Raw genomic sequence first — 72,089 nt, 5'->3', positions numbered from 1 at the left:
ACATAGCTACATTTTGCTTCTTTTGATAGTTGTTGTATAGTTTTGGTTGTAGATTCAGTTTATGTAATAAAACTCTCCCACCTCGAGAGCTTGTTCGGTTATTCCGGCATTCCATCAACGTTCCGCTTCATCATTCGTCACCAAGCTCGAGAGTTCCACCTCCAAGTCCTAGGAGACGGCTTTGAGTCCGGTTAGCTAGTTCCAAGGGTGGATGGATGTGATCTTTCTAATTGCTCTAAATTCATTAGACGTCACTACTTAGGGGTAAGTGTACCCCGTCGTATCAAGTAATAATCTGGTTAAGACCGGGTATCGAATCCACGGGATTTATAATTACAAGTATTAGACGACTCGGTTTCGTATGTTATTTAAGCGGTAATTACTTTGGGGTTAAGTAAGACACAACTACACACTATTCCTCACTATTGGCGACACAGATTCATGTAGCTAAAACTCTATGAAGTGGGATGAATATGATAAGTTATAGCTATGATAAACAATGACTCTAAATGTATACGGATAATAGTTTACTCTTGCAAAGACGACCAAGTGTAGTAGAACCGACCCGTAAAGCACTTAGACTACGTGATTCCTAGTCAATGCGTGTCTAATGCGGGGGAATTAGAAACTAGGGCCCGTAAGTTTCGTGGCTTGTCAATTCCTACGGTTTCCGATTTGTCACTTCCGGTAAGGCAACACCTATATAACTCCCTAAAGATAGCCCGAATGGCGGCGGTAATCGCGTTCTTCTACACAATAATCAATTATCAATATCAAAACAAGCAATAAACATTAACACATAAAGGGAAATAGAGATTATAAATCATAAATTATAAATATGGAAAGTGATTAGATGAAATACAACCAAACCTAGTACATAGGAAGAGTTCAAGCTAATTAGCAAGTAAAAAGGGAGAATCCGCCCTTGGAACTAGCTAACCGGACTCAAAGCCGTCTCCTAGGACTTGGAGGTGGAACTCTCGAGCTTGGTGACGAATGATGGAGCGGAACGTTGATGGAATGCCGGAATAACCGAACAAGCTCTCGAGGTGGGAGAGTTTTATTACATAAACTGAATCTACAACCAAAACTATACAACAACTATCAAAAGAAGCAAAATGTAGCTATGTACAAGGTGTCAAGAGATCAAGAGGTAGAAGATAGAAGGTGTCTAAATGCGTGCTAGTCACTCTTATTTATACATCAAGCTAGGGGTAGAATTGTAACTTCACAAGGTACAAGTATGGAGCAACATTATTTGGTGCAGAAATCCCATGATACGCCCCGCGTAAGGTGATATACGCCCCACGTAAGTGCCCACTCCGTCAGAAATCTCCTGCATGTGGACCAATTCTATGTCTAATTGTCTCAAATACGCCCTGCGTAGCTGAAGTACGCCCCGCGTAAATGAGTCTCTGATCTTTTTACATTGAAGAACTACCTTTTACGCCCCGCGTAAATGGTGATATGCCCCGCGTATGGAGAGTTGACTCCGGGAGACAATACAGTCTGACTTTCAGGATTAGGCCAATCATTTCCGACATGTGTCATACGCCCCGCGTAAGGTGTCATACGCCCCGTGTATGCTGAGTCATTTTCACATGGTGCCTGCGGATAAGGCAATTATTTCTGACACCATATTTTACGCCCCGCGTAAATGACGATACGCCCCGCGTAAATAATGATACGCCCCGCATATTTGAGTAGATTTTCACTCCTTCCTCGTACCTGAAATAAAATTCTTGGGATCCGAGTTAGCTTGACGTTTTATTTTCTAATATTAATCAAAAATAAGGAAAATTAACCGAAAGTAAGGAATTTATTTTTATTTTGTTATTTTATTAAAACACTCTATTTTTGTAATTAAACTTATTTATTTCTTCTAAAATTAAATCGTAAATCACGCTAAAAGATAGGGACGAAACACTCCTATCAAACCTCCTCGGACTTTAAAGTTTTACTTGTCCTCAAGTAAAAGAAATCGAAAGACAATGGATTGAGATAATTGAGAAACAAACCGAAGGTTGGTTTTACCAAGTGCGTGATTTCAAAGTTACGGTTTTACGCAAAGGTTTCGGTAAGTACCTACGCAAGCAATTGAGTACAAAAACTTATTTGAGACCTCCATGATTAAGTTTAATAGGCGATATTAACGGGAGCCGATCATTTTTTTGAGAACTCGGTAGTACCTCACCAAGGAATTTTACTCTTACGCTCAATTTTTGGTGGGTCGGTGTTTTCGCACTCTTCCTTGCACTTACTCAAGATCATGTTGAATTTGCATTTTCATCCGGGTTTTTCCTCCTATAGCATGGTTAGGCAACATTAAAAATGAATCCGGAGGGGGGGTTGTAATGTGGGTGGCTTTTTAGTGGTTAGTTTAAAGAGACTCAAGTTCCAAAATACCGACTTATGATCTAACCGTATTTTGCTTCGGCCTTAGCGAATTTTACAAGATATACTTCAAAATTGCTCGGGTGGAGCTTGAGAATGTCTTTTTACTTTTATTGTATCCTTTGTTTTGATAGAGGCACAAAAACAATATTTTGAAAGCTTATGGTGCTCATTTGCTAAGGCCGTGACTTATTTCGGGTAATTCGGGTACAAATTGATTTTGTCGGTATTTGAAAAAGAGGAAAAAGGGTTAAATGTTAAAAGGGTATTAACAAAAAAAGTTGGTTAATAGGCTCGAAGGGGTTTCCTAATGTTTAATGAAAACGAGAAAAATAAATTAAGAAAAATTAGCCTAAGTAGGTTCAGTTTATCATCTATTGCCTTTTTACTAAAAATAAGTGTACTTAACCCGGTATTAGATGCAAATTCTATGAGTCGAGTAAAGTCAAAGCCCTCGAAAAGTTGTGAAAGAAAATAGAGTTCTCGTATGAACTCTTTTAGGCTCAAAGTTGCCTCACAAAAAATTCGGGTTTTAAAATGTGTACTTTCAAGTTCTCGTCAAATTCTCAACTATCCCGTTTTTATTGCCTTTTTAAAGTTCATTATGGAGATAACATTTGGGTTAAGACTCAATGCCTTAGTTTAGTACTAACCTAAGCTTTGCACAAATTCCCTAATTTCAAAACCAAGACTAAAATTCCTTAATTAGATCATCCCCTTGTGTCGACGTCTTTTATTTTTGACGACAAATAACCGAACTTTAATTAATTTCCGAAGGAGGAATAGCGTGTCGAAAAAACTTAAAAGAGTCAATAAATTAGTTTAATTATTTTGTTGTTTATTTTATTTTTATTTTTGTTTTTGTTAGTGCAAACCAAACTAAGAGTGCGGGGTTGCACGACCCTCCGCGTTATTAAAATGACGCCTATTCCAAGGGCGTCGCAAAAAGAAAACAAAACAAAAACAAAAATAAAAAAGGACAAAATAGGACTCTTAGAGTTAGGTCCTACGCAAGGCGTGCCCAGGGGGGCGCCCCGCGTAGGAGGTGCATGTTGAGCCGTTTTTGGACAGAGACTCAAATACGCGAGGCGCATGAAGAGGGGCGCCTCGCGTGTTTCTATCTCTGAGCCATTTATACAAGAAAAACGGTGGGCACACGGGGCGTAAAAATGGAGTACGCCCCGCGCGGCTTATTTTTGAAAAAAGTGGGATTTGTTTTTCTTTTGATTTTTTTTAAAGAAATGACATAAGTCGGTAGGAAAACGAAATGCGGAAAATAAAAGCTGGGAAAGAAAAACTCCCTTATTCGAGCTTGGGTTGCCTCCCAAGAAGCGCTACGTTATAGTCGGTGAGCTCGACTTAGCGTTTCCTCCTAGGTGTATGCTTCCTCTCGCGTTAGAAATGCAAATTCTTGAATGAACAATCCGTACCTACAAAATGGATTGTTAGATTCAAAGGAATTTAATGAAAACCAAAAACTATATTTAAAGAAATTATTGAAGAGTTTAGTTTGCTCCCTCTTTGACTCCTTGGGTAGCTCAAAGAGAGTGAAATAACCCGAGGTAGAAGGAACCTCAAACTCTTCTAGTTGTGGATTTATTTCCATGGGCCCGCACACAACCGGCTTATCGATTAGGATTTCCGGCTCCTCGCAGTCGAGACATCCTACATGACTTGGGGACTCCTCTTGAGATGGCTCAATTAACTCGACCCCTACAATTTGACCACCCGGATTGGCGTCTCGAATTGATTCGTCCGCGGTTGAATCAATACGAGATGTCAATCTAGTGATTTGATTTCCCAAATCCCTGCAAAATGCCTCATTGTTAGATAATCTCACTTGAATATCTTTAAGCATAGAGATTACCACATCGAATTGCGAGGTTGAGTGTGGGCATTCGTCATCCATGCGGTCGTCCCACCGATGACGACTATGAAGCATCATACCATGAAACAAATCATTAGTAACAACATAAAACGAAATAAATTATTCACAAAAAGAGAAAATAATATTTACAAATGCTTAAACTAACAATAAAACGTTTTTGTCTAATATTGCAAGAAATTATAAATTCCCGGCAACGGCGCCAAAAACTTGATAGCGCGACGCCTAGTGGTAGAGTTTTCACGACGAAATGTATATATTGTGAGTGCGGACTCTATATCTATGGATGTGATCTTTCTAAATTACTCTTAACTCTAATAGACGCTACGACTACTTAGGGGCAAGTGTACCCCGTCGTATCAAGTAATAATCCGGTTAAGACCGGGTATCGAATCCACGGGATTTATAACTGCAAGTATTAGACGACTCGGTTTTATACGTTATCTAAGCGGTGAATACTTTGAGTTGGTGTAAGACACAACTACACACTATTCCTAACTATTGGCGACAGAGATTTATGTAGCTAAAACTCTATGAAGTGGGATGAGTACGATAAGTTATAACCATGATAAATAATGACTCTAAATGTATACAGGGATGATCTGTAAAAATATCATTAATGTAGACATCAAGAAGCAATATTACCTCTCACCTTAAAAATGGCACAATTAAGGGTATAAAACAAACTTTGGACATCATTGACATATTTCTTTAAAGAGTTATAATTTCCGTTTCTTACTCCATGAACTTATCACGCTCAGTAGTTTCGATGATTGACTAATCGAAATGTGTGTTCCAACATGTCTTATAGGGATAAATTATAATTTTGATTCTTTCTCTAATTCGTTTCATGAGAAAATTTAGGAATGAAATAAGCTAAATGTGTGTTCCACCCTTGTTGCAACTCAATTTTCCTTCCTTTCTACCATCTGATGCTTCTTCTATTATTTCTTCTAATTGAATTGGATTTTTTTTACATGAATACATCATAGTGCGCCATGTGCAGGAGAAAAAACACTTTTTTTTCGTTGAATTGAGTTGTGGTATGAATGATGGTTTTGCATAAATGGTTTTGTTGAAGAAGACAAAAATTGAAAGATGGTTTTTGGCTAGATTACATAGTTATGGGAAGTAAGCAATCTAATGTTAGGCGTATGAAATGTTCACCTATCCATTCAAAGTGATGCTTAATTTTCACAAGGTAAGAATGCAGATTACTAATTCAAGAGGATTAAAGGTAGCTGACTGTGAGTTAATAGAAATGTACTACTTTTTACATGTGAGAAGAAGGTAATGCAATTTACACTTCAAGAAATCTAAATTGGATATTTGATCAAGCGAACGTAAAACATGGCAAAAACATCCTATTTTTTCAAGATTATTCTTGAAGATGATATTCAACGAGGAAAGCTTGGGTAATTTTATTTTGCTGATTTTTCATTTTTTTATTCATTATGGTAGTAGTGAGGTATGGTTTGAGTATTGAAATTGTTACATATTTAAATGTTTTTGGATGTGTTAAATAGTAGCAAAAAAGAAGGATACATGCTGATTCTTTTTACAATATATTCTTATGATTTTTTTTTCATTTGTTAAGGTAGCAGCAAATGGGGCAACAGCATCAGAATACCCAAAAACTTATGATATCTATCATGTACTATTATTGTTGCAGGAGAATAATGATTCAAAGTCATCTTCAAATTGTACCACCTAATTATTAATTTGATTGTAGAAATTTTTTATTGTAAATTTACCTATAGGTATAATAGAACACAACTTTTTAAATATGTCATATTTTGAGATTAATTATATAACATGATTAAATCAATTTTTTTATCAAATGGAAAACATGTGCATTAAAGGTAGCTAATAATAATTAAAGTTGGTTTGGATGGTTAAGCGCTTCAAGTCGCTTAGGTTAACAATTTTAAACCAAACATATCTTAATTTTTAGGACAACCAGTGCGATACAAAATGATTATGTTACTTTATTATTTTTTATCTGCCTGTTTATACTGAATATAACAGCTAAATATCTAAAAAACAAATAAACAGAATAATCAAAATGTCAATAGTGATAAATGATAGGAAATTTATAATGTGTTTTTCAAAATATGAGACAATGTTTTATATAACACATTAACATGTTTTAGTATAAATCATTTACCCTAAAATCAATTGTCTTATATAACATATTAACGTGTTTTAGTATATTAAATTTTTAATTTTTTTTTAAATAGAATTTATAATTATGTAGCTTTATTATTAAATAAATTATAATCCATCCTGTGCATTGCACGAGTCTTCATACTAGTATTGAGATAATATTTACCTACTAGTTAGAATTATGTTAATACGTTAGAAATATGTTAAATGTTAAAAATATGATAAAATGTTAGAATTATGTTAAATATGTTATATGTTAGAAATGTAAGAAATATTAGCAATATGTTTGATGTTAGAAAGATTGAGATAACATTTATCTACTTGTATATTATGTAGGATAACTTGAAACAAATGGCCTACCAAAACAGAACTCAACAAATAATAAATCCAGGACCGATAATTGATGATTTATTGATACAAGATAAAATACATCGTTCCCAAGGTGTTTGGTTGGAGCAGGTAATATTATCGTTTTGTTAATAGTAATCAATTTTCTTACATGTATACACTAATATAAATTTTAGAAACATTTGAAGTGACTTTTTGCACATGTGTTTGAAAAATATGTAGAACAATTACACATAACTGAAGCTTTCGAGAGCAGTGAAACTTGAAGTTTTTGAAAATATAAATGCAAAAGTTTTGGAAAAGTTGCAAATTGGAGGACAAAAACACCAACTACTTAATTATTTACATTTTTATACATACCTTAATCTTTTTGGGAGCTTGTTGCGAAATTGGAAGACAAAAACACCAACTCTTAAACTTTAGTTGTTAATATTGAGAAATTATAAGATTTTGAAGATAAATAATAGAAGTGCAATGAAGGATAGAGAGGTTTTGGTGTTTGAATGGATTTAATATAGGAATAGAAAATATAAGAAGACGTGAACAGAAATAAAGGAAGAGAAATGAGAATAACGGAAAGAAATAGAAATAAGGGGGAGTGAATGGATAGTATGTAGGGGGTTTTAAGTTTTGGTATCGACTTCTGGTTCTAAACCAAAAGTTATACACATTCACGGTTCAAACCGTGAATGTGTAGTCACTGCTCTCTTGATGGGAGCGACTTTTATTTTTGAGACTGGAAGCCTGTCTTCCGATCTCAAAAATTTCGAATATATGGGCAGAGTGTGGTTGTTTTTTTCATTAAAAAATAGAAACCGGAATACATGCTTTTGGTTTCTATTTTTTATATTAAAAAAATTAAAATAAGAAACCAGAAGACTAGCTTCCGGTTTCTTTGCAAATTGAAATCGGAAGCTAGTCTTCCGGTTTCGAGCCCGGTTAAACAAGCCCATCAGTAGACAAAATATTTAACCGGACTCTTAATGAGGTAAAATTCTTATTAAGAGTCCCAAAATGGGGCAAAATCCTAAAGCATCATCCTATTTTACTTTATTTGAAAAATTGGAAAATCTTTAAGCCTCGCTTCTGTTTTAAAAGAAATTAGATAATTTTTTTATGGTTTTTTTTTATGTCTCATCATGATTAAAATATAAAAATGATCTAAAAAATAATTAAAGATATCTGATCATTAAAAAGTTCTCATGAGAATGTAAATGGAAAAATGAACGAATAAATTATTCACCCATTCAAAAAAATTCATCAAGATTGAAAATAGAAAAAGGATTGAAGAAATTATTATTATCTATTATTTGTGATACACGATTGAAAAAAGTTCATAAATATTGATTAATTTTCGAATGAATAAATTATAAAACTGGCCCTACTGAGAAACTCATTCACATATTTAGATCTATTACACCACTATTTACAAAACTATACTATTTCAAATTAGATTTTTCCAAAATACCTTTGATATATATAGAACAACTTAACCATTTCACCTTCTTTCTTTCTTCTTCTAATGTTCTGCGAAGATGTTTTGTATACATGTGCGAATTATTTGGCGATTTCTCACCTGTGCAAATTCAGTTTGCGATTTCTTAGTGCTTCTTTGGCGATTTCAATGGCAAAAATCGATAAGAAGGTAAGTCTCTAACGTGTTATGTGCGACTTCTTTGTACGAGTTCTTCTTTCTGTGTTTGCTCTTTTTGTTATTTATGTGCATGAAGTATATAATGTATGATCTATTTGCGATTTATGTGTATACCGTATGTAATATTGCGATTTTGTTCTAGGGTTTTGTTTGCTCGTTTTGCGTTTTGGTTTAGGTTTATGATGTTTTTTGCGTTTTTTGGTGTCATTTCTTTCATGAATGTCATTTTTTAGGTATATTTGTGTATTCAAACTGAGAAATGGCTCTATTTCACACCTTCGCAATCTGAAATTTGTTCCGTAGTTGACACAAATTGCGAAGCAAAATCATAGCAGTTGCATCAACCTCGGAACAAATTCAAGTTTGCAAAGGTGATTTGTCCTTTCGCAATTACACACAATACGAAGATATTTAATAAACCATAGAGTCACAGTTTGACTTCTGCTTCACAGTTACGCTCAACTACAAGCTGTAATTCATAGAATTTACACTACACCATAGATGGTCTATTGCAACATTGTAAACGGGTTGCAATAGATCCTAAACATGTAACAATAGACCAAAAAATAGGTTATGGCAACACATTAGGCCATATCCAAAGTGTTGGTATATTCACCATCGCCTTTGGTGTGTAAGGCAACATTACGTTTTCAAATGCAACATCAAGAAACGTGTTGCCATATTTTACAACAACTGCAACATTATATTACAAAATAATAAATAGCAACATTTTTTCTTCCATAAAAGCAACACTTTTAATACTAATAATATATTGCCTTAGTTAAGTAAAGGCAACATTCTATGGTTTAATACACTTATATCAAACAAATGCAACATTTGTTTACAGTAAGTGCAACACTTTCTGAGCAAAAAGCAACACAATATTTTTATATTAAGCAACGATTGTTGTAATAAAGGCAACATTTACATATAGCAACACCTGTTATTTGTGAAATGCAATGATTTTTTAAGCGAAGGCAACAGTTTTTTTATCTAAAGCAATACTTATATGCTAACAAAAGCAATAATATTTTTCAGTAAAAGCAATATTTTTTTGATCAGAAACAACACTTTACTATTAACAAAAGCAACATTTTGTAATGTAAAAACAAAATTATTTGATTTCAAAAGTAACAATTTCAAATCTAAAAGCAACACTTGATAATCCAAAAGGTAACTTTTAAAATAAAACAAGATAACATTTGTGTACATAAAAAGAAAAGAGTACAAAAAAAGGAAATTGTGTGTTAGAATTACCTAATATTACAACGAAACAGTACAATAAGTATCTAACCATTACAAGCATAAATAAACCATTCTCCATACATCAACATGAACTGGAAGGAAGGGAGTCAATGGTATCGAGAGAAATAACAACTTCATCCAAATCGGATTCGATGTTGGGTTGATTCCCAACTTTTGTAAAATAGTTGCAAGATGAGCTTGCATGGTCTTTTCCATTTCTTCTCTAACTTCATTTCTCATTTCCTCTTTGACTATTGCTTTTATTTGTTCACTTTTCTCATTAGAAATGTTTTCTTACTTGTAGCAACTAAAGATTCATCGGTCTGTTTCTTTTTCTTGATGTAGCCTATCCCACCAACAAACCATGAACTACCATGAGATGGTGGTTCTCCAAGTATTTCCATAATTATCTCTATATCTTCCCCTCTAGATCATAATTTCTTCCAATCCTTACCTATATACCCAAATACTAAAAATTATTATTGAACGAAAACAAAAAAATAATGCCCAAAGAAAAAAGATCTATTAGATGTGATCAAAAGAAAGCTGTGAAATTAGGATAACACAACAAACATATGAAATCAATTTGATGCATCTAAAACCCAAACAAAATCTAAATCAAAACAAGCATATGTTCCAATCAATTAGCACTACAAAAAAAATGATTATTGGGGATCGGTAAAAGTGTCCCCAAAAATTAAAAAAATCGTCCCCTATTCCATTAGGGGACAAATTTTTTTGTCCTCTAGATCCGTCCCCTATGCGAGCGTACCCGATGCTATACGGGACAAAATAGTTGATTTGTCCCCTTTTGTGGGACGATTGTCGTCCCTTACAATAGGGACATATGTCGTCTCCATTTTAAAGGACGATTATTTATCGTCCCCATACAAAAGAGACAACTTTTGTCCCTATTCTTAGGAGATGATTTTTTGTGCCCAAAAGAAGGGACAATCGTTGTCCTTATACAAGAGAGACAAATGTAGTCCCAATTCTTAGGGGACGATTTTTTGTCTCCGAAAAAAGGGACAATTGTCGTCCCTATGCAAAGAAGACGAATTTTGTCCCTATCATTAGGGTATGATTCCTGTCTCTAAATAAAGGGATGATTATTCATTCCCAAGGAACGGGACAATTGTCACCTCTATGCAAAGGGGAAGGTTTTTGTCCTAGTTATTTGTCCCACAAATAAAGGGACAACATATTCAAAAGCTAAAGCATCTGAAATTAATTCCTGAAAATGAAAACAATGACTTTACTTGTCTCTATTTCATGTATAAATATATATCAATGACTTATCAAGTTTTTATCAATGTTTCATGTATCAAGAGAAGGCACTCATTAATATTCAAATATTATACATACATGTTCAAGTAATCACCAAGTTGTGAAAGAAAAAATGCATCTGCTAGTTACCATTACATTATGAAAGAAAAATATAATGACAAGAACACTACCTAACTTAAATTTTGGTCTACATAAAAAGAAACTTAAAATAAGAGCATATAATACCTCAAAATAATCCGCTGGTATGTGAGGTAGGTTACTTATAACACTAGCAAGCTTTCCTTCCATATCATTCACAACTTCAAACCGAGATCCTTTGGTAACTTCGAATTTATCCTGATTTTACATAAAATGGAGAGCTTAAGAATAACAAAATTAGCAACTGGTGAATAAAGAAGGCAACTGATTAACAATAGAAATGGAGATACGTGGAACTCTAGTTTTTATAGCTAGTTAATAATACTCAACTTTGTAACAGAAACTTTTTACAAATATATAATTTATGCATTTTCCTTACTCAATTGGGAACTTCCTGTTACAAAACAGAGCAATAAAGGCAGAGAATGTTTAGACCAAGCCTAATTCCAGTGTCCACCTAAATCATGCCAATGCTCACACCAAAAGTTTGAAGCCATGTACGACATCAAACTATCCATTATTAAACTATCGTCTTTAAGTAAATATGATAACTAAGTTCAACAGAGTTAAACCTCGTAATATCTAGCAACTCATATTATATGGGAACACATTCTTCCTTGAGAAATCCTGGCATTTCCATCCTACAAGACTGATCAACAAGGGCCAGTAACTCCCTGACAGACACTAGATGTTCACCGATCAATCTTCGCCTGTGAGTGATTCAATCCACTTGCCGGTAGTCTTTAGAGGCTCAAAGACGACCACTGAACCATTTGTTAGTCCAACTGCAAACTGATTCGGCTTCTGGGGATGTGCAGCAATATCTACTAGATAGACATCAAAAATGCAGCAAACACTGGCAAGTTAATGCACGAGTAACAAAATATGTTTGTCATATTGATCATGAATAACTTGAGCTGAAACGATTCGAAATTTAATGGCATAAAGTGAATAGCTTACCTTGAACTAGGTGGAAGGTAGGCAATGGAAGTAATCCGACAACGTAACTCTAGATTTGAAGCATCAAATATAGAAACAGTTCTATCCACAAAGCAAGCATACACCATCAGACCATCACAAGAGAAAGTTGCCCGCGAAATTGGTGCAGGATCGACTCGAACCCACTGGAACGATAAAGCAATAGATATTTCTGTTATGTTCTCGACAAAAGGATAGGTTAGTTGAGGGAAAATAACGGGTTAAAAACACTAAGCTCCTTACGCATTCTTCCCACCCTTCGACGTTCCATGCCAAAATCTGCAGAAAATTAGAGCACATGATTAGACAACTATAAATTGAAGTTCAAGTGGATGTAATATATACTCATTGCTTAATCGAAAAACTAACCCGAACATCTGCTCCCGAAGAAAAAGGCATATTTAAAGCCTTAGAAAAGGCAAGGCTAGCAACTCTACCGCAATGACCAACGAGCTCAGTAATGACCTGTATAAATAAGTACACAATATTCATTACAATATTCTATCATATTCAGCATTGATACGAGTCAAGAGCTAGCCCACACCTTAGCTGACCGAACATTATATATCGTAATTGTGGAGTCCTCCCTCCCTAGAGCAACTATGTTGTTATCTTGAGGAAGGAACACGATACTAGTTGTTGCAGGTGGTGGATGTATGATAGACACAAGTGTCTGCAGATGTTTGGCAAAAATCAAGAATTGACAGTCAGATTGTACTTTCATGATTGAGAACAAACATGAGAAATAGCACGAATACCGTCTAAGCACATTCAGAAGAATGATTAGAGTTAAATTTAAAGCAGATATACATTGACATGGAGAGACAACCCAATTGACCATGACGAACGAGAAAGCCTAGCTTCAAACGTCTAGTAAATTAGAAGATACTTGTGTTATTTCACCAAGTGATATCTTTAATCACCGTCAATTTACAGGATCGTGAGGCAAACTCACGAACATATGCATTAAGATATCTCAGTTTCTTGACATTCCAAACACGGGCACACACAGACGAACAAATCAAATACTAACCAATTGGCAAGCAAAGGCAAATAGGAAGCTTAAACCAACTGTAGATATACAAAGTTTAACATAAGTAAACTTTCTATTAATGAACCACTATACTGTTAGAAAATCTGGTATCCTTATATTTGTAAGACTTAGTCAAACTTTAAAAGTTGTTTGAACACAAAAAAAAATTGAAAAAAAAGGCAGCTACTGCTTCAGTAATGGCAAGCCAGCTCAAGAGCAGTTTTGGCTCTTCTTTAACAAAGGGACTTGTTGTTCCTAATGGTATTTCTGTAGCCCTTTTAGACCCTCCTTCTAAAAGGATTTCTTCCTTCAATGTCAAGGCCATTCAATCTGATAAGGTTAATTTCTATTTTTATTGTCAGTTTTCTTTATTTTCAATTGCATTATGATAAAAAAAATAAGATTAATTAATCTTAAAGTTTATCAAGAATCCAGCAACTTCATTATTGGCATGCACCATTTATATACACATACAAAAGTTGAACCTAAGCTTTTCTACGGGCTCAACTAAATTTCATATATTCTATTTCCTTCAGATGCTATAAGGTAAAGAAACATAATTCTATTAAATATCAATACTTTTTTCTTGAGCATTAGTGATATAGAAAATGAAAATTAGACATGTTATAATTCGTGTTTCTTATGATAACCAAATTCAATATTAGGAAAAAAATTAAGCTCCTACAACTTTAACCGGTATTAGCTCGACATCCATAAATATTGTTCAATCCTCAAAAAAAAAAAATTGAACAAACTGAGATTAATTCAACCAAAACTAAACTAATCAAGCCAAAAATTTCGAGTTTAGTTGGATTCAAAATTGGAAATTCAAAATAAAACCTTTCTCTTATGATCAAGCTCCAGTTCGTCTTTCTCCTCAATGATGACAACCTTTTTTTTGTGTGAAACACTTATTCCTTATCCCCATCTCTTCTAGGTCTAGATTCCCCCCTTCTTCCCTTACTACATTCATACTCATAAGAAATATCTATATTCTCAATATCACTAAATGGGTTAAAAAGACAAAATCCAAAAAACAGAGAAAATAGAGAGAGGCGACAGAGAGCTTACTGGAGAGAGAAAAGACGATGGAGAGAGGTGGATTGAGATGGCGATGCTGCTAATCGAGAGTAGATGATACCACCACAGACAGTATTTCGCAGTCCAAACCCTAGACATAATTCACTGGAAAAACCCCCCAAACATCAATTTGAGTTTGATTTCTCATACGTAGAACAATTGGAGAGTGAGACACAAAGGTAACCAGCTAAGCCATGAGATTTCTTTAGAGAGTTACCATAAGCATTTTTTGGGGAGAGAGTTGGGAAAGAGAGTCGATTGTAGGGATGGAGAGAAATGAGAGAAAGAAACACTTCACGTGATGAGCGTCCTTGGAAGAGAGAGAAACCCTTTAGGAAGTGAATTGTTTAGGTGGGAAAATTTAGAGCCAAAATAGTTAGTGAAACTTTTGGGTGGGAATATTTTGGAGCCAAAAAATTTGGAAATATTTGGAACCGAAATTTTTTTATTTTTCGAACCACGTGATGTTTTATTTTTTTTAATGTTTATGTGAATATTTGGAACCAAAATTTTGAGAAATATTAATAAAAAAACTAGTTATTTTGTTTTTTAGCTTTTTTTTTTTTTTAGAAAAGTTAGTATTTTATTTCTAACAAATATTTATTTTTCAACCGTAGGATTTTTATTTAATAAAAAATTGGGTAACTCTTATTAATTTAAATTGTAAATATTCATCACTTTGTAGTAATAAGTCTTTGGCTATAATTTTTATTCATCCCCAGAATACCAAAATTATCAAAATATTCGACACTGAACTAAATAACATATAAAATCGAAATATAACCAAACTCAAATATTTGCTTCGGTCCAGTTTGAACAAACTGAATTTAGTTAAAAAAATAAAAATAAAATTTAAACCAAGCAAACCGAATTTAGTTAAAAAATAAAATAAAAACAACAAATAAAATTCATTATATTTCCTTATTAAATTTACCTCAACAAAAAAAATTGAAATACTTTCATAATATATTTATATTGAGTTATTATCTCAGCAATAATAATAATAATAATAATAATAAGTTAGAATATGTGTAATTCGGTGTGGTCCAATTTTTATAAATTTTTCTCCAAACCGAACCGAATACCAAAATACATCTATAAATAAAATCGATGTCGAGCCAAAATGTCAAAAAATCTGAATCGAAAAAATAAATTCAATCGGTATGCGAATTAAAACGAACCGATGAACACCCCTAATTATAATTATAGTTTTGGTAATTCTCTCATTATTATTTATTTATTGGTTAGTATATTTTTATTAAATGCAACATTTAAATAGATTTTTGACAGGATAAAATGTTGCTTTAAAGAATTATAAATCAAATAATGCAACATGTAGCCATAAATGTTTCCTAATGTTGCCTCAATTCAAATAAAGTAACTAAAAAATATTAAAAAGCAACACTTTATATAGAATGGTTGCATTAGACATACATGAATAGTAGCAGTCAAATTAATTTAGCAAGTGCAACATTTTAAGGCAACACTTTATGAAAAATGGTTGCAATAGCCAATCTATGGTGTAGTGTTAGTTCACACTACGAAGTATTTATTTGGTACTATGAAGTAGTTTTCTTTAATTGTTTCCTTTATTCCAATTTCCATTTTTGTGAAGGCTGATGATGCTAAAAAGAATTCCAAGAAGAGGAAGAGTGTAGCTCTTGATGATAGTTTTAAAGGCATCAAATTCAAGTACCCCATCAACTTGAATATAAAGGCATCAATAATACTGATGGCTGGCACCGAGGTGATGAAGAAGGTAAAAAGCAAATTGTTGAAAGATCAAATGTTGATGTTTAGGAAATCTTCATTTGGGCATCGGGCAGGTATGGAAGTGTGCATGTTATCCACTCTTTTATGCCATGGGGTAAGTACTATAGAGATTACTATACTAAACCCAAAACATAGAAAGATGTGGTTCAACATCAAATAAGTTGAACTCAAATTCGGTGATTGGAGTTCAGACTAATCATCGGGTTGAGATTTGGTGATCCGGCACCAATTTTCCAAAGGATGAGTAAATTAAAGTAAGTTAAAATCCTTCCAGGAAGGAGGCAGCTTGTCAACTATAACAACTTGAAACTGTTCATTAAGAGACGTACCTTCTGAGATAATATCATGTGCAATTTTCTAGAGTTCGTGAGCCTCCATAAAATTTTCATCGGTCATCTGGAATTTAAGGTAGCGGTTGACAATATACTTATTAGATACAATCTCATCTGTGCCATACTTCTTTTATAGAGCATCCCATATATCATTGACAAATTTTTGTCAGCATTGTAATAATCATATAGGTCATTTACCAAGCCATTAAGAATATAGTTTTTGCATAGAAAATTGGTCTCTGACCATTTTCTACGGGACGTGTTTTGCCTCATTAGCATTTTCAGGAACAACATGCTTCTAATGGTGAGGATAGAAGCAACCTTCTTTGTAGTAAGGTAGAACATCATCTTTTCTTTCCACCATCCAAAGTGAGTGCCCTCGAACTGGAATGTCTTATTGATGTCAGACAGCCCATTGGTTTGTTTGCTAGCCATATCAGTAGAGAATCGTCTTAAAATTGTTAAAGTAGGAACAGAAAATACGTAATTTTACCGAACACACTACTGGGATGAGTTGCGGACGAGGTTGCTCTCTTTAAGATGTTCACAGGACTGCCTTCAGATAGTGCAAGCAATCATATAATCTGGTCGCTTCTAGGATAAAACAACTTACTCAATGACAATACGAGTTCATATTACACAGTACGAACACGGTCAGAAAATATAATTGCTCTGTTTCGATTTGTAAAGGAAGCGGAAAGAATTTTTTTCAATGTACAGAAAATGAAATAACACGACTATATATAGAAGATAAAAGAGTTGTTGAGTTTACGAGCGAAAAGTGAGAGAGAAAACGGGGTAGTGGTGAACATGTTAGACTGGTTTTAGAGACTTTCCATACAAATACTTGAGGTGACTAGCGGACCTGGCACTCTACCATAAGCGAGGGTCGAAACTAGGGTGATGCCTTACCATTGATCTACAAGGTGTAAACTTAGTTGGTAGCTTTGTTGACGTGGGAGTGCTTGCAGATCAAGTAAATCACGTGTACATCTCTCTTCATCGATCTAATGTCCTAGATCTGTTCCATCAAATCAAAATAGTTGTCGAGGAAAATATTAATTATTTTAATTAAATGAATTCTGAAAATTAATTAATTAAATAAAAGCTATTTTCTAAAACAAATAGTGTCCACACCACATTCGGCCCGATTCGATCGGACGATAACGAGGCGTGTATATGGTGATCAAACATCATGTAGGTCCTCGCCCTTTCACAAAAGTAGAGTACCCTTTTATAAATAGCACTTCAAAGTGATATTTAAGCAATGTGTGATGTTTTACACTTCTTGAAGGACAAGACTTTAAAGCTTTTTCATAAATTCAAATTTGGACCAATTGGCCTAGCCCAACAAATAACTATCAAACCATTATGGTCAAAATTTTCATTAGATATGGTTAAGATTGATCTTGCTTGGGAATGTTAAGGTTAAATTTGAACCATTTTATGCGTTAAGGTCAAATCTGCACTTTATAGAAAACATTAGACTCAAATTTGACCCTTATCCAAAAAATATATAATTAGAGGTTTATGTAATAAAACAAGAAAGATAATATGCAATAGAATAAGAACAATGGAGAGAGAGTAAGTGTATTATTGTATTTCACTTGTCCTTTTGCTTGTACTATATTTTTTTTTAAATTTGCGCACAATGCGCTTATATTAAAGAAGAAAGAAAAATCCCCACCAGACCCAGATGTGATTCGAACCCATGACCTCCTAAGGCATAGTAAGCTCTCAACCACTAGACTAAGAGTTTCACCACATTTGCTTGTACTATATTACATGAAAGAAACCTATATTTATAGGCTTATGAATATATATGTTACATAAGAACATAAATTATAGAGTTACAAACATTAAAGAATACAGAGTTACAACCTTAATGAATGAAGAGTTACAACATTAAAGAAGGAGTTACAATGGTTATACTTATGGACATCCATCAATTTATTCATAACACTCCCCCTTGGATGTCCATCCATGCGAATAGGGCACTGCCTCATTAAAAAACCTTTACCAAGTAATACCCAGTGGGACAAAACCATTGGTTACGGGAAAAAGAGTATAGTGTTTACTCCCCCTATTCTCAATATTACTGAAGGTCTTTAAGACGATGCATTCCAATAACGTAAACCAACTTCTTGAAAGTTGTAGTAGGTAATGTCTTTGTGAAAAAATTTGCCAGATTGTCACTAGATCGAATTTGCTGAATATTGATTTCACCATTCTTTTGAAGATCGTGCGTAAAGAAAAAACTTTGGTGAAATATGCTTTATTCTGTCTCCTTTAATGTAGCATTCTTTAAATTAAGCAATGCAATATGCATTATGTCATATATTATAGTCGGTGTTCCTTCATCTGATGATCTACCACATGACTCTCGTATATGCTTAGTTAACGATCTTAGTCAAACACATTCTCCACTTGCTTCATGAATAGCTATTAACTCAGCGTGATTTGAAGAAGTACCTGTAATAGTTTGTTTCGTAGACCGCCAAGATATAGTTGTACTTCCATATGTGAATAAATATTTTGAATCAATAGTTCCTTGAAGATAACATAATATATGCTTAATTCCATTCCAATGCCTTCGTGTAGATGCAAAGTTTTATCTGGATAACAAATTGACAGAAAAAGCAACATCTGACCTCGTATTGTTAGCAAGATACATTAGTGCACCTATTGCACTAAGATATGGTACTTCAGGACCAATAATTTCTTCTCTACCTTCTCGAGGTCGGAAATGATCTTTATTTACATCAAGTGATCGAACAACCATTATAAATAATTAATTCACCTAAATAAAATTAATAACCAAATAATTACATACCAACTATCAATCACATTTCAATCTCAATTATCATTAGTAACAATAAATGCTAATAGCACTTAGTCATTTATTACCACAAGTTTGACACATCAACTAAACAAACATGACAATTACAAGTTCAACAATCAGATAAAAGTGAGCATATAAAAAATACAACTATGTATATAACTAACCACTTACGTTCATTATAAGCGTAAATAGAAATGATGGAAAATTCAGTTTTCGATCTCTTTATGAAAATACATGGACAAATTTGATCATTCTTATAACCCTATTTCAGCAAATATTCACAAAGACGATTATATCACATGCGCGCAAATTGTTTCAGTCCATACAAAGACATCTGTAACTTTATCAAATAAAGTTCTTGTTTTTCATATTTTTCTTGCATTTTAAATCCTTCAGACATTTTCATATAAATGTCATTATCCAGTGGCCCATATAAGTAGGTTGTGACTACATGCATTAAATGTAAATCAAACCCTTCTCTTATTGCCAGACTTATGAGAAACCTAAAAGTAGTTGCATCCACCACAAGGGAGTATGTTTTTTCATAATCAATTCCAGGTTTTTGTGAGAATCCTTGTGCAACTAAACATGCTTTATATCTCACAATTTCACCATTTTCATTCCTTTTTCTCACAAAGATCCATTTATGTCCCACATGTTTTACACTTTTAGGTGTACGGACTACAAGTCCAAATACTTCTCTTTTTGCAAGAGATTTCAATTCTATCTCAATTGCTTCTTTCCATTTTGGCCAATTATTACTTTGTGCACACTCTTCAATGGATTTTGGTTCATGATTGTTGGATTGTGAATCCCTTGATTTTCTATTAATCATGAAAGGGGTATTTATACAATAGTATGATTCCTATAATTATGCTAGAGGTAATTATAATAGGAAATACAATACAACTATGGTATAATTCCTATAATTATGCTAGAGGTAATTATAATAGGAAATACAATAAAGAGAGAATATTAACATATATAACAATATCTAACACACCCCCGTAGTCGAATGGGAGGAGGACGCACGTTGAGACTAGCCCGAAAATCATCAAACAATACAGAATGAAGGCCTTTAGTGAAGATGTCCGCAAGTTGATGTCGAGAAGGAACATGAAGAACTCGAACCTCGCCTTTGGCGACTTTTTCCCGTACAAAATGTATATCCATCTCGACATGTTTGGTCCACTGGTGCTGAACAGGATTCTCGGACAAATAAACGGCACTGACATTATCATAATAAACCAAAGTGGACTTCCGAATGGGACAGTGAAGTTCGAGTAGGAGATTTCGAATCCAACAAGTTTCAGAGACAACATTTGCGACGCCCCTATACTCGGCTTCGGCACTCGAGCGAGAGAGGGTTGGTTGCCTCTTGGCGGACCAGGAGATGAGATTGTCCCCAAGAAAAACACAATAACCAGAGGTGGAACGTCGGGTATCCGGACAACCTCCCCAATCGGCGTCAGTGTAAGAGACCAATGAACCAAGAGATGATGGAGTGAGAGTAAGACTGAGATCCAATGTACCTTTGATATACCGAAGAATGCGCTTTATGGCTGCCATATGCTGTGTTTTTGGATCATGCATGAATAAACACACTTGCTGAACCGCGTAGGATATATCGGGACGAGTAAGAGTCAAGTACTGTAAGGCGCCTGCTAGGCTTCGGTATTCCGAAGGGTCATGGTATGAGGATCCAGAGGAGATGCTAAGCTTCTGTTTGGTGTCAACCGGAGTGGCACAAGGATTCGAAGAGCTGAGACCAGCTTTCTCTATAATTTCTGAAGCATATTTCTTTTGAGAAAGGAAGAGAGAGCCAGGTGAGCGAGTGACAGAGATCCCTAGGAAGTAGTTCAACGGCCCTAAATCTTTCATGGCAAATTCATTACCCAATTTAGTGATGATGGAGGAACGCAATTTATCAGATGAGGCCGTTAGAACAATATCATCAACATAAAGAAGCAAATAAGCAATCTCCGTGCCTTGGCGAAACACAAAAAGTGAGTGATCAGACATACTGTGAGCAAAACCCAAAGTAGAGAGAAAGGTTGCAAACCGTTGATACCAAGCCCGAGGGGCCTGTTTGAGACCATATAGAGATTTTTGGAGCAAACATACATAATCAGGTCTAGCAGGATCTCGAAACCCCAAAGGCTGATGCATGTATACAGTCTCATGAAGGTCACCATGTAGAAAGGCATTTTTGACGTCGAGTTGGTGAAGACCCTAATTTTTGGAAAGAGCAATGCTTAGAACTGCTCGAATAGTGGCTGTCTTCACAACTAGACTGAAAGTTTCCCCGCAATCAACCCCCACCAATTGATTTGCTCCATTGCCAACCAAGCGGGCCTTATATCGCTCAAAAGAGCCATCAGCATTGATCTTATGCCTGAAAATCCACCAACTTCGCAAAATATTAGCATTAGGAGGACGGGGTACAAGGACCCACGTCTTATTTGTTGGATTGTGAATCCCTTGATTTTCTATTAATCATGAAAGAGGTATTTATACAATAGTATGATTCCTATAATTATGCTAGAGGTAATTATAATAGGAAATACAATATAATTATGGTATAATTCCTATAATTATGCTAGAGGTAATTATAATAGGAAATACAATAAAGAGAGAATATTAACATATATAACAATATCTAACAATGATCCTCATTTTTATCCATAGCATCAACTGCTACATTGTATGCAAAAATTTCATCGACGTCGATTTTATTGTGGTTCCATTTTATTCCAGACATGGCATAATTAATTGAGATCTCTTCATTCTCAGGTAGCTGAATTTTTTCCTTTGTCATGTTTATGATCTCTGCAGGAGATCCTTCATTGTTCTTTGGTTCCTCGGAAAATCCATTGCCAATTTTTGCTCATTTTCTTTTCTGAGGATTCTTATCTTTGGAACCGATAGGTCTACCATGCTCCATGCGTGTGTGAGACTCATTAGCAGTTTGATGTTGTCCTTCAGGGACATCAATTATAATTGGAGCATTTACAGTTGGAATATGTGACTTGGTCACTCTCTTTGGGTCAGTAAATGCGTTTGGCAATTGGTTTGCTAAGTTTTGTAAATGAATTATCTTTTTGGACTTCTATTTCACATTGTTTAGTACGAGGATCAAAATGAGACAGAGATAATTCATTCCAACTAATTTCATATTCCAGCTGTTTATTTTCTCCCCCTAATGTTGGAAAAACTGACTCATTAAAATGACAATCAGCAAATCGAGCCTTTAATAAATTTCCAGTAGCTGGCTCTAGATACTTAATGATTTTCGTAAATTTGTGAATGCATCTGGCAGTTGATTTGCAATATTTTGCAAATGTATTATCTTTTGAACTTCAAGTTCACATTGTTTTGTTCGAGGATCTAAATAAGATAATGTTAATGCATTCCAAGTAATTTTTTTTCAACTTCTTATTCTCTCCCCCTAATATTGGAAAAATGATTTCATTAAAATCTCTTCAGGTGTTTGCTCAACTTCAGGTGTTTGCACTTCTTCAGGAAGTGTGTTTATGTTAGTATCTACATCTTCAATAGATTCATTGGTATCATCGACGATTTTCTTTTTCTAGGTTTTTTATCCTCTAAACCAATAGGTCGTCCACGCTTCAGGCGTGTATGAGAACGATCATCATGTTTTTCTTCAGGAATTTCAATATGAATTGGTGCATTAACTGCTAGTATATGCGATTTTGTTACTCGTTTTGGATCAGTAAGTGCATCTGGCAACTGATTTGCTAAATTTTGAAGATGGTTTTCTAAATTTCTTGTTCACAATCCTTTGTTTTAGGATCCATGTGAGAAAGTGATGAAGCTTTCCATGTTATTTTCTTTCCCACATTTTTATTTTCTCCCCTTAATCTAGGGAATGTGGATTCATCAAAATGACAATATGCAAAACGTGCAGTAAACATATCTCCCGTTAATGGCTTAAGATATTAAATTATTAAGATAGATTCATATCGAACATAAATTCACAATCTCCTTTAAGGACCCATCTTTGTACGATGTGATGGAGCAATAGGAACATATACTGCGCATCCAAAAACTCTTAGATGAGAAATATTGGGCTCATGACCAAAAGCTAATTGTAATGGGGAGTACTCATGATAGCTTATTGGTCTAATACATATAAGTGATGTTGCATGTAAGATTGCATATCCCCATACACATGCAGGAAGATTAGTTCGTATGAGTAATGGTCTAGCGATTAATTGCAGACATTTAATAAATGATTCTGCTAGACCATTTTGTGTATGAACATAAGCTACATGATGTTCAACAGTTGTCCCAATTGATATACAATAATCGTTAAATGTTTGGGATGTGAATTCACCGACATTATCAAGATGAATTGTCTTAATTGGATAATCAGAAAACTGTGTTCTTAATCTAATCATTTGAGCAAGTAATCTTGCAAAATCTATATTGTGTGATGATAATAAACATACATGTGACCATTGAGTAGAAGTATCAATTAAAACCATAAAATACCTAAATGGTCCACATATATCATCTTCAAGGCATTGTAAAATTGTCGGTGATTCAATTCCAATCTTACCCTTCGAGGGCCTTATAATTAATTTTCCTTGCGAACAAATAACACAAAAATATTCATTGCTTTGAAGAATCTTCTGGTTCTTCAATGGATGCCCATGTGCATTTTCTATAATTGTTCTCATAATTGCAGAACCAGGATGACCCTATCTATCATGTCAAATCTTATAAGTATCAAAATCTATGAACTTCTGGTTTCTAATAAGATTTGCTTCAATTACGTTAATAAATGTGTAACACAAACTAGATTATAAAACATTAAATTTTTCTAGTCCATCTATATCTTTCCTGAAATTATATTCATAACATAAAGACATTCTTGATTTTCTTCACTTACAGTCTCAATATGATATCCATTTCTATGAATATCTTTGAAGATTACCAAATTTCTGTGAGACTTTGTGGAAAATAATGAATTATTCATAATAAACTTCGTTTCTCTTGGTAAGACTATATTGGCTCTGTCGGAGCCTTCAACTAATTTTGTGTTACAAGACAGTACATTATATATGAGAATCTCTTCAGGAGCTTGACATAGTAAAACCAGATGCTTTGACATATGATAGGTACGTGACCAATTTCCATTTGAATTCTGACATTTATTAATTATTATTTCTATCAAATTTATCAATTTGATTTTTCCACTAAAGGTGGGCATCTGTATTTTTATTACTATAACCATAACAGTTATAACCATGACGAAGATTACGTCCATGACCACGACCACATCCACGGTTATTATTTTCATTATCGTATGGCGTTGCATTCACTTTTGGGAATACAATTGATCTAGTAGGACGAGACTCATCTTTTTCATTAAAAACTCATTATTGAGAAGATAAATTAATTTAGAATAGTTTTTGAAGCCATTCTCTTTAGATTGCTGCTGCAGGAGCATATTAAATGCATGAAAAGTATAGAAAGTTTTTTCTAACATAATTTCACTGGTAACATCATCTCTACATAATTTTAATTGAGATGTAATCTTAAAAGTGCATAATTATGTTATGTACCGATTTAAAATCTTGCAATCTTAATTTCATCATAATGCATAACAAGCTTTTGATACTAGAACCAACTTCTGGTTGTCATATCTTTCATTTAAAAATTTCTAAAACACAAATGGATCTTTAACAATTTAGATATTCACATCTGTAAGATTTGATATGACTAAAGTACAATACAAATAAGTGTATTAGAACAATATAAAACAAATTAAAGATTGATTTAGAGCTTATCTGGGATTAAATGGATGAATAAATCCGAGTAGAGATTAGTCGAATGAGAAAGTTCGTGCCAAGATTAATCGATTGAACAAATTGCCTAGGTATCAAATTTATGAGCTTGGCGTGTCGTAGCTCTGAAAGTGCCTAGGTATCACATTTATGAGCGTTGATGGTCATTTTTTCTGATTGTATGTTTTAGTAGGAGACCAGTCATATAATGATATATTTTAGTGTGTAAAATTGAAGGTTGTACACCAACATGTGATATGAGGTAAACGTTGTATACCACATATGTAATTTACCCCTAACCACATTTATAAAAAAAGTAAGTGTGATACGTATATATATATATATATATATATAAGTTAATCACATTTTTTTTTATCAAAATATCTAAAATGTTTAATAATATGTTACTATATAATTATAAATAACTAACTAAAAATATATGAGACTACTTTAATTTATCGACAAATTTATTCAAATGGTCCTATATGATAGTCAAACAATCAAACCATCCGTTTAAAATTTTCATTATATAGAGCTAAAATTGATATTGGCCTTATTTGGTAAAAAGTTTTTTGGGGCAAAATTAGTGGTTTGAGCCAATTTAAATGTTTTGACTAGTCAAACCTCTAATAGTGGTGTTTGGTGGAAAAATGTTTAAAAGAGTTTATTGGGTCATAAAAGCTAATTTTAAACAAGCTAGCCTTTTCAATTAGCTTATTGTTCCATCTCTTTTGAATGACATTTTTATCCTTATTTAGTATCATTTAAGCCCAAATAAAGACTTTACAATTTCTTTATTTGTCATTTTACATAAATAGTTATTAACAACAATCAACTAAATTTTACCAAATCAGCTAACAGTTAATGTAATTAGCTATGAGTTAACAGCTATATGCTAAACATGGTCTTGTTTGAAAAAGTTAAGGTTAAACATCAACCATTTCATACGTTAAGGCGAAATTTATAATTAAAATACTACATCTGTTTCATATTACATGTCTTTTTAGAGACTATTTCTTATTTCATATTACATGTCATTTTATATGATCAGTGCATGTTAAATTATCTTTTTTTTTCTACTATAAAATGTGTGTTTATGAAAATTAATTAGAATAACGGAGTTATTATAGAATAAATAAATAGTGAAATCAATAAATAAGGGGCAACAATGTTTTTTTTAATATCCTTAATATATATTTAACTCTCTAAAACGACATGTAATATGAAACGGAAGGAGTATATAATTATCCGTTGAGGCTATACTTACTTTGTTTTTAACAAACTAAGTCTTATTTTATTTTTTCCACCATTAGATAATGGTGAAATTTAATAAAATAAGTTCTTCGTGTAAAAAACAAAGGCCATGTTTAGTAAAGAGCGTTTTGGGATAAAAAGTGTGGTTTTGACCAACTTTAGCGGTTTGACCACTGAAACCGCCTATTGGAGTGTTCGGTGGAGAGAGGTTTGAGAGAGAGTTTTGGGATGAAAACGCTAATTTAGAAAAAGCTCATTTTAGGAGCTTTTTCAATTAGCGTTTTGCAATATTAAAACTAATGGACTTCTTTAACCATATTTTTAGTTTCCAGGTCCTAAAATTAAAAAAAGAAATGTCATTATTCGTCTTTTTGCACAAACCGCTATTATCAATCAGCTAATTTTTACCAAACAGGTCTACACAAACAGCTAGTCAAATCAGCTAATGTAATCAACTAACAGCTAATTCCCAACAGGGTCAAAGTAAAATTTTTATCAAAAACAAAATATACATAGAAGTTATTATCCTAGAAATATATAATTAAGAGTTCAATGTCCAAATGAATTAAACTACTCTGTTCAAACTAAAATCGTAGGTTAAACGGTGTGTCGTAGCTCTCTATCCGACCTTTAAATTATTAAAAAAATACCTCAATTATACCGTTTTACCCACATAGCTTATGAAAATTGCACAAGTGAAAGAGCTTTGGAGTCGTAAATTAGATAAAAAAGAAGGGTATTTTAGTACGAGTTGAGCTATATACATGAAACTGGGGCCTCGTTTCCGAGAGTCTGCGAAAATAGGGGCGAGCGGAGCAGAGGAGTTTCCGTTATCCATTGTCTTTCTCTTTCTACCAAGAGCTATTTTTCTCTTATCCATCTCTCTCTAGAATTTATCGTATCATCATCTCTATCCTTCAAGTAATCTAGGGCTTTTGCGAATCTATCTTCTTCGAATTTCAATTATCTGTGTTTTGCAGCCATGGTTTCCGATCCCATTACCCCCAACGCTTCCATTCCTTCTGCACCGAAGGATTTCTCCAAGAAGAAGAGGGTGCGTATTCTATCCAATCTCTTTCTAATTATTTGTTTCTTTTCGTAACAATGATTTTCGACTGTCTTATCTTTCTAGAAAAGTCTTGATTTTTCTTTTCTTTTGATTTGATTGATTGATTGATTCATCTGTTCATGTTTGGGGATTTTAGGTGAACCGCTCTGCCAAATTGAAGCAGTGCAAGCTCGATGCTCGCCGCGAGCAATGGCTTTCTCAAGGTTTGATTTTTATTTTTATTTCCTTAGTTTTTCAATTTTATTCCTTGTCGTTACATTGTTGTCTCCGGGGATTTAGTTATTGACGGGTTGCGGTGGTGGAATTTATTAGGTGCAGTTAAGAACAAGGGTAATAAGGATGAATCGACCGGCCAAAGGCCTTCCGGGTGTGAAAACGAGAGAAAGAATGTGATAGATAATTTAGAGACGGGGCGAAGAGATAGAGGAAGCGAGGAGAAAGGAAGAGGGTTGATCTATCATGATTTCGACTCTGATTCCCCTTCCAACAGTCCTACTGGTAGCAGTGTTCTTTCCAGCACTGATGCTGGTAATAATTTCACGGGCTCTTCCAGCAGTAGCAGTGGTGGTTGTTGTTCCGGAAACATCACTGAGGAGGAGGAAGAAGTGGAGGACAACTGCTTGGATGATTGGGAAGCTATGGCTGACGCTTTAGCTGCTAATGATAATAAAAAGCACGGAAATAAGAACGATAATCAGTGTCTGGAGTCAGAGTCTTCTCCTGAGCTTGAACCTTGTGAGGATTTAAAGCAAGGAGGAGGCCAGCAAACAGAATCACCAAAACTTGCTCCTAGTAATGCCCGGGCCTGGAGACCAGATGATGCATTGCGACCTCAGAGTCTTCCTAACTTGGGCAAGCAGCGGAGCTTTCCGAATGCAGAAAGATGTTTTGGGAAGGCTGGTAGTATCCCATGGTCTTGTATAAATCCTGTGCCTTCCTCCTGTCCTATATGTTGCGAGGAATTAGATGTCACGGACAGTAGTTTCTTACCGTGCATTTGTGGCTTTCGGCTTTGTCTTTTTTGCTACAATAGAATCCGGAATGTCGAGGATGGGCGCTGTCCTGGTTGTAGGAAACCCTATGAGGGAAATGCTGTGGAAGCAGAACTGAGTGTGAATGGAGGTAGTCTGACTTTCAGGCTGGCTCGCTCTTATAGCATGGTTGCAAGGTCGTAGGAGGACTTCATATGTTGGGCTCCCTCTCTTCTTTGGCGTGTCTGGCTGGTTCTGTTGTGGTCTTAGACGTAATCGCATAGATCTTGTAGTTATGGGTATAGTGCTTATGTTTTTTTGCTACGCACCGAACTTATATGATTTTCCTATGGCTATGAGCTTAGTTTTTATCATCAGTATGGTGCATATGTTGTTTATGTAGGCTACTCGTGTTTTGGTATGTGAATAGATAAGGTGGTATAGAAATACATAAAAAGGATTACAATATGTTTTGCTCTCCCTGTTCCATCGAATGCGTTAACGACTGCTTTTGCATTCATTTATCATTAACATTTGTTGATAAATTTGTTATTGTTTAGTAGTGCAATCTTATGTTTATATGGTTTAAGGATGAGATTGATAATAGTTGATTGCATTTACTCAGAATAGGCCTCTTGATTTTTGCATTAATGTCTCATCTTATTGGAACTGATTGACATTATGAATCAGGGAAGCAACTGAACATTAAAATGTTCTACACACGCTTATTTGAAGCTTTAAGCCTCCATTGCTCTACTTTTGATGCTTAATCCTGTCATTTTACATTCTTCAACTCTGACTTAGGTGTTTGTTAATCTCTGAGATGGGAAAGGTTATGCTCAACTGCTTTCATTTGCTAACTTTAGCTAGCATGTTTTTTTAGCATATTTTATGTTGCTAGAAATATTAGAGATGCAACGGTTGTAAGAGGCTTGAAGTATGTGAAAAAGAAACAAGAACAGCCCGACCTCTATCCTGCAAAGCAATCCCAGGTTCTGCCCCTACGGTATAATGCTTGTTACATGTTTCTCTCCCTTCATATTCTTCACCATGCTGTTATCCCCCTGGATGATTTTGATATGCAAGTATGTTTATGCATCTGTCTGGCAATTCTGAGAAGGAAATGTAAACTGAATGTTTGTGGGAGTATGGGGATTTCTAATAAATGTTTAACCGTTTTATATATTGTTTCTAAATGCTTATGAAGTACTTGGCAGATGTTTTTCTGAATGGATAAATCTTTACTAGATTTTGTGTTTCATTTGGCCAATTATAAGGAACTTCAGGAAACAGGGGATTCATTGCTTGGTGTTTGTCTTTAGTTTAAATCACTTGAATTATAGTTTTCTTATATGCCTATGAAATTTATAGCAGATATATATATATATATACACACACACACACACACACACACACACGAATGGCTAAATCTTTCTTACAAATTGAGTTTCATTCGGTCAAGTTTAAGGAACTTCAGGAAGCAGGGATATTCATTGCTTGGTGCTACAAGGTCTTATCATCTCAATACTTCATTCAGAAATGTGTTCTTTCAGATTTTGTATTTGTCATTTAGTCACTTGGATGATGGTTTTCTTATAGAGTTTCTTATGTTAATTTAAATCATGATGCGAATGAGAATTTGTTAGAGATGTATTTAAGAATCAAGGGAGTAGTGAGTGGTACCATTTCAAATGATCTCTTGAATTTGGAGACAGAAGTATATTTCTGTTTAGGTGTTGCTCTAAGCATATTCAAATCTTGACTTCTATGAAGCAAGTATCTGCTCTTTTCCCCTTGGCTTGTTCGGTTTCTGGTGTGCATATGGTTGATACAAGTGTGAAGTAAATACGAAGCTGGTTATGAAGATTCTTATATGGATTTTAATGATGTGTATATTTTAATATAATGTAGAATTAAATACAGTAGAGCACCATAGCTAATGAATTACTGTTTGTATAAAAAAGTTAAGTCTTTGAAGATCAGGATTCTGAACTAGTTGGGGTTTATAATGATGATGGTTCTAAGTGAGATGCAGGGTAATTACATTTTTATAAAAAGAAAAAAAAAAGATATTTTGTCTATTTTAGCTCTTGTAATTCTTCAAAGTGTTCCATTTTCAAAGGCAATGTGCTGTATCTCTCTTCAGAAGATTATTAGAGAAGCCTTGTTTTAGTACTAGGATTTTATGGAGTTGAGGATGATATTAAATTTGTTGGGAAATGTTTTTATATTACTTGTTTGTCTTGCTGACAAGTTATAGCCTCATTCTATGGTCACGCTGAACTTACTATATATTTTTTAATTAATGGTAGTTACCATGTAAACATGGCTCGCAGCAATTTCTTCTACCTACTGCACATGTGCCTTTCACTTTCTATTATGTTTGCTTGTTCAGAAAAGCAGATGACTTCAACTTCTTGTATTTACTCTCAGGATGAATTAGTTGTCTTTTACATTCAACTCATTTATGGTTTCTGATGTTGGTACTCTTTTGCCTTTTGTAAGGTGGTTTTCGGAATTAAATCTGCATCATGTTTGATGTTTCATTGTTGGCTTAGTCGATTCAACTCGAGTTTTTTCAATGTTGATAATATTTCTAAAACTGATCAGTATAAACGCTAAAATACGTAAGCAATGAATTCAAAAGATGCCTCAAAATTATTGGTATTAATCTGGATGAAGGTTCGTTTTTCTTGGTACATGGCACTGAGTATTTAGTATAATAAGAAGTGTAGTGTTACAAATCGAGCAATAGCCTAAGCACGAAATGATCATTTCCACATACCCTGATAAGCAACAGGCTGCTCCAACGTCAGAAAGTGCTCCTTCAACAGTTTATCAAAGGTGGAGCCTTTGGAGAACACGTCTTGGTCTAGCCAGCCATTGCGAATCCACTCTTCTGCTTTGCTCTTGAGGCGACAGGCATGTTCTCTAACACCGAAACCCCCTGATTTAACGCACAGCTCCTCTACCTCAGCCCAGAAACATGATTCTAATGCTGGATCTGTCATTCTCTCAGCATGTTCTAGCCATCTTTGTGTGCATTTGTATCTTTTAGGTCTGCCTTTATCCATGTACGGTCCTGTGTCTTCGTTCTTCAGGTGTCTATAGTAATTAGCGATGTCTAACGGTTCAACCACTCTGCGATACCTAGTTCCGATATCTATCCATGCCTTCTGTCCTTCATATCCATCTGGGAGTTGGTATCTTTTCAGCATTTCGATTATCTCATCCCATATGCCTGCCAGCTTAAGCCTTGTTACATTAGCATCAAAATCTTCTCTGTCTTCTGATATCTTAAATGCATCATAATATCCCACTTTATGTTGACATTTTTTCTGGTACCCTTGTAGTTTTCTCAGTTCGTTCTCGATTTCGGCCAACTTTAGGTTGATCGCTGTCTGATTATTCCTCTTCTGCTTCTCCAAATCACCAGCAGCGCGAAGGCACAATCTAGCTCTAGCACTCTGCAGTCCCAAATTCAACTAATAAGTAAGATTAAATTGCTTACGACCATCAATTTGAAACAGTTAAAGTTGAACTCAGCAGGAAAACTCACCAGGCCTAGCTCATTCAAGGCTGTGTTACCCTCTGCATCTACGTCTGAAGCTAATGGGAGTGCTTCCAAATGGTGATCATCTAGAAAGGTTACACACTGCATTTCTAAGCTTTCTAGCAATTCACTTTGGTAGTTCAAGTGACTGGTTATGCTACTTTGTGCAACTGCGGTAAGTTCAGCTTCAGAGTTGAGCTGAGAGGTATAGAATAGTAGCTGCAATATAGCATCTGAGTTCTTTACGACAACCAGTTTTCCATTCCCTGTACAGAAAACAAACGTCCCTAAAGGTCTATAAGGACTTAGTTCAATGAAATTTGATACAGTTTCCAGCAAGAGATTCGTGCTCCCCATGATCTTACAGGCCGCATGACTCGCAACAGAAGATACATTCCTCAATACAGTTATAAAGAAATGAATTAAAGCTTCACCCAGAGGTTCTCGTGGCGGTTTTGGGCTGAATAGGCTGAGAATTTGTTGCAGTTGGTGCTGAATGGCCGAGAGAGGAGTGAGTGATATTCTAGGGACTATATCATGTCCCATGACGAAATTTATGAAGCAGTCAGACCAGTTTTCACGCCTAAGTGAATGGCTGATAATGTGATCTCCAACAAAGGGGGATCCGAAAGTTAGACAAAGAGGAGCTACTGTTTTGTTGGGGTCTGGCCTTATATATTCTTCTAAGAACCAGATAGCTGCAAGTATAGCGACAGGGGCCCCTAAACAGTGACCTGTAAATATAACTTGCTTCTTATCTGCTGCAGCTGCTCCTACCTGAGAAAACATGAAAATTAGCAGCAGCCCAAACCAGTCACTAATTGAATTGATTCAAAGCTCTATCAATTCATTTATTCTAAAATCTTGAGGATTTGCAGGAAGTTCCTCAATTTAACTTATTGCACCAATTTATCAACAACTGTTTGGTTCAACCGGTAGAATTCAGCTGATTTTACTCCCGAAATAATGTTTTTATTCTGTTTGGAGTGGAAAGCAAAAAGGAGCTAAGAAATCTAATAATTGCAGACTATAATCATTCATCAATGATCTTCCTTATGTAAATGAAACTACTAGGAAATTGAACTTAAATCAACTCAGTAAGTCCAAAATTATAGATTAAAAGCAGAGGAAATAGAATTCAAATAGGGAAATACCTCCTTTCTGAAGTGTTGATTAAGCCATAGTTGTTTAAATCTGTGCTGAAAGGCTTCATTGACAGAAGCAGTTTCATCGAGACCTATATATTTAAGGGAAGGAAAGAGTTGATTATCCACCTTTACTTCTCCAAAAGGAGTGTTTGAATACCAATCAGTTACAGACCAAGATCCAGGGAAGCTGAAGACGACTTGGGATGAACTGCGAATCTTTTCAGATAGGTATAATTGCTTGCCGGAAGCTTTGTGAGCTTTGATGGCGATGGAACATACTTTGTTGATTACATCTTCTCTGATCCCTATGCAGTCTCCAAGCCTGACACCCTCCATATCTGTGATTAGATCGTTTCAGATGGTAGGATGTTTGGTTCTACGGGCTCTTCTACTCGTCGATTTATGAGAGGAGATAGGACGTTGACGGAGGTGTGGATAAAGTCCGTCAGCCATTGACTTGCACTTGGGTTGAAACTTCTTGGAAACTTAATTTTCTTTTGGTTTTTTATGTGTTTACTGTTTGAGTGGGAGCATTCACTTTTGCGTCCTGAATGAATTCGATTGATTAATTCCGATTTTATCAAACATTTTTAGTTGGCACTTGTCTTAATTATAGTGTGTTGAGTGTGTGCTAGATCGCGAATCAAAATGTCAACTTTAAGGGATTTGAGGATTTAATCCTTAATCTTATAAGGCAAAAGCTAACCAGCGCCCCAGCGCTAGATAAAAAAAATAATTGTCATTAATTACTATATTGAATGAATATATAAAATGATGTTATTATTGATCCTTAATCATTTTTTTTACTAATTGATCATTAATTATTTCATTTTATTTCCACCATAACATCTCATTCCCTCTATTTTTTATGAGTTGTTAATTATGATTTTTCTTTTATTTTATGCGTTGAAAATCCTATGTTTTTTTATTTGATTGGGATGAGAAATGATTGTTAAATTGGACAGATGAAATGGCGAAAAGGAAGTGGAGAAGATGTTCAGGTCTTAAATTTGATTATTTTTTTTTTGTTGGTGGAAAGGAAGTGAGGACATAAATTGAAAGGAAAAAATCTGCAGAAATTGAAAGAAAAAAATCTCAAAAGGAAGGTGAAATGATGGAAAATATTATGGAGGGAATGAGATGTTACGGTGGGAAGATGAAAAAAAGTTGAAAAAATTATAAAATTTCGAAAAGAAAGATGAAATGGTGGGAATAGAAAATAAAGGGAATGAGATGTTATGTTGGGAATAAAATGGAGTAATTAATGATCAATTAGCAAAAAAAAAGATTAATGATCAATTAGTAAAAAAAAGATTAATGATCAATAATGGCATCCTTTTATTTATTCTTTCAATGTAGCAATTAATGACAATTATTGTTCTTATCTAGCGTCCCAGGGCGCCCGTTAGCGGACTCGATCTTATAATAATGTTTACAAGCAATGAATATATTGTTCTGTAGGTAGGGGCTATGCTTACTTTGTTTTTGACAAAGTAACTCTTACTTTGTGTGTTTTCATCATTAGATTAATTTTACAATCCATCATCCAATGGTGAAAAACACCAAGTAATGGTTATTTGTCAAAAACAAAGTAACTATAGAAGGCACCCTGTTCTGTATTCTAAGTTTTCGACTTATATTGATATTTGAATTTGAAGTGTGGCTTTGGTGATTTGACATGTTAAAGTATTGATATTTGTTTTTTTTTTTTTTTTGTTAATTTATCCATTTCCTTAATTAGTTATAGTTTTTCTAAATAACAATATGAAATTTGTGATGATTTGGATTCATTCTATAAATTCGGTTTGAGATAAAATTGAATCGATTTGAATCGTACCATCATGAACTGTAAGATTTTGTGATAATTTAAATTCGTCATATAGATCTAGTTCGAAATAGAGCTAATCTACTCGAATTGTATAACTTGAATCATGATGTAGCCATCAAGTTCAATGAGTGAGGTCAAAGTTTTTGTTTATAAATTTATAATTATCGAATATGTAGCTATAAAATAAAATATTAAGTGGGGTTAAAATTTCTAATTTTGATGTAAGTTTTAAATTTTAAATTTAATATATATATATAATTTTTGTTTCAATATGGCAAAGTGCCTCCATTCTACTCTACATAGCTACGTCTCTAATTGTGAAAAAGTTTTGTCATGTACTTAGATATTGATACGGAATTCGTGTGATAGTACTCCGGCGAAAGTGGGAATTCCTTGAAGTAACACAAAAAAAAGATCAATATGAGACCATTGATCGGTGATCCCACTCTAATGCCTAAGTTAGAAGAGTTTAGGACGAAAGCACTAAGGGTCCGTTTGGTACGACGTAATGCAATGTAATGTAATCAAACTTGTAATGTAATCAACCTTGTAATGTAATGGAATGGAATAGTGATTCCATTACCATGTTTGGTTGACAAACTAAAAAAATGATGAAACTTAATTACGGTTACAATACTTAATATTTGCTTAGTTAAAATGTAATCATAAAATTTTATTTATACAATTAAAATCATCGAAAAACATGAAAACGTGAAAAATGAGAAAAACGCGAAAAACAGAAAACACGAAAAACATGAAAAAAATGCAATAAAAAAAGATGAAAAACAAAAAAAAAATCGTGACAGACAATATTTCATCACGTTTTTCGAGTTTTTCGTATTTTCGAGTTTTCACGTTTTTTTTTTCATTTTTTATGTTTTTCTAGTTTTTTGTTTTGTCGTTTAATAAGAATTATGCATAATAAGTATTAATAAAAAAAATGCAAGAGTTAGTCGTAATGGGGATTCATGTCTATTATTTATGTAATGCTCATTACATGAATTTGTAAAGAAAAGTGGAGTGATGTATTTGTGATTCCATTACGATAAAAATAATATGACATATCCAAACATAGTAATGAGCCTCCATCGTAATGGACATTCCATTACGACGCTCATTACAGCGTACCAAACGGGACCTAAGAAATTCAATAATAATTGAGCCTTTTTTTTATAGAAATTGGGACGAGAAGATCTTGAGCGAGGAGAGCACCCATGGCCCAAGAACTGTCAAACCCTTCATATATTAAAAAATAAAAGGTGAGAGTTTGAACAAGAGAAGAGGAAGGAGAACAAACAAGAAGAAGGAGAATGAGAAAAGTATAGGAAATGTCAAGAAAAGCGTAAATGAAAAATATTACAGATGTCATCGTTGATAAACCTGTGACAAAAAGTAGGAGCTGAAGGCCACCAGTTGATCATAGAGGAAGAGACTCCAAACTTTGCCAAAGCATCAGCAACACGATTTCCTTCCCTAAAGATGTGTGTGAAAATAATGTTCATCCTAGAGCAAATGTTGAGACAGTGCAACCATTCTTGTCGAATGCTCCAAGGAACATCCATGGAACGAAGCCGAAGCAAATTAACTACGTACATGGAGTCTGACTCAACCCAAAGATGATGCCAATTTTTCTCCCAAGCAAGTTCAATTGCGAAAATAGCGGCTCTCAATTCAGCCATGTAAGCAAAAGAATGAGAGGTAGAAAAAGCAAAACAACCTTTGGGAAAGCCGCGATAGTTACGAAAGATACCGCCCGCTCCCGCCTCGCCAGGAGTACCAAAAGCAGAGCCGTCCACATTGACTTTAACCCAGCCCGGAGGAGGTTTACGCCAATGGACTGGAATAATGTTGGGAGCAGGAAGCGGCCTTGGAGAAGCCAAAAGATGGGATAAGATATCAGCATCTCTCCTCGAAGAGCAAAAACCTTTAGAAGAGGCAAAGGACTCTTGAATCATTCGAAAAAGGGTGATCTTCGAGTGCTGAATAGAAGGAGAAACCTCCTTAAAGGTTGCTTCATTTTTGCAATGCCAGATTAACCAGATGCAAGAGACAGCGGCAACACGCCAGATCATCGACACCTGGGAGCCAAAATGAATGCTACGAAGAGTGCTGAAGAAGTGGATGAATTGGGAATGACGAGGTAAAGCGCAGTCAAAATGAATCTCAAGGGCCCTCCATAGAGAATCTGCAAAAGAACAGCTAATGAACAAGTGGTTAATGGACTCAACATCCCTACCACAAAGAACGCAACGAGAGGCAAAAGATAAGCCTAGACGTTGCAGGAGGTCGTGAGTCGGAACCCTTCCATGCAAAACTCTCCAGGATGTGAAGGAGCGAGAAGGGGGAGTATGAGAATTCCAAACAAATTTATACCAGTCCACCGAGGAGGAACGAGGACAAATAATCAAATAGTACTCTTTGGCAGAGAAAATACCCTTCATAGAGGGCTGCCAAGCGCATAAATCTAAATCATCTCTACCCCTGTGAATAGATCGAATAGTGTCTTGAACAACCGAAGGCAGAGTGCTTAAGCCAAGCCATTCTGAATTGACCAAAAAATCATCAACAGAAGTAAAGCGAGAACGCTTATCATGATGATCAAGACCCAATCTGTCCGCCACCGATGGAATGATCCACCTATCAGTCCAGAAATTGAGCGTTGAAGACTGGCCAATCCATCAAAAGGTCTGTTCCCAAATGGATGAATAAACAAACTTACAGGAAGACCAAATCGAGGAAGGAGCAATGGTAGCTTTAGGCAAACCAGAGACAGCCATAAATCTAGACTTCATCAGAGAAATAGCAAGACTGTTGCCTTGAATTAAATCCCAACACATCTTACCCAAGAGAGCTTGGTTAAAGATCCTAAAATCCTTAATGCCCAATCCACCACCCTCCAAACTTTTGCAACAAGTTTGCCAGGGAACCGTGATTAACTTCCTCTGATCAATACATCCCGTCCAAAGAAAATTCCTAACACTACTATTGAGCCTTTTCAACAAACTCACTGGCCATTTATAGATCAAGAATGAATGAACTAGAGAGCCAGTAATAGCAGACTTAATTAGAGTTAAACGACCTGCAAAGGAGAGAGAGCTACCTTTCCATTTGCTAAACTGAGATAGAAACTTGTCTGCAAGGCAGCTGAGGTAACGGGCCCTAGGAGCGCCTTTAGATAGAGGGACTCCTAAGTAACTGAAGGGGAGAGACTCCAAACGGATGCCAAGACAGTTAGCAAGCCGAACCCTCCTCGGAGGATTCACTTGAGAACCAAAAAAGATAGCAGATTTATCCCAACTAACCTGCTGACCGGATATCTGTCCATAGAGCAGGAAAAATTCCTTGATAGCATGCATATTGCTCAAAGATGCCACTCCAAAAATGAGCATGTCATCAGCAAAAAGAAGATGAGAGGGAAAGGAATTTCCACTAGAATAATACATAGGAGAATAAGTACCCTCCCTTACCATTTTAGTAAGCCAACGAGAGAAAAAATCCTCAGCAATGTCAAACAGCAGAGGAGAAAGGGGGTCCCCTTGTCTAACCCCTCTAGAATAAGAAAAGTAACCCTTTGGAGAACCATTAATCATCACAGAAATACGAGCAGATGCCAGAATATTTAGGATCCAATCCCTGAAAGTGAGAGAAAAACCGAAGGAATCCAACACAGCCAAGAGGAAGTTCCAATCTAAAGTATCAAAAGCCTTACGAATATCAATTTTTAAGGCCATATGACCACCAAAACGTTTTCTATCAAGCATATTAACTCCCTCAGAAGCTAAGGCAATGCACTGATGAATGCTTCTACCTTTAAGGAAACCATACTGGTTGGAAGAGACAATCCTTGCAGCAATAACTGCAAGGCGATCCGCAAGAATTTTGGTGATGATTTTGAAACCAAAGTTACTCATCACAATTGGACGGAAATTCTCAATTCTGTCAGCTTCAGCCACTTTAGGAATAAGGGCCATAATACTAGAGTTTAATCCAGGCAGGATGCAACCATGATCAAAGAAAGCCTGAACCATATTGCAAACATCCTTCCCAACAATATCCCAAAAGGAGCGATAAAAGGTTCCCCCAAAACCATCAGGACCAGGAGCATTGTTAGGATCCATGGAAAAGACTGTGTCTTTAATATCTTCAATGGAAGGTTTAGAGATTAATTCCTCATTTTCCAAAGAAGTTACTAAGTTGGGAATTACCTCATTAATTGGAGAAAGATCGATATGGTCCCTAGAATTGCGGAAGAGATTAGAGAAATATTCAATTACATGATCAGATAATCTAGCCGTGTCGGAAGTGGGACCCTCATCGCCGATCCTTAAATGATGAATGCCAGCCCAAGTCTTTCTAACTTTAGCAGACCTTTGGAAAAAACTAGTGTTCCTATCCCCCTCTTTAAGCCACTTAACACGACTTTGCTCTCTGTACATCATCTCCTGCCGAAGAAGTTGTAAATCAAGATTGGAGCAGGCGGCAGAAGCAGCACTACTCAACTCCGGAGAATCACCTTGCTCAGAAATTTGCTTTTGAATATCGGCAAGATGAACTTCTGCCAGGTGGATATTAGAATCAATTCTGCCAAACACGTTTTTATTCCAATCCCTGAGAATAGGCCTAAGAGTGTGAAGTTTATGACATAATAGTTGTGCAGGAGGAAGCGAGATGTGCGATGCAGTCCAGTGGTTGGCAATAACTCCCTTTAAATAATCATTAGTGGTCCACATTGCATGAAATCTGAACCTAGCAATCCTTGGTTCCCCATTTCTGCATTGAAGAAGCATCGGACAATGATCAGAACTATACCTTGCTAAAGCTGTGCAATAGATAGAGTCCCAAGAATCTAAAAAGCCCTCTGACACCAAAGCTCTATCCAGACGACATTCAACATGAGCCGCCCCATGTCGACCATTGGACCAAGTAAACCTCTGACCCAAAGTATCAATATCAATAAGATCACAATCATCAATAAAATTCCTGAATTCCCTACAGGATCTAACAACAGGAGAGGGACCAAGCTTCTCATGAGAGCCCGTAATAGCATTGAAGTCCCCAAGCACCAACCAATTATTATTTGGAAAGGCACAACTATAAAGAGAATACCACAACTCCCTTCTTTCCGAAGCCAGGTTACTACCGTAGATAAAAGAGAGCAGAAAAGATTTATCACCCAGCTGGTGCTGAACAGTAACATGTTGAGCATGCGAAGAATGAAGAGAAAGAGAAGAAGCATGCTTAGTAAGAAGCCAAAGAGTCGGAGAATCCTTATCATTCCAAGCATAAAGAGAAAGTCCCAGAGATCTCCAAAACGTATCAGCAGTGTCACTAAAACAAACAAGAGGTTCTGCAAGACACAAAAAATCAGGACGATGTTGTAGGCACAGAAGCTTCAGGGCTCGTTGAGTGCGATCATTACCGATACCCCTACAATTCCAATACAACACAATCATTGAAACCGCACAGGCGGCTTGCTATGTCGTTTACCACTTACCTCAAGGGGGATGATGTTGTCTTTTTACTTCTTCCTTTTCTGGACTTTAGTCCAAGTATTTTCCTCTGTAACATTAACCACCTGCAAACAATCACTGGTTCCTGAATGCTCAATGGTTTGCAAATTAGGAATATCAGAAACCTGAATATTGGGTTGAAGGGTTTGCCAATCCAAGACTCCCAACTCTTTATCAAGTTGATGAGATGGAAAGCCAAGAGTAGGAGAGGCGGGGGCCGTGCCAGAATCAAAGTCAAGAACCGACTCATTAATCCTGACCGAACTGTGAAGTACCATCTACAAGTCACAGTTATTAGGTTTGTCAGATTCCCCATTGGTAGGAGCCCCTTTAGAGGGTTCACCAGTATCCATGTGAACTCTTAGCTTCTGTTTCCAAATCCGAGTAACAGACCTACCTCGGGGCTTAAGAGATCCCATCTTCTGCTTCCCATTTCTTTGCTTTAGCTCAACATGCTCTTCACTACGAATGTTCCTCCTACAAGCTCCAGCAGAATGGCCAATGGAATGGCAAATGGAGCATAAATCCGGAAGTCTTTCATATTCAAGGGAAATCCAGTGCATTGAGGTATCAATATCCACCCTAAGCTTGTATTGAATTTCCTTAGAAAGCTCCACATCAATCAAAATACGAGCATAGTGACCCATTTCACCCTCCACAGTATTCTTATCAAAACGAAGGGGCACCCCAATCGCTCTTGCAATGCTTGCCATGATCCGCTTGTCCCAGAATTCCCAAGGAAGATTGTAGAATCTTACCCAGACTTGAGCAGAAGTGGATTTGTGCGAGTCCGGGTTAAATCCCGGGCTCCAAGGAATGAAGCGCATAATCCCCGGTCTAAGTGCAATGGCACCACGACTCCAAATAGATTGGAGAGTCTCTACGGACGAAAGAATGATGTGGTAAAAACCTCTACCTAGAGAAATCAATTTCCAATTAGAAGAACAACCCCAAATAGATGAAAGTTTGGCTTTCAATTCCGGCTGTTTCCATGGAGTTTCTCCTTTAATAAGAGTAATACGTCCGATAATAGAATATTTACAAAGATTGAGTCTTTCATTGTAAATATCCTGCTGAATTTTGACGGCTTTAAAACCGCCTTCTTCGGTTATAAGAGATCGATCCACAGGGGGAGGATCATCCGGAGAAATACCCGCCGAATGAGCATTACCAACAAGGGTAGCCGCATAGGACTTAGGTCCAGAAAAAGGTCCGGGCCTCAAAGTAGGGCTTACCGCAGCTTTACTAGATCCAGGCAAAGCATTTTTCAAAAGCGAGGATCTAGAAAAAAGGTAGGCAATGGAACAATCAATTTCCATCAGATTTACTAGAATCAATTAACCAACAATCCTTATAAACCTAGCAAACAAAAAGCAGCCAACCTAAAATTAAAATCAAATTTTTGAATACAGGAGTCACAAATCCCAATCTCTTCCACTAGTAATTTGTCTTATTGTCTTATTAGTTCCTATAACGATTATATTATTATTAATATTGTTTTTATTAAATTAAAAAGCTGTTCTTAATAACAGCTTGCAACAGCCGCAGCACCATGCAAGCGGAAAACGAAAAGGGGCGGCGCAGCGGCAAAGGGAGAACGACGGCGGTAAGGAGCAGGGATCCGCGGCGGACGAACTCGGAAGGACGACGCCAGGCAGGCGGCAGGCGGCAGTCGCAGATCCGCGAAGGAGAAACCACGGCAAATCATACGGGAAACCGCACCACCCACATCAGGACGAGGACCGCGGCTAAGAGAGGCAACTATAGGGACGATCGGAACGACGACGAGTGTGGAGCGGAGGAACGGCAGAGAATAGAAGAGCGGCGGTAGACCCAAAAGGAACCAAACCCTAGCAGAGCCCAGCCTTTTCCTTTTCTTTTTCGACTAATGTCCGATCAATCTCATATAAGAAGTTCTTGTCAAGGCCGTTGCAACTGCCATTCCTATCTTTTATATGCTGTGTTTTAAATTGCACGATTTTGTCTATAAAGAAATTAACAAGTTCATCGCCAAATTCTGGTGGAGAGAGGATATGGATAAACGGAAAATCGATTAGAATTCGTGGAAGGATATGTGCAAAAATAAATTGGAAGGTGGTCTTGGCTTCAAAGATTAAAGGGTTCTTAATCTGTCCCGGTTTGCAAGGTAAGGTTGGCAAATCATTGAACATCCTCATTAACTATTGTCTTCTCTCCCTATGGCCAAAATTTTTCCTTACAATGACTTTCTTGATGCTCAACCGGGTTCTAATCCATCTTGGGTTTGGAGAAGCATCCTTCATGGGATTCCAGTTCTAAAATTGGGTCTCGAGTGGCAGGTTGATAATGGTTGTTCTATTTACTATTTTTAGAATCATTGCTTCCTTCAAAGTGAGAACCAAAAGCGATGAGTCTCGTCATCTCCTTCAAGTTCATCGGCTTATTAATGCTCAATCTAGTTGTTGAGATGATACTCTAGTGCAAATTTGGTTCCATTCTAATGATGTAAATGGTGTTTTAGGAATTCTGCTAAGCCTCACCAATGCAGCTGACTACCTTCTCTGGGATTTCTCAAAGTGAGAAGAGTTCTTGGTCATGTCACGCTATAAAACGGCTATAGTTTTCTTTCAAAGCACCTACAATAATTCTGGGATTTCTGCTGCTATTCTTCCTGACTTGCAGTGGATAAGGGTATGAAATATTGATGTTCTAAATAAATTAAAAATATTCTTACGGAGTCTTATCTCTAATTGATTACCTAATGTGGATAATCTTGTCCTGAGAGGTATTGTTATGTCTAATGCTTGCTGCTTCTTCTCTTCAACTATGGATGCAATCCATCTTTTCTTTAAATGCCCAATGGCTAAAGTAGTCTAGCTGTTCTTTCCCTTAATGCCTAGGTCTGATGTTCTTCTTGGTAATTCTTGCAGTTTGCTTTGGATTACTCTTCTTTTTGGTTTGGACTCTTTTTCCACTTGATATGAATGCTACTTCCATGACATGTTTTCTTTTATGGGAAATTTAGAAAGCTAGAAATGACTTTGTATTTAATCAGAAGCTTTGGAACACGATAGAAATTGTTGAAAAAGCACGCAATTTGTGCTCAGAATGGGGGAATTATGTCTCTGCTTCTAAAGCAGTATTGTCGTCCCCTCCTGGCCTAACTCGTCCTCAACAAATTCTTTCTTGGGCCAAATCTTATTCTGGATGGGTAAGATTAATGTAGATGGGAGTTTTGTTCAAAACACTTCTACTGGTAGTGGTGGGATTATTGCAAAGATCATAATGGTTATGTTCCTAGTTGCCTCTGCAAACATTACTTTCCCTTACAAGCTAGTCTTGTTTGTGAAGCTCTTGCTATGAGAGATGATATTTTTTTTGAAATTAAAAAAGGAATCCATTTTACTGTTTTTGAATGTGATTCATAGGATGTTATTAATGTCATTAACAATTCTTCTAGGAACAACACTACAACTATTAGTATGGTTATTGATGATATCTTGCTTCTTTCCAAACACTTTCATTTTATTTCATCAAAAAGAAAGAGATAATATTGTAATTGGACAGTTCATGGTTTAGTTACTAAAGCTCCGGTTTCTGATGTCTTTTGTTCTGATGATTTAACTGCTAAGACTTGATTTCTTAATAGTACCATGTTTTTTGTGTAATGCTGATGTATATATATTCTCATATTTGTTTGGGAAAAAACAACATACAAATCATTGAAATTAGTTTTTTTTTTTTAATTTGATGATATACCCTTCATTTTTTAATATATAAATTTTAGATTTGTCAAAAAAAAAAAATTAATATAATGTTCTATATTATTGATGCATTTGTAAAAAAAAATTCTAAAATTTATCTTTATTTATACCAAGAAAAAAAGTTTCTATATCTTATAATTAAACCATAATAGTTAAAAAAAAAAATTAAAATTTTTGTATGAAAAGTAGAGTTTAGGGAAAAAAAATTAATCATTTTAATATAAAATAAGGTTGATTTGAAATTTTAGCTCCTTCGGTTATAAAATTGATAAAAATTAATAAATTAGTTTAAAAGCAATGAGCTTAATTTATTAAGTTTTATCAATTGCTTTATCACTTGCAAACCGAGTTAGTATCTAAACTTTTGATTTGAATTAAACCCACGAATATTTTTTTAATATTATATTATTTTATTAGATTAAAAATATAAATATAGCACGATAACGAGAAGAAATAAACCGTATACCCATATGGTTATTGTAAGATCTATAAAGGGATTAGGGATGTAAATGGGGCGGAGATTACCTGTCCCCGATGAGATCCCATCCCGTTTTATTATGAGACGGGAACGGGGATTAATATGTGCCCCGTTAGCAGGGATGGGAAAGGTATCCCCGTCCCGTGGGGATCCCGAACCCGCCCGTATTGTGTCCTGCGGGGATTCCCTATAGATTACCCGTTTAATTCCTGATAACATATTATTAATCATAGAAAATAAAAAATACGTCTAGGAAAACTTGAACCTATGATTAATCCAATCTAAATTATTTACCTCTATTTTACTCTATATCTATTTGTTCATCATATTCTCATATTTTCTTTTTTTTTTCCTCTATTCTTTTCATTTATTTTTTTTTATATTCTTTTAAATTTAAATGGGTAAACGGGGACACCCGCGGGGTGGGGACGGGGATGAATTTTTATCCCCGTTTGTTTCGCGGGGCGGGTATGGGGATTCCCCGTTTAGTCGGGGAACGGGGATAGGAACTCCAATCCCCGCCCCGTCCCGTCCCGTTTATATCCCTTTTAAGGGATGAAAAAAAGACTATAAAAGATAGAAACACAATAAAGATATAAATCATATTTTTCTTGTAATTGAATCCCGTTGAAAAACCGATGTAATCTATTTTTTATTATTTAGATTTTCCGTACATTTAAATCTGATTTCTTTTCTTTTTGCAATCAAACATATCTATAGATTCCATAGATGTACGGACATGATAAATAAAACTTTTCTACTCTTGCTGAAACGAAGAAAAATACAGCTAACGGATAGATCCGAAGAAAAAAGAAGTTGGATAATAATTCCAAAGGACCTTGACCTTATACGAAGCACGATTGGTTTCCACCTGTTCAAACGACGGTGATTTGGACTGGAAGTGAGATTAAGACTGAAAGATGAAAAAAAAAGCGAATGGATTACATCGTTCAATCCGTCTTTTTCCTCTCTTCGTTCACCGTTTCTTCAAGACTGGTAGCTTCAAAGGTCTTGTTTACGGTACTTGTTATCTAACAAAATACCTGCATTTCAGGATTAGATTTTTGATCATAAAGAGAAGCTGAATTAGGTATCGTGAAATTATATACAAAAATCGTTGATGAACAATGCTTGAAATTAACATTTGTATCCTCTAAATTTTTTGGCAGCTTATATGATCAGTTGATAGTGTGAGCTGCTTTCCAGTTTACATTTTGAGAGCAATACTGAGTAATTATGTGCTGATTGCCTTACAGATATTCAGTGGATCTCATACTCTGTTCAGCTCCAGGATTCACAAGATCAAATTCTTCAAGAAGGTGAGTGTCATTCTCCTCTTGTTTGTTTATTTCTTGAGTGTCTATTCTACTTCCTAATTTACTTTTCCACAGATTCCGTTATTATTATTCATAGTTTAGGAGAGAAAAGACTGCCTTTAATTGTATGGTGTCACCTGATTTTGTGTTCTTTCTTTGGGACTTTAAAGAATTATAGAAAGCAGTGTACTGAAAATGCAATGTTAAATGTTATAATTTGAAAATCTACAAAGTGTTTACTACCATTAGCCTGCCTAGAGGAAACCAGAAAATATCAAACTTAGCTTTAGCTGTTGGCTTTTCTTGAAAGCAAAATTCAGAACTCAATATTGATGTGAATGGAAAATTCCTCCGTTTGTTCTTGCAACATCCTTACCTCTCACCTTTGAGGTTCTAATAACGTCAGTGTGGCCTGGTTTAGCCAATAACTTACTCAGCAGCATTCTGGTAGTTTAGACATGTCTATGTTGGATCTGTTTCCAGTATATGAGAGCTATGGATGTAATATTATGATGCATTCATTCACCACTTTGATTATTTTTATTTATTAGATGAAAGCAATACACAGAAACTACAGTTTGCTCTCTTATTTTGCAGGAAAAAGACTTGTTCAACACTAACAATTAACATTTTTTCCTGTGGCAATCTAGAATAAGCTTCTACTTGAGAGCTAAAGCAAAAGATATTCACCATATGCAAGTCTCACATTCACAATAGTAAATTTAAACATTCAACTTAGTTCTTTCATTTTCACTATTCTAGATAACTTAATAAACAATGATACAGGCAGAAAAGGGAATGATTTAAATCCTGCAAGCTTCCACGCTTCAAGAGACAGCAATCCTTCAATTTCAAACACCAAAGTCAAACATGGCAATGCCTAAAATATTATTATTTAAACAATGAATTCTAATTTTATGTGTAGTCAAACTCAGTTTCTTAAGTTGAATTGTTGATCTCCCTACTTAGAAGCATTTTCTACTTTCTGTTAAGGAAATAAAAAAGTAGGAAGGTCATGTATACAATTAATTCTGCAAATCGAACAAGGAAATTCCATGATTACCAACTCCTGTAATTTGTTTCAAGCTTATCCATTTTTCTTCAGAAATCATTATCTGATTCACTAGAGGATGGAGCATCTGATGTCAAGTGCAGACGGTCTGGGAATCTCACTGGACTTTTAATTGGCTGTACTTGCAGTGACCTAGATTTCGGACTTGCTGCCACATTTTTTGTCTTAATGCTTTTTGAAATGTTGGTGCAGACTTTATCAACCATGTCAAGAAAATCTTTCACAATGATAAACAGTTGCAGACATGACCTCTCATGTTTGGTTGCTCCTGCTTGATAATATTTTGTTGTTCTCTTCACAAACTCCAGAATTCGTGTTTGCTCCTCTTCCACCACCTTAAGCTCCTCCTTACACTCCTCTAGAAATCCTTTCATTTCCCTAACAAAAGTACCCCCTTCTCCATTGTTGTTGTTTGTTATCAGCAGCTGAATTTCTTCTACATGGGTTGCAAGAGAGGAATATGTGTTCATGAAACAGTCATATTCTATGTCGGCTGCTTTCTTTACATTGAACATGTCACTACTCAATCCCCTCAATGCTTGTAATCCTATCACCAGGTACTCTTCGTCTTTGTCTGTATCTGTCAAGATTTCCGAATAAATATTACTTCCTTCTTGACTATCCTTTTTTTCGAAATTCCTTTTTTGCTTTAGTAGAGAATGTCTACCCTCTGATCGAGCTACTTGTTCAACCACGAAATGAAGTAAAGTAGTCTTGCCATCAATGCTTTTAACATCAGAAAGCTTTCTGAGAGTGGTCAGGTTAAAACCTTGTGCATTGCCTCTGGATGTTCCGGCATTCATCCTATTGCCAGCTTTGAGAATGGCTTCAAGAAGTTTTAGGAAGAGTCCTTGGGTTCGGAGTTCCTTGCACCCTAATTCAAGTGTTTGCAAGGCCTCCTTGAAGTGGAGAATTTCTGCATCATAATTTGATCTGAAAAGCATTGCATTAGTACGGACAAATGCTGAAGGAAGAGCTTTCAGTATATGGTAAAGGAAACCTTCAGCATTGGCAAGAGTACTTGGATCGCCACTGAATTGGAGGATTTTGGATTTTTCTTCCTGGGTTGGAGCAATTCTGGTAAGTTTTTCAAGAGTGTCAGTGGTAAGACCATGGCCCTCAAGAAGCGCATCAAGGATTTCATCACGAGAAATTGCTATTGATTTTAGTACAATGGCTGTGTTTTGAGACTTCCGGGGCTCAAGGATGAAAATTTGAGCTGTTCGGGAAGGGCTTGTGCTTGACAAGATTGCATTTCCTTGAGAGCTTCTGCGGTCTGCATGTTTATATCCAAACAGTAATTCAATTTGGTCATCATCAAACCTGAGAAAGAAAAATAAACAGCAATTCATTAGAGGGATGCCTTCTCTGACATGAAAAACTATGAAATGAACTAAATCTGAGAGGAAGAGTTACCTGAGAGATCCATCAATAATCTCATTCCAAACCATCGAATGGTCAGCATTAGCTATAACTTTATCCCAATGCAATGGCTTTAGCTTCATTTGGCCAAAGCTTGTATCTTTTGAGGCCTCTGCTGTTGAACCCTGTGCCCTGCTCTTACTACTAAAGGTGCTTCGTGGTGGTCTGCTTGATGAAACCAGACCACCAGCCATAGGCGGTGGTGGTGGAGGCAAAGTTTTTTTCTTTGCCATTAATGGCGGTAGCATCGGAAGTGGAGGGATGGGCGGAGGAGTTGGCGGTGGTGGGGGAGGAGGTGGTGATTTAGTTGTTTCTGGCACTGCTGGAACTTTCGAAGGTAGGGGAGTTACAATCATCGGAGGTTGTTCATTCGAGGCTTTGCCTTGTAAATCTTTGACATAGACAAATTCTTGCCCCGGTTCATTGACAATTAGACCTTTCACTTTATGAACAAATTCTCTAAACTCTTCACTCACTAGAGCTTCTGCTTGAGAGTTTGAACCAATTTTCTTTCTGTGCCGGCGTATTGCACATCTGTGGCAGCAGAGGAAGATGGTTGTAGTGATGATCAGAGTGATTGCAGCTGTGGCAACAACAGCAATGATAAGATTCCAGCTCAAAGATGACGATGATGATGCAGGCACTGACATTTCAATACTGAAAGAGATTGTTTCAGTTGAAAGTGCAGTGTTCACTATGGAGTATTGCTTAAAGCAAGGAGGAGAAAAACCGTAACAAGAACATCAATCATGGCGGAATCATGGTTCCAGTTTTAAAGAAAGTCAGAGAAACGTTGTTGGCTTAATTCTTATGTTTTTTGCTAACAATTTCAATGTTGCTTGTAGGCTTGTTCTATTGAACTAAAGAAATTACCATAATGCCCATGTTTTGAAGGTGCAAATGCAGGCATATTATTATATGAAACGGCAGGCTTTCGATAGTTTAGCCGTCCTGCCTCAAATATAATATATATGTATGTATGAATTGATTAGGACAACATTGTTATGTATTGGTGCTTGGTGTTCAAAGCATTTGGCAGTGTATGGTTGGGATTATAGGCAAACATGTATGGGAATGGGATGGAGTCATTTAGCATAGTGTCATATGGCAACAACACAATGGTCTAATGAAAAGTTTCTAAAGTCATGCTGTAATTTAATGTTAAAAGATGCATAGATTCCATATTATATTATTTATATTTTGTCCAACAGCTTTTGTTTCCTTGTACACACAATGTTTTTATTTTATGTTATTGGCCCAACTGTTGAATGACTCACGTAATGGTAGTTTATTTACGAGGATAATGTCTAAATTTAGACCTAAATTATGAATTAGTAAAATTCTAACATTATTTGATTGTTATATTGAAGTTTTCATTTTCTAAAATATTTATTATATTCTTAATATAGTTATAAACTGGATGTGCTAAATATTTATCGGACCTTTAATATTTAATCGCATTCATTTCTGTCTCATGAACAAAATTTATCAGCTCAACACCAAAACAAACCATTCTTTCTGGAGGATTTGTCAAATTTTTATTGGGCTCTTAATATTTCGTATATTTTTTTAAATCAAAACAAACCATTCAATCACTAAAGTTTTCAATTTAGTACAAATTCCTTAACTTTTTTAAATCCTTATAACTTTGGAGCCTTGTGTAAAATGATGTTTGCACACCCTTATAAAGGACCATTTGTGCCACCTATAAATTAATTACAAAAACAATCTAAAATATTTACTATGTTATGTTATTAGTTGTGTTAAGAGTGTTAATAAGCTAGAATAGTTCACAAACTACTCGAACTAGGGATCAACTCAAGACACTAACAAGCCTAGTCTGAATTTCTTTGAGTTCGCTTAAAAACTCGGAATAAACTTGATATTGTAACCTCAGTAATTGTATTTGACATATTTTATAGGTACTCTCAATTTTTATTGTGTATCTTCATTTAAATTTGTTGTAAATCATATGTTAAATTTGTTTTTTTTTTAAGTTTAAAGTTGGTGTTTTCTTTATTAAAATGTTGAAATTAAATAATAAAATATCAAAATATGTAGATTTAAGTAAAATTTTCAGCTCAAGAACATTCTCGAGTCGGGCCTCAAGCCGAACCTATATTTGGTTCTCTCGAACTGGAGCCTATCCTGAATTTTCAGCTTCGATCTCATCCATTTTTTGAGCTAAGCGAAGCCTATCCAGTCTCGATTCGGCCTGTAAACGCCCTTAATTGTGGCACGTTACATGATACAGTAAAATATTGATTTTTTTTATTGACATGGTATGTTGAGTTGATGTAGTGGCATATTGATTTAAGGACATGAAAAATAGTGTTAAGCAATTTTTATGTTTTTTATTTACCATATAAAACACATTACCTCTTTTACAAAAAAAATATATATTACATTTAGAAACCACATTTTTTTTATATTTCCCTAAAATAAAATGTCAAATTAAAGTTTTAATTTTTTGAAATATACTAAAAATTGTCGTATTTTGTAAACATTTACTTAAAAAAACTTACACATCAAGACTCATTGTCTATAACTGAAAAATAAATATTTTTTTGCACAATATTATTTAAACTAATTTGGTGTATATATAGAATTGAATCCATGTCTAATGATGCCCCCTACCAAAGGGCTCAACTATCAAAATCATAATGTTATTGTCCTTAAATCATAATCAAATCATCTTAATTCTGGATCTTTGATTTTGTCATATCTGCCCTTTGCTAGACAAATATTAATAATATGGTGAAGCCATCCACATAAAATAGAATGATTGATTGTGCTGTGAAGGGGATAGAAGATCTTACACAATCTTTTTTAATATCTTGTCTAATTCCCAACCTAATTGCATTCAATTTATTCTATCCACACACTATTTCCAACAAATTACTCTATCCATTTTCCCACCTAAATTAAATGAAACTTTTAATTAAATTAATTTATTAACATCGTATCATAACCACGGTTCGAATCTTGTCAACCTCTTTTATTAATGACATTTCAATACATAATACACATTTTAAATCTAAGAGGCATTTGCATGCAGGAGTGTCAGACATTAATATAAAAACTATTATTGGACTATAACTATCAGATTAAATTTTTAGTTCAATTGGTTCCATGACTGATTTCGAAGCTTCTTAAATCAAGTGGTCGTTGTCAGATATTAATATGAAGCGGACTTTTAACTATCAGCTTGAGCTTTTAGTTCAATTGGTTTCATCACATGGTATCAGAGCCAATTTGACCAAGTGGTCTAAAGTTCGATTCATGGCAATCTTATTTGTTGATTTAATTGCATTACATGATAATATAGGCATGTGTTGTGCACGCTTCAAGCCCAATGGATATTTACGTGTGGGTTTGTGTCAGATATTCATATGAAGTAGACCTAAATTTATGGACATTTGCATGTGGATCTGTGTCAGATATTAATATGAAGTAGACCTAAATTTATATTTTTATTCTCTTAAAATCTCATTTCAACTGGTTCACTTTAAATGTTAATTTTACTTGTCGGTTTTGAACATATAATATACCGTTGGAAAGCTTTCATGGCATAAAATATTAACACTACTAACCTTAATATTTTATTTCTCTTTTCAACAACACATAACTGTGACTCTTTTTTTTTTTTTTTTTTTTGTATAAATGATCAATTTGGTCTTTAAATTTAGATTGAATAGTGAATTTAGTTCAAAACAAACTTTAAGTATGAAACTGATTTCTTAATTTTGTTATGAAATCAAGAAATTGTTATGAAAGAGAATTCAGTAACGATTTATAATGACGTAGAGACTATGGCTTACTTTCTTTTTTAACAAAGTGAGCTTGTGTTTTTTTTAAGTGATGGCATATGTTATGTAAAAGTAAAAGTATAAGATTTAAATTTTCAAGTGTCAATTAAGATAAAAAAAGAAAGAATGAAAAATTCCCTTATATTTTTAACTTAAAGTGCTTTTGGGTTCAAATACCTAACTATAAATGGAACAATTTTAACCTCAGATAACAGAATAGATAAAAGAAACTCTTATCTGGGCCAAAGGTGGAGACAAGGGGGTGCCGAGGAACTCCCAATCTTAAAAATAACATCCCTTATAAATGTGATTTTCCCTTACTCCACATGTGGAGTGTTAATTTCATCCCACCAGATGAAGGGTTATCTATTTTTCTTTTTCTTTTTTATCAACCTTAAGCCGTTTAAAACTTAATAGGAAAATTAAATTTTAAGCCTACTCCATACAGACAGTTTATTTTTAACAATCCAAATTGTCAACGATTCTGCCATTGTTGAAACCCGTAAGTTCTTGTGTCTTGTCTTTTTTGTTTAAATTCCTTCCTTTTCTGTATTTAAATGGCTCCCTATTCATCTAAAAACGTCCCCAAGAAGGTTCATGCTAACAAACAACCTGTCAATATTGATGTTGGCGATGTTGAGAAAATTGTAAAGCCTCGTAAAGTTAACCCTAGGGTTCTTAAGCAACCTTCCACCTTAACTGCCTTTCACCCTAGAGCCATTGAAGAACAAAACGATTGGCTCCGCCGAATGACCATTTCACTTCTTGAAAGTAATGAAATGGCCCATCCCCCCCCCCCCCCCCCCCACCAAACAGAGGGAGATGAGATTTATACTGCTCGTAAGCGTTATGGCCGTGCAGACTGAATTTAATCTTTTCCCTTACCAAATTACTCCTAACGCTTGGCTAAAACTTTTCAGCTTTGACAAAGTTTGCAGCGATCTTGATATTGAGTTGACTAGACCTCTTTTTTGAAGTTTATGATATCCAATGAAGAAAACAGATGAAGATATGGTTTACTGGACCCTTTCTAGTCGAAGACGACCCTTCTTGATAAAAAAAAAAGGTCCAAAGCGTTAAAAACTTCAAACCAAAATGGTTCTGGATAGATCCGAATGGAGTTGACCCAAACAATCCATATATTCGGGGCATTCCCTTCGTCACCAAATGGAATGAAAATCCTAAAGAAAAAGCTCATCGAAACCAAAGAGAGCGTTAAGCCCCGAAGAAACAATAGATGCCAAACTGATCAACGCCTACAAACTTTAACGGGAGTACCAAGATATGATAGATGTTATCTGAACCGAGGGATACACATTATTCTTTAGAATAACTAAAGGAATTGCATATCTGGGGTCTAAATAGTTTGCTGCTATAGAAGGTAGATTTACTTTCATTCTTTTGATTTTTGTTTTTTCTTCTTTGTCGCAGGTAATTCTAATCAATGTCTACTCTTCATGATCAAATCATAGCTCGTCTCAAGAAAGTGAAAGCTGAAAAAGCAGCAAAGGCTGCAACATCAAAAGGCTCCTCAAGCTCCGCCACATCTAAAGTGCTGAATGTTCCGCCCCGAAGTGCCGAATACAATTGTCGAGGCTCAAACAAACATCTGCCGAGACACGAACATCTAAAGACCTAGAGGTGCAAACGAATCTGGAAACTTCCATTGCTCTCAATATTATGTCTACACCTCCTCAACCAAACCTTACTCCAGTCGAATCTCTTCTGTTCGGCTCCACAACTCCCTTGAATGAAATTGTTGTTTCTAATGAAGGAATGCCACCTTCACCAGGAAAGTTCAGGGATACTCAAAATTTTCAGAATGCCGAACCAAAAGAGAATGTAGTAGTATATTCAATACCCTCTTCACCTGAACCTGCCCAAGCTAAACAAGTTGTTGTCCCAACTCAGGATGACAGTTCGAAAGGGCCTGAGCAAGCCAAACTCAAAGGTAAGCTTCCAAAAAAACCCTCCAACACAAAAGATTATTCTGACTATCCTGATTCAGATATATATGATACTGAAGAAGCAATTCAAATGGAAGAAATGAACCAACAATTGAGCCAGAACTTCCATCTGAAGAGAATTCAAATTCTAGTTCCCGAAGACTCCCACTTTTCTATAAAGCACCGAAGACCTATTGAAGTGAGAGATCTGAAGGAACCTGTGACCAAAAATCTATACAAGGAAGAAAGAGCCCGAACAAAGGCTAGCTTGAAATACTCTCTTCCTCTTGGAGTGAATTCAAAAACCATGAATCAATTTACCAGTGAATTTAGCTTGGAAACACTGGAAACATATGGTAAATATGATCTGCTGCATTTCTAACTTTATTTACATACTCACCTTTTTTTATCAAATTCAAACTTGAATTTGAGCCTCGAATTTCGTAGTTGTGGCACCAACTCTTCGGAGAGAGTTTGTCATTGTGCATCCAAGGCATAACCGAAGACATTGCCTGTCTATCGGTTCTGCTTAATGATGTAGAACTTTTTGACCATCTGTTTGCGTATGAATCTGCTCAGGAAACTTTAGCTCGTAGCGTTACCGTAAGTTTTTCTTTTTGTATTTCTTACTTATTATTTTTTGAATTCTTACCATAACTTTGTGTTTTAGGACTTGTCTCCGACCACCTTACTAATATAATAATTCAAAAATTGGTCATCAAGTATCATAAACAACAAGAGGAGATTGCTAGCCAACCTTCCATTATTGTCGAAGCTCTCCAAGAGTTGGATAACATGAGGAATGAGTCGGCAGCATCCAAAGATGAAGTCGTTAAGTCACTTGATGTTGTGACCGAAGCAAAATGATGAGAAAAACTTGCACTTCAAGAAGCCTATGGTGCAAAAGACTTAGAGCAAGTGATTCAGGACAAAAATGAGATTATCCGAAAGCAAATACAAAACTTGCAAGCTCTTCAGGACCAGTACGATACTTTGAATGAAAACACTGATAAGTATTTAAGAGCAAAAAACAAATTTGAGGCTGACCTTGGTGCCTTAAAAGACAAATTGATTCAAATGGAAACTGCTTTGGCTGCTACAAAATCCGAAGCCATCTTAGAAAAAAATAGAGCTGACATAACTCATAAAGGAATGAGGGTGGGTCAAAGTTCCAACATTGCTTTGCGGAAAAAGATAGCATCTTTAGAAGTAGAAAAGTCTTCAAACGAAGCTACTTTCGCCCAACAAATGAAGGATTTGAAAGAGCAAATGAACATCACTCTTGCTCAAGTTACCAAAGAAGTAAAACAGCTATGACTTAGTCGATCGCTGAAGTTTAGAGTTTTATTTCTTTGGACCTTGAGGCAGAAATATCTCGATACTGATTTTGACTTCTGGGTGAAACTTTTCCCCCCTGAAGATGAAGATTATCCCGAAGATCCGGATGAAGGATAATTTTTTGATCCTTTTTAAGCTTGTTTCCTTTATTTGTATTTCGTCATTTTAATTTCAGCAAGGCGAATGTACAAGCATTTTTAGTTATATATGTGAATGTTTGGCTAAAATTTAGTATCATATTAGAATGTTTCGACTTAATGATTATAACTAGAATCCTTTTAGCATGCATAGGGATAGTCTTTAATATAATAAAAAAAGATTCCAAATACGATTTTACGATAAAGGAATTGTACTTGATTGTTTTCGACTGCTAAAAAAGTAGCATTTATAAAACTTAGACTACCAATGGGTAGGTTTATCTGAATGAAAGGTTACATACTACCGAAAGGTAGGTATACTGGTAAAATTTTCTCAATGAAACTGCATTCAAAGTCTAAGAATTGATATACTCTTCATCTCCCGAAGTCGGTATGTATGTGTGCCAACACATTCGCATTTATGGATCTCTTGCAGGCCAACTCGACGAGCTGGGCAAGCTAACTCGGTGAGCTCGCACTTTGTTTGGCTGACAAAGCTAGTCTGGGGTCCAGCTCGACGAGTTAGACCTGTGAACCAATCTAAATTGACTGGTTCAAGACCAATATAATTGCGATTCAGTCTGTTTCGATTAATTTAAATTCCCGTAACATTTGATTTGGTATTTTAAGGATTGCTTTGCCTATTTAAAGACCTTGGGTGTTCATTTCGAAGGCACCATATAAATTATCCATCAATAGTTCATAGTTCATAGTTTTTAACCTAGTTATTTGTAATTTGCTTTTAATCCACTGTCAACTGCATAAGCTCTATAACCCTTGGGAATACAATTTCCAGCAAATCAATACTGAATAGAAACTGAGTTTTGGAGGTTGGAATCGAGCTAAAACATAGGCTGTAAAGGACCTTGTTGATCGAAACAAAGATTAGAATTTGAAGATTGAGTATCATGTGAGATTTTGGGATGATATTTGCTTGAAAAAGATGCTTGGTGGGGCCGGAATAATTTTTAAAAAATGACTAGTCGGAGTTGTTTTGCGACAAGAATTAATGTGGAAAATTAATTGGAAACAATCGAAATCCTGGTTCTGGGCTGAAGCAATCGATTTGAATCGATGGAAAGCTTGAAAATAATGTTTGGAAATAGTCTATTGATAAGTGTCCAATTCAATGTTCAAATGTCCACTTTAGTGCTAGGTTATTTAATTAATTTGGTGTTATTTTGGGTATTATTGCTTGTTTTGGTCTGATTTGCCTCCACAGGACTCAAATGATTAAAAGGAGCAGAATTGGACTTATTTGAAACAAATTTGGACTAGAAGGGAATTTGGAGCTGATTCGGAGGAGCTGAAACAAAGATAAAGTTAGTCTTGCCCAAGACTAAGGATTTCGGGAATTGCAGATTCCAGAATTGATCAGGACTCTCTCTTATTCTATCAAGAATGAACCTGGACAGTTGGGAATGACTAAGCATGCACGAAATTAGAAGATATGATAGATTAGAAAAGATATTGATTGTATTTTAAAAACAAAAACTATCTTTTTGTTAGCTAATTTTTAGGAGAGGCTTTTCTCTACAAAAGGTCTGATTTACGTTCTTGGAAAAAGGTTCTTTTTAGGTTTTATTTTTCAGTATCATTTTGTTCTCTTTTTGAAACAGAAACATGTGTTCTTCCATGGTTATTCGTAGCTAAACTTCTATATTTGGTTAAGGGTTAATTCAAAAGAGGTTTTTCTTCATTATTGTGAGACTGTTGTGCTTTAATTATTCTTATTATTCTACCGTTTATTTGTTCATTGTATTTAGGGATTTATTCTCAATTGATTATTCAATCTTCGAATGATAACTGCATGTCGTTCTTTGAATTGGATTTCATACGGCTGAATTGGTAAAGTTAGAGTTTTACCTAAATGAACCAATCATAGTAGCAATCGATAATATAAATTGAGTTAGTTTTGTATTTGAAAGAATAGATTCAGATTTGACAACCTGAGATTTTCTTTCATGTGACATTAATACAAAAGTAATTAGGTTTATTTGAGTCGAATGAACAAGTAATTTAGTTTCTAAATCGTCGACGCTGAGTGTCGGTTGGCTAAGGTCGGGTTCTTCTAATTCATCAGGCTGTCAATAGATTAAATCTTGACCGCTGAGGCAGGATTATTTATTGATTAGGAACTGGTTATTCGCGCGTGCTTGACCAGTTTAATATTAAGGAAGAATACTCCAAACCGATCCGGTATGTGTATAAGAGTCTATTTTATCTGTCTGTGATCGATACTGAGTGAATTACCTACCTGCGAACCCCCTTGATCGGATTTCTCCAAACATTGTTTATAAAATCATATTTACTCTTGCTGATTTTATTTTATTTGAAATTCTCTTTACAATTGGTTAAATCTCCAAATCAAAACCCCTTGTTTATTCACTTTGTTTATTTATCAAGTCATTATTGTTTTGAGTCAGTAATATTCTCTTGGGTTCGACCTTTGCTTACCCTTGTTACAAATCCATATTTCGGTCAAGTAAAGTTATATTTATCTTTGGTGGTTTCGACACCCATCATCTATAAACATAAAACAACAGAAAGTGAAAGTTTTGAATGTTGCAGTTTATCAACTGGAGTTTAAAGCTAAACAAGAAAATAATAATGGTTTTAGCGATATTTTGCAAGTATGTTAATTTTCAACCTTGTCACGTGTGGTTAGGGTGCGGGCGTGCCATAGAAATTATTTCTCAATTAATATGGATGGTTAAGTTTTATAGATTTGCGTGCCAATCTGACGAAACGATTGGCGATGGACGCAAGGATTGAAAAAGTCCCTCTTGGATCTCTTGCATCGTTATAAAAACTTTGCTAGATAATTTAATTCTATTCAAGCTATTGCGAATAAGTAAAATATAGGTAAATAAAGGAAATTAAAAATATGAAATTAACACAGAATTTGATAAAAATAGGTATTTATTGATATAAATGTAGGTCGAAATACATATATTCAAAGTAAATAATGAAAATGATTACAATTGAAATAGTTCTATATTAACATATTGTTAAATCAATTGAATTGAGAAAAATAAATTAATACATATGAATTGAAATGTAATAACAAATGAAATTTAACGATAAAATCTGAGCCACAGTTAGCTATCTTGATGAGGGGTTGAATTTGATGTTGACTTGAGATTCACGAACACCATCGTCAGTTGACAAGGAACGAGGTTGACTTTGGTAACACATTTCTGATTCGAGTGGAAGATTTGGCATGACTTTAGCGGACACGTATGGGAGCTTATGAACACGAAATTAAGTAAAGTAAAAGGTTAAAATCAAGTTCATGTAAACATCTGGGATAGAAATGAGCATTAAGTACTTCGGAATGTGAAAATGCAAAACATGACAGATTGTATGAAAAGATGGAAACATGACATGTAAAATGTTTTAAGGCGCAAAGATTAGCTTGTAAAATTGGTTTCCGGACATGAAATCAGGTAAAACCAAATGCTAAATTTAACTTGAATAACTGAGGAACAAGTGCTTAGAGGGGATCGAAAGCAAAAACAGACTTTAAATGCTCTGGAATGGGATTGGAAAATTACTTGGTAGATTGTGCCAAAAGCTGAAAACGGGATGTATAAAATGTTTTAGGGTACAAAGTTTAGCTTGTAAACTAGGCTTCCGGATACAGAATCAGGCAAAACGAAAGGCTAAATTTAAATTCAGGAAGTTAGGAACAAATGTTTAGAAGGGATCGAAAGCAAAAATGGACTTTAGACGCTCTAAAACATGATTGGAAAATTACTGGACATATTATGGTAAAAGCTGGAAAATAATAATTGAAATGAGATTCTAACTAATGAATTGATGACTTTAGGCTTAGAAATTATGAATTAAATGAAATGAACTTGAAAAAGAGCTATTAAGAAATTGAATTGAAGTTAAAACAAGCTAGAAAAATGAAATTGGAACTAGAAATTAGGAAGAACAAAACTAAGAACTTTAAGAACTTGATATTTGGAGGAGAGATGTAGGAAGCTTTGTGGTGTGTTGATTGAGTGATTTGAAATGGAGCCTTGGTATGCTATTTATACCATTTTGATGAGGGTAAATTGAGTTAATTAGCCACCCCACTATCTTTATTTTTCTCTCACATTTTACCCAATATCTTGCCACAACACCTCACTACTTCTAACTAGACCTGGCCATGGATCGGGCTGGGTCGGGCTCGGGCCGGACCAGACGGGCTTTTCTATGAAAGTCCTCAATCCCAGCCCAGCCCACTAGTAATTTAGGCGGGCTCAGGCCGGGCTGGGCTCAGGCTTAATAATCAAATCCCAAGCCCAGCCTATATAAACACACCTAAACATATATACATAATTTTTTAATTATAAATAATAACATTTAATACTTAAAAACAAAATTTAATACTTAAAAATAAATATATAAATATATAAAATTTATTTATTAATAGGCGGGCTGGGCCGGCCCGCGCTGTTTTCATTAATCCCAAGCCTGCCCAAAAAATAGGTGGGCTTTAGCGGACCTGGACCGGACTGGGCCTAACATCAATTAGCATTGTCCAAACCCGATCCAAGGGATACGGGTCGGACGGGTACCCGGGCCCGTGGACAGGTCTACTTCTCTAACTTCCTCAATTCCCTTAACTACCTTACCACATCATCCCACCAACTAGCTTCTTAGTTTAGAGATGGTTTATAATTAGACATAGTTATGAGTAGGGAGTTAGACTTCATGTGTTAGCTTTCGGTTCGGTTCGCTGTCTGTTGGAGCATGCCGAGCTTGTTCAACCGAACTCCTGGAATTAAATTCCAGGATCTGATCTCGGCGAGATATGTGTAGGTCTCACCGAGACCTACTCGAATTTTCTTTTATTATTCTCTCATTTGTTTTTTTTTTCTTTTTTGTTTAATGGGACTTTGCTATAAAATTAAATGCAAGCTTTTAATCTACATGAAAATAAAATTTATTTATTTTGGGGCCAACAAATGGCATATTACAATATATGCGGAATTGAATCAAATTCAAAATTAGGAAATGTATTTAGGGGTATACAATGAGGATTGAATGCTCGAATTTGAAAATCGTTGGTTGGAAATGAAGGTTCGATTTTGGCAAAAAAAAAATAGAGCTTCAAAGTTGGGAAAAAAGGTTTTGGGCAGACTTGGAAATTGTATGAAATAATCTGGAAAATCCCAATTAAAGACTGGAAATCGATACTAGGAACTGGACGATCAAGGATGAATGTTCAGAAACTAAATTTAATAGCTGGAAATACAGATTTGATTATCGATAAAAATGGAATTTCGAAGCTTTTGGAGCTGAATCCGGAAATCAGAAGTTGAAACTAATGACTGGAAATTGGGGTTAAAAGCTTGAATATTGAAATTGGAAGCTCAAGAAATGATTTTGCTGAGTTTAATTGGTTATTTGGTATGTGGTTTGATTTTTGTTGGTTGGTTGTTTGTTTAGTTGTTGTATGTCTTTGGTGGAAAAATGAAGCTGTATTTATAGAGTTTTTAAGTTTAGAGACGAAAGAAATCAATAATCCTGAACTCTACTACTTCTAATTGCAAATGGGAAGCAAAAATGGGCTTAGTTGGGAAGAAGATGGCTGCAAATATTCCATGAAAATAGGAGTTGTTCCCAATTTGATTTTGCATTTTTGTGTATCTGCCGCAATCTTTATAAAATCACAACTCCTTCGTTATAAGTCTGTTTGATGCCCATGAATAATCCTTAGAAACCTTGGAACCTATACTTTCAGAATTCGTTACTGGCGATCTAAAATTTCATCGTCTTCTACCTCAAAAAATCCGTCAAATGTGGCTGGTCGGGTTACCCTTAATTTTTTTCTTTTTTATTCTTTTTCTGTTTTTACATTTTTATTTCATTTTATTTTCCTCATGTAATATAAATATACCTTATATTATTTAATTAAATAAAATGAAAAAAATTACCCCCAAGAACAACCATACAACTTTGATGAAGAAAAATCAAAACAGGGGAGAGGAAGTCCAAAAGGCTAAAACGACTAAGAAATTTTCCCTTTCTATAGATCGAAGCAAAAACCAAGAGTTTACTTTCATGGTATATAGATATGCCATTGTATATTTTAATTATTGAAACTTTTTTTTAAATTAATGAAAATGTTATATAAATGCCGTAATAATTTCTTAATATCATAAGAAAAGTTAACGAATCAAGACAGTTACAAGATTTGGTAGTTATATTCAATAACTCCTCATTAAATTGTCTCCCACCCATTATTACCTTGCCTGAAAATTCCACATTCAAACTTTATTTTTTTTTATTTTTTTTAAAGAAAAAATGGTTCATATTTCTGATTTATTTATATCAAAAAAATCTTGCAATTAAACCTCCAATTGTAAATCTAAAATAGCCAAAAATGGTAAATTCGTTCGGTACTAATGCCATATAGTAATGAAATCAAAATCTTATATTCCAACATCACAAACAAAACTTTTCTACATCTATTCCTAATTCGAGTCAGCTATTTGTATGTGCAGTAGATTATGAACAAAAAGCTAACAAAAAGAGTCTTGGCACTGCAATTTAGGCCTCTTAGACATGGATGACAGTGTCGAATATGGCAAATCTGATGACGATGATGATGAATCCGACTCCGACGAGGATTCAAATATCCCATCTTCCATTTTTCTTTTCAATCTGTTTCCCTTTCCTTTCTCTTCTCCTGATCCCATAATGAAATCTTTTAGTCTTCTTACATCTGATAGCTTTACTGGTTTCACTAAGAATTCCTCTGCCCCTTCTTCCAAACATCTGTTCACCATTAACAATCTAATATCAGATTTCATCCCATTACAGAGAAATTTTCAATTACAGAGCAAATCCTAATCTCAAATCACATGTAACAACAGTTAATACATCAGCATACCTATCAATTCGAGTTAAAATGTTCTCAGATGACATAATCACCACAGGAATTTCTCTGAAAGCTGATGATTCCTTGATCTTCTTGAGTAGCTCATAGCCGGTCATCCCCGGCATGGAATAATCAGTCATTATGAGATTCACTTTTAAATCCTGTAATAATCAAATCAATATTAGGTATGATTCAAACATCAAGTAACCGATTCATCTTCTCAGCAACCAAACAGAAAATTAATTCTGAGAAGAAGAAGTTATGCTTACATTAAATCCAACAGAGCTCTTCTCTCCGTCCAATCCGAGATACTGCAGAGCTCTAGTTCCGCTATCAACAGCGGTGACTGCACAGAAATCAAATCCAAATCAGAAATCAAAACTCAAAATCCAAAATCACATTGTGAACCAGAAAACCTAAGAAGAGGAGGAACATACCTTTACAGGATGAAATCTTAAGCAAACGCTCAATAACTTTTCTGTCTACAAGGCTGTCATCAACAGCAAGAACATGGAGCTCCTCGGAAGATCCGTTAGAAATTCCGAACTCCTGAGGTAAAGTCCGTCTGAAAAGGTCACCGGCGGTGGCCATGGATGTAAGTATGAATTAGGTGGAAAGGAATGAGAGAAGAAATGAAGGAAGGAAGGAAGCGTTGAAATGGAAGTTGGATAGGAGAGAAGGAAAAGTGGAAAATGGTATAAATAAGAGAGAAAGAAAGAGGGAAGATAAAAGGAGAGATTTGAGGATCTAATTTCTTAAGATCTTTGCAAATCTTTAGAGATGGCCCACATTTGTCTATCGTCCTGTCAATTTTTACTATCTTTCTTTCCTTTTTTTCGTATTTTCCTATTCCACTTCATCATTCATACTTATAAAATTCTCATTTTCCCACCTATTTTACTTTTTTAAACTATATTTATTACACTCATAAATCTACCAACCGTTACATCAATTTTTTAACGCTACATTCACCAAATATAAATATATAAAATCCAAAGTACATATTTTCTAAGGTATAAAATTATGGAATTTTACTTTTAATGTCACCCAACAAATCTAATTTTATTCTTATACAACAGAAAATTTGAGTGGACTTATTTAACAACTATTCGACTATTATATTGGATTTTCAAACAAATTTGTTCATAAAATAAAATAGTTATATAAATTTTAACGGATTGTTTATATTTGTTTTAATAACCTAATAAGCATTTTATGAATTTTTTTGTAATTAATTTGTACTCTGCAGTCTTAAATATTATCATTTCGATCAAGGTTGAAATGTTAAGCGCTAATTGGACGAATATGATCTTTGAGGATTAATCGGGGATCAGTCGGGAATTAATAGGATTTGTATTTTTTATTTGTTAATAAAATATATGAATTCAATTAAAATATGTATTGCACTATCTAAAAATGTAGTAATATAAAATTATTTAATATAGAAAAACATATATATTAATAACATATACCTTTAAAATGTGCAAATATCAACGTTTAAACAACAATTTCATTGAAACACTCAAAAGTGCATTATATATATATAAAAAAAAGCATAACACTCATTTGAGCCCTTAAACTAAAACTTCAAAGTTAATTAGGACCTTAAATTATCAAAATCATCAATTAGGTTTCAGAATTAAGCAAAAATCATTAATTGAGTTCTCATCCTATACTAAATATACCTGTCCATGGGCCGGGCTGGCCCGGGCTCGGGCCGGACCAGTCGGGTTTTTAAGTAAAAATGCTCAGCCCAAGCCCAGTCCAGCCCACAATTAATTTAGGCGGGCTCGGGCCGGACTGGGCTCGGGCTTAAAAATCAAATCCCGAGCCCAACCCATATAAGCCCACCTAAATATATATATATATATATATATAATTGTTAATTATAAAAAAATATATATTATACTTAAAAATATATATTTATTAATTAATATTAATAAGCGGGCCGGGCTGGGCCGGCCCGTGTTATTTTTATTAATCCCAAGCTCGCCCAAAAAATAGGCGGGCTTTGGCGAGCTTGGGCCGGGCTGGGCCGATGAACAATTTTTATTGTCCAAGCCCGGTCCAAGGGACACGGGCCTGGGCGGGCCGGGCGGGTACCCGAGCCCGTGGACAGGTCTAATCCTAAAATAAGAAAATGTGACTATTTGATACGGACTGTAATGATCTGTGTTGGCTCAAAATAGGTTTGGAGAAAATGGTCTGGAACTGTTCAACCGAATGATTTACGAGAATGACTAAATTAATGATTTTTTATTAGGATGATGACTCAATTGATGATTTTTGCTTAGTACAGAGATCTGGATGATGATTTTGATAGTTTAAGAACCTAATTGACTTTGAAGCTTAAGTTTGGGGAGCCAAATGGATGTTATGCCTTAAAAAAATTATGATAAAAGATATTTTTATTCATCGTCATTTACAAAGCGGCTAGGCGGTCTAGATGAAGCCCGGACAGCTAAAAATCATCTAGGGGTAAAAAAACGCATAGGGACTATTCGGATAAAATCGGGACAGATTCTCAATTACAAGGGCCTAGACGGTCCATGCGGCCATGGTTTTAAACTATGATTGCGACATGTTTATTTGTAACTGTGTTAGTAACATAATAAATATTTTAGATATAATTAATGTTTGAAATGTCTGATGTGATAATTAAACAACGAGTTAAATAACAATAAAACGGTTTATTTAAATTTTCTGTTAGCTATGTGGAAAATTGATCTTGTTTGACAACATTATGTGTAGAATTAATATTGTTTGACAACGTTAAAGGTAAAATTGTATCATTTCATACGTTATTGGTAAATCTACACTCCTTCAAAAGCGTTAGTAGCAAATTTACATTTTATCCTAATTTTTATTCCCTCTCATTTATTTCATTATCTCTCCAATTAATTCTATTTTCTCTCCTTTATTTGATTTTCTCTTATTTATTACATTCTTTCTCTTATGTATTTCATCCTCTCCCCCAATTAATTATATTGTCTCTCTAAGTAATTTATAATTTGATCCTTATTTTATTTTAAATAATTCTTTTTTCTTTTTAATTTAATTGATATATGTAAAATATAGTGTGTATAATTGGTTGATTGGACTTTTTTTAATGGACCAATTACTTTCTAAAATGTTATTTTTCAACATTTATCAAATCTTTAAGAATATAATTTAATTTCTTCACAAATAATTTAAAATTAAGATTTAAAAAGTATGTGAAAGTGCAATAAATTGCAAAATTTTGTTATAGAAAATCCAATGCTACGCATGTGCATGAGTTATCTTTCAAAGTGAAAGCTGCATTGATTACACATGCACATTTGTATCTCGATTATCATCGATTATCATAATACTTATTCCAAATGATATAAATATTTAAATTATTATATTCTCTCATAGTTTGATATATTATTTTAATTAATAAATATTATAAAATTATATTATCGTACGAAAGCAATTCAAAAAAATTATATTTCTTTATTATGTCCTTAATAAATGAGTAAAATTACATGCAACCAATATAATATATTTTTCTTAAGAAAAAAAATGACAGGTAAAAAATTTGTTAAATAGATTTTAAATTAAACTAGCGAGATATGCAAGGCCACGATTAGGTGCAGCCGAAGTGCTCGGGAGATCGGTAGTTTGTTGAAGGACTGGTTGGTTGGCGAATTCCGCATGAACTTTTCTCCTAGGTCATCACGAGTGTGTTGAGCCGTCTGCAGCCCTTCTAGTGATCATTCATGAAGATATGAGTGGAGCTGATCCTACTTGAGAAGTTTGTTTTCCTTTTTGGTTGTTTTCTAATTGTTAGTTCGTTGTTCTTTTGTTTTTGTGTTTTTTGGAGCTGTTGAACCTTCCTTGATCATAAAATAATAAAAAAAAAAGATTTTAAATTAAACTTTTGGAACATCCAACATTAACATGGTATAAATATTTAACCGTATTAAATATTGGTAGAATCTATAGTGTATAAATTCAAATATAAGTTTGACTTCAATTTGATTGAGTTTTTATTTTATATCCGAATTCAACGGAATTAAATAGTTTGATTTTGTTTATTAATTTTGACTCTTATAAATTTAGAAGATTTAGTTTGATTTTTAATGGATTTAATATAGTTATGATGATTCTCATTTTTACTTGCTCTTGTTAATATATATAAATAGTATCCATCACATAATATTAAACATATAGACCCTTTTTTTTTTTATCGAATTTTAATACCCTTATAAAATAGATAATTGTTTGGATTAAATATTTATTTTATGTAAAAGGTGTGATACATTAAATGTTTATTATTATGCATAAATAAAATTATACAGTAATGATTTAAAATGGAATGATTGTAATAACTTGTGGATGATATATAATGATGGTACTAATAATATAGAAATTCCTGGTGAGCTTCTTCATTCATGATCTCTTTGACTCTAATATTTAATTTTCATTAACAATGTGAACACTCCATGTATTTAATTTATATAAGAAATACAGGCAATTATACCTTTCATGTATAAGCATCGACAAAACATGTATTTTTTTGTGGATTTATGTATAATCGCGACCCTACTCCCTCAAATCAGTTGGAGTTCCAAATCATATATATCCTCATCTTATCGATATTAGCAATTAGACAGCCTATATATATATAGAATTAAGATCATGGATATTAGTACTTCTTTTCCTTGATTATTATTATTATTATTATTATTAAGAAAAGAAAGCATAACATTGATCAAGGTTAGAAGCATAGTGACAAATAAGATTTTTGAATATTCTAGCACAATCCTCCGTCAATACAATTAGAAAACTAAGCTCATTTACTCAATTTGTTAAGCATTGAGCTTCTTTATTTCCCTCGCTGTAAATAAAATTGGACAAGACTTGAAACATCTAAATACGTAAATAGAAGAGAGGATTGCAATAAAAGGCCTCGAAAAAGCATTTCCAACCACCTTGATATCAGATTCAATTGAAATTGTAAAACGATCTTTAGCAAAGTTAGATGTCGTTTGATAAAACTGAAAATTAAGTGCTGAAAAAATAAGTACTAAATTTCAAGTGTTGAATATCACAAGTGCTGAAATTATTAAATGATATAAGTGTTTGATAAATATTAAAAATAAGTGTTGAATATTAAAATATTAATTGATAATGCTTAACTTAAAACTTTAAGTTAAATATTTTGACTTATCAAAATAAGTAATATGTAGCTTAATTGAATAATTTAAGTGGCTAATAAAAAGTCATTATTAAACACACTTAAACTAAATAAATGCTTAATCTAATGATTTAAGTGATTTTTGTTGTTATCAAACATGGCCTTATTGTCCTAAAGAATAATATGTAATTCAGCTCCCTCAACTAAAGAGGCATAAATTGAGAGAGATGCCTCAGAAGTAAGAACATTTGCATTTGAATCCCTAACAACCAACCATCCCAACTAATGCACAAAAGCCATTATCCCCTATGCGACGACATCAGAAATAAATTTAATGATGTCATTTAGGGCACCAAACCTTGTAAGGGTCAAAGGAAGGATGAGTTGGGAAATACAAAGAAAATTCAGCATGTTTCCATTGGTTATAGTAACTACTAGCTTTTTCAACAAGAATGTGCGACTCTAACCACGTACCATCGTGAATAAGCTTCTTCCTCTTGTACCAAATCCAGCATAGCGTAATTATGCCACAAAGAATCTCCTCCTTCGTTGATGAGTTCAAGCACTCCATTAACCAAGCTTGTGAATCAATAGCCATAATCTTGTCCCATCGCATACCGAAGCCCAATTCCTTCCATATCGTTCTAACTCTAGGACATGTGACAAACACATTGCTCCTTAACAACATTCAATGAGTCACATGTATCTTGCAAAAGCGCCTACCCATCGAGGGCCTTTTAATATAACAAAGTTATATGTCATTTATTATCCTTGCACTCAGCCAAAGCCTTTGTGGTGTTGTTATGTTCCTTTTTCAAATGTTCCAACTCTTCCTTCAATGCAAGCGCTTCCTTAGCATCATACACATCCATCATTGCCTATAAAAAAATAAGGAAACACAATATCATAATATGTCTGAGGCCAAATATATCTTACAGAGGATTCTCAACAAGTATTTAGCTTGTCCTCATTGAGCAATGCCTCGTTCATCCTCAACTGAGCATCCATCTAAGCACCGTTAAGATTTTCTCCAATCTTTGCGAAACGGCACAACTGCCCAAAAAATATGGGGCTTTCACGTGGGTTACCGCCTTTTAGTCCCTTGGCGTAATTAAAAAAAACATATAACACTCTTCATTGGTAGAATAGGGTCCTGCGCGACCTAACTTCTTATAAACGTTAAAGCTTTGTCCATACTATTTGTATTATCCCCATAAGAAGTATTTCCTCTCGAAATAAAGACAGTATCTTATTAGTGTGGTAGTTTAGTGGGGGGAGAATTGTTCCCCAACTTTTGGACAATCTAGATGTTTATTAAAGGAAAGTTATGGAACAAGTACGTAATCTGATAAATGGAAATCCTTGTAGGCCCTTAGGATTGCTTATTGATGTAGGGGTTAGAGATTGTTTCTTGATAGTAGAAGACAGAGCCATAGGGGAGTAATCCTTATTTGAAATATATTTGATGATGGTTATCATAATGGGAGCCATAGGGGAGTAATCCTTATGAGTTTTGTTGAGTTTCGTTTTCCCGCCGAGTTGAGTTTTTAAGTGGTTGATTATTTGAGAGAGCAATGTCCATTATTGCTTCACCATCTTCATCCTTCAAAAGGATTAACATTTGGCTTCGAGTTTTCTTTGTCGTCCATCTATTCACCAACTTAGCAATCGGTTCGCGATCTTTAGACGATGTTGTCCCATCTGAAGACAAGTTCCCTTCATCGGCATGATTAGAGTCATCGTTAATCATAATGGGTCTTTCATCTTTAGATATTGGTTTCTCAGACTGACTTTTATTGGCGGTTGAAGCCTTCTTCATAACATTCTTCTCCAATTTTTCTTAACACACGGTTGAGGCCCTAACTCCATATGTGTGGTCACGACCCTCAGTATCGAAGTGCTTGAAGCTATACAAGGGCATCTTATCCGATAAACTATCATATGGGACAGTCGGGCCTTTTTCAGCATCCATCAAGTCAAGGGGAAATTTGAGGGAGTATTCCATTGATAAATCCTCTATGTTCTTTTCTAAAATATTACATCAACAAAAACAAGACATTAGACAAACATTGCAAGGAGAAACAACACAAGTCATATATTGACATATTACTAAGATTAAAAAGGCCATATTGAGTAACCTCTAGTAGCCTTCAAATCTAAAATTATTCTTGGGGTCAACCACAATCCCCATAACCAATTCCCAAGATCTTCTTAAGTCATCTCTCTTGAAACACAATTTCCAAGAGTTTTTATTCTGACCCCTCAGCGTGTTTCCAAGACTGATAAGAAGTACAATGCTATAGAGGCTATGTCCTCTAAGCATACCATTGTCACAACTATAGACGAAAAGGTTGTAGAAAACTATGACTCAAGACTGAAGAGCCTCTAGACCTGCGATAAAACTTTTCGCGTAAAGGATAAAGGACGTCAAAAGCTGATATGACAGGCTTCGTTCACTCTGAATGGCTATTTCAAATTCAAACGGATCTCTTGCCAGCCTCTCCTATAAATACAATGTCATTAGCTCCATTTGAAGTTGACGAAATTCACAAGCTATCAAGAAAGATCAAAATCTTCAAAAGAGCTAGAGCATCATTCAAATACACAAGTCATTGTTTATATTTGTGTTCGTCTAAAAATATTATTTAGATCTTCATTATGTTCGTGAAAAGAACTTCTTTTGTTCATAATATTATTCTAGAAGCTAAGTTGTTTGCTTCGGTCATAAGCAAGCAATATAAGTATAGATAGTTGAGAGATTATAAATGAAGGTATTTTGTAGAGACTTTGCCTATTTGTATAAAGGTTTGTGCTCTACCTGTGAAAGAGTTCTTTAGTGGATTAAAGCCCAAAAGAAGGTATTCTGGGAACTGGACGTAAGCTAGAGAACGAACCAGCATAAATTTGCTGAATAATGATTTCCTAACTCTAACCTTTTGCTTCGGATTACCTGTGCTCTATATCTGATCTTCTATATTTGCATATTGCCTCTGTTATATTATCTTTCATTACACATCACATATTTTCAACCGAATTTCTGTTAAATTAAAAGGCAAACTTAAGGACAATATTTAAAATCAAAACTGTTGGTCCCGTGTGATTAGTTCCAATGGGGGGGGGGTTAGGAACTAATATAACTTTTTCGTTTTAATTAAGCTGACTATATATTTTCTTGAGTTTGTTAACTCAGCTTTGGTCAGCACAGCCGATTGTAGCGTAAGACAGCTTTAATCAGAGGCTGACTAGAGTTATTTTACATATGAGTTGGGAATTGACACTTTTGTGGTCAGCTTCCAACTCAGCACTCTTATTTACTCAGTGTCAGTTTAAACAATTTATATGCCGAGTAAATATAACAAGCAACACGTACAGATATATATATATATGTGTATATATATATATATATATATATATTGAGAGAGAGTTAGAGATTACTCAGCAAGACTTATCCTGGTTCGGCCTCTCCGCCTACGTCCAGTCCCCAGAGTCCCTCCGGGATTTTTAAATCCAATACTGAGCTCTTTAAAGGTAGAGCACAAACCGTTTACAAGGCAGTTGAATATGCAAGAGTACCGTCCTCTATTCGTCTACTCAACTCCTACTAAGTGCTATAACCAAACACCTAGATTTCTCTACCACTAAGCACTCAACACCGAGTACTCAGCACAACACTCTCAATTTTACAATTGATACAACTTGTTCTTTTTGAATGAAGAACACTTTAGATGATTACAGAAAATCAATCTAGCTTTTACACAAGAATAGAAATTTGGTGTAAGATCTCTTTTGGTTTTTGTGTGCTTTGTATGTATACTCTTTTTGTTCTTTTTGTGATCGGCTAATGATCATGTCCTTTTATAGTTGAGGTTTGAAGCAGAAATGGTTTGAACCTTGGATATGTCCGTTGATCCAAACGGCTCCTTTTTTAGACAAGTTCTGGTCAGCTCGTCTTTTAGCTAACGAACAGTTGACCCATGCATCTCGAAATTGGCTTTTACGTAATTCCAAGGTTTCTATTATTGGTGCAGACAGTTGTCGGAGCTTCTCTTTTAGCAAACGAATTATTTATGCTGTCCTGAAGATCACTCAGCTTGTCTTTGATAGCCGTTGTTTGTGATTGTTTGCTAATACATATACTGAGTTCTCTTTTACTCAGCTTCCATGGTCAGCTTCATTCTGCAAGACACAGTTCTCAAGAAGACTTTTCTACCTTGGATACTAAGTTTCGTTCCACTCAGCTTCGTTGATTAACTTGATCTTTAAGCTTCTGTTCTGAAGATAACTTATCTTCTTTCACGCTGAGTTCCACTCTACTCAGCACGTGTTGTGATCTTATGCTGACTTCGTCCTGTCTTACTTTTTATTTCTATTTATTTTTATATTTATACTCTACATTGAACAAACATATTAATACAATTAAATCAAAGCACTTAAATTTAATTGCCGCTTAATCATGGATTAACTTAAATAATTTTATCAA

At 34.9% G+C, this 72,089-nt stretch overlaps 4 protein-coding genes and 1 long non-coding RNA gene across 5 annotated transcripts; 2 read left to right on the top strand and 3 right to left on the bottom strand.

The window, feature by feature from the left end:
- Positions 1-27,002: 27,002 nt before the first annotated feature.
- Positions 27,003-28,740, top strand: LOC136231237 (uncharacterized). Its single transcript, XM_066020556.1, has 3 exons — positions 27,003-27,276; positions 27,428-27,494; positions 27,604-28,740. The coding sequence occupies exons 1-3, from the start codon at positions 27,205-27,207 to the stop codon at positions 28,464-28,466; spliced, it is 1,002 nt and encodes a 333-aa protein (XP_065876628.1). The 5' UTR covers positions 27,003-27,204; the 3' UTR covers positions 28,467-28,740.
- Positions 28,741-30,910: 2,170 nt separating this feature from the next.
- Positions 30,911-33,430, bottom strand: LOC136231229 (protein EDS1B-like). Its single transcript, XM_066020544.1, has 3 exons — positions 32,970-33,430; positions 31,822-32,592; positions 30,911-31,729 (listed from the first exon to the last, which is right to left on the bottom strand). Exons 1-3 carry the CDS (start codon positions 33,297-33,299, stop codon positions 31,034-31,036), a joined length of 1,797 nt encoding a protein of 598 aa, XP_065876616.1. The 5' UTR covers positions 33,300-33,430; the 3' UTR covers positions 30,911-31,033.
- An 11,885-nt stretch (positions 33,431-45,315) lies between these two features.
- Positions 45,316-45,842, top strand: LOC136231221 (uncharacterized). The gene is made up of 2 exons (XR_010689731.1): positions 45,316-45,612; positions 45,692-45,842. It is a non-coding gene; the product is annotated as an uncharacterized lncRNA (long non-coding RNA).
- A 1,097-nt stretch (positions 45,843-46,939) lies between these two features.
- On the bottom strand, positions 46,940-48,982 carry LOC136218014 (formin-like protein 4). The gene is made up of 2 exons (XM_066004739.1): positions 48,327-48,982; positions 46,940-48,233 (listed from the first exon to the last, which is right to left on the bottom strand). The coding sequence occupies exons 1-2, from the start codon at positions 48,980-48,982 to the stop codon at positions 46,940-46,942; spliced, it is 1,950 nt and encodes a 649-aa protein (XP_065860811.1).
- A 12,995-nt stretch (positions 48,983-61,977) lies between these two features.
- LOC136231211 (two-component response regulator ARR5-like) lies at positions 61,978-63,141 on the bottom strand. The gene is made up of 4 exons (XM_066020527.1): positions 62,883-63,141; positions 62,715-62,791; positions 62,458-62,606; positions 61,978-62,342 (listed from the first exon to the last, which is right to left on the bottom strand). Exons 1-4 carry the CDS (start codon positions 63,034-63,036, stop codon positions 62,087-62,089), a joined length of 636 nt encoding a protein of 211 aa, XP_065876599.1. The 5' UTR covers positions 63,037-63,141; the 3' UTR covers positions 61,978-62,086.
- Positions 63,142-72,089: the final 8,948 nt, after the last annotated feature.

The sequence above is a fragment of the Euphorbia lathyris genome, chromosome 1 (assembly GCF_963576675.1).
Source record: "Euphorbia lathyris chromosome 1, ddEupLath1.1, whole genome shotgun sequence".
Taxonomy (NCBI): domain Eukaryota; kingdom Viridiplantae; phylum Streptophyta; class Magnoliopsida; order Malpighiales; family Euphorbiaceae; genus Euphorbia; species Euphorbia lathyris.
Note: the sequence above shows the minus strand (reverse complement) of the source record. Positions and strands in the feature narration are given on the sequence as shown.

Excerpts from the sequence above, each read along its gene's own strand:
- LOC136231237 (XM_066020556.1), top strand. The coding sequence starts at position 27,205 with ATGGTTTCCGATCCCATTACCCCCAACGCTTCCATTCCTTCTGCACCG. Across the intron at positions 27,277-27,427 it reads ATTTCTCCAAGAAGAAGAGG|GTGAACCGCTCTGCCAAATT; the intron begins GTGCGTATTCTA and ends TGGGGATTTTAG. Across the intron at positions 27,495-27,603 it reads CGAGCAATGGCTTTCTCAAG|GTGCAGTTAAGAACAAGGGT; the intron begins GTTTGATTTTTA and ends GGAATTTATTAG.
- LOC136231229 (XM_066020544.1), bottom strand. The coding sequence starts at position 33,299 with ATGGAGGGTGTCAGGCTTGGAGACTGCATAGGGATCAGAGAAGATGTA. Across the intron at positions 32,593-32,969 it reads ATCAACACTTCAGAAAGGAG|GTAGGAGCAGCTGCAGCAGA; the intron begins GTATTTCCCTAT and ends ATGTTTTCTCAG. Across the intron at positions 31,730-31,821 it reads CCTTGAATGAGCTAGGCCTG|AGTGCTAGAGCTAGATTGTG; the intron begins GTGAGTTTTCCT and ends TTGGGACTGCAG.
- LOC136218014 (XM_066004739.1), bottom strand. The coding sequence starts at position 48,982 with ATGTCAGTGCCTGCATCATCATCGTCATCTTTGAGCTGGAATCTTATC. Across the intron at positions 48,234-48,326 it reads ATTATTGATGGATCTCTCAG|GTTTGATGATGACCAAATTG; the intron begins GTAACTCTTCCT and ends TTTCTTTCTCAG.
- LOC136231211 (XM_066020527.1), bottom strand. The coding sequence starts at position 63,036 with ATGGCCACCGCCGGTGACCTTTTCAGACGGACTTTACCTCAGGAGTTC. Across the intron at positions 62,607-62,714 it reads AGAGCTCTGTTGGATTTAAT|GATTTAAAAGTGAATCTCAT; the intron begins GTAAGCATAACT and ends TGATTATTACAG. Across the intron at positions 62,343-62,457 it reads ATTTTAACTCGAATTGATAG|ATGTTTGGAAGAAGGGGCAG; the intron begins GTATGCTGATGT and ends AATGGTGAACAG.